The 72089-nt window shown below is 44.2% G+C and overlaps 2 protein-coding genes across 2 annotated transcripts; both read left to right on the top strand.

Moving 5' to 3' along the window:
- The first annotated feature begins 611 nt into the window (after positions 1 to 611).
- On the top strand, positions 612 to 14154 carry LOC140196963 (scavenger receptor cysteine-rich domain-containing group B protein-like). Its single transcript, XM_072256900.1, has 4 exons — positions 612 to 751; positions 4887 to 5195; positions 10795 to 11025; positions 14150 to 14154. The coding sequence occupies exons 1-4, from the start codon at positions 634 to 636 to the stop codon at positions 14152 to 14154; spliced, it is 663 nt and encodes a 220-aa protein (XP_072113001.1). The 5' UTR covers positions 612 to 633.
- Positions 14155 to 14522: 368 nt separating this feature from the next.
- LOC140196964 (antigen WC1.1-like) lies at positions 14523 to 37288 on the top strand (the record flags this gene model as incomplete). Its single annotated transcript, XM_072256901.1, has 8 exons — positions 14523 to 14850; positions 24997 to 25311; positions 26071 to 26145; positions 26850 to 27155; positions 27974 to 28105; positions 29791 to 29877; positions 29963 to 30049; positions 36784 to 37288. Coding segments are annotated over 8 exons (1386 nt in total), but the record flags the coding sequence as incomplete, so codon positions are not given.
- Between the last annotated feature and the right edge of the window lie 34801 nt (positions 37289 to 72089).

Consider the following 72089-nt stretch of genomic DNA (forward strand, 5'->3'; position numbering starts at 1 on the left):
ACTGGGAGATCCTACTTTCTCTGGCGGACAGAGCGTAGGTGTTCAGCGAAACAATCTCCCAATCTGCGTCGGGTCTCGTCAAAATATAGAAGGCCACATCGGGAGTTTTACTGTAGAGGAGGCCGTGGATAGACATATCAGAATAGGAATGAGACGCAGACTCTTTGAAGATGCTGTCTGTGGTGGAAAGTCCATGGTGGTGCTGGCTGTGTTTGCACTATTATGCAGTTTTTCCAGATACCGTGCAGCAGAGCCTCCACAACAGACTTTGATGCAACCAGTCAACATGCTGTCGACGGTACATCTAGAAATATGCTAGAGACTTTAGTCACATACTAAGTCTCCTCAAACTCCTGATGAAATTAGCTATTGCCATGTCTAAATCTGCATATAATCCTCTACATCTGGAATTTTACTTTCCTCTAATATACCGTAGGACATAGAAAGCCCAGACTGATTGATGGATACGACGAATGCTCTGGAAGATTGGAGATACAGCATGGAGAGACGTGGGGCACTGTGTGCGATTCGAATTGGGATTTACAGGATGCACGCGTGGTTTGTAGATCGTTGAAATGTGGGGAAGTGATATCAGTGTTAGGAGGGGCATACTTTGGAGAGGGCAGTGGTCCCATGTGGCAGGATTCCTATGAATGCCAAGGCAATGAGACCATTATCTGGGATTGCGCAACTACACCAGGAAATGGACACAACTGTTCGGGTAGAAGTGCTGTGAGCGTCATTTGTTCAGGTGAGTGTTTTCCGTCGTTTATACAGCTGGATTTACATAGCGGAGAGAACTGACTGCATGATTAAACAGTGTATTAGTCTTGATGATTTGGTTGGTAAATTCAACAGAGAAGTAAATATCAGTGGACACGGTATATCGGAATTCTGGATTTCAAACTTCAAAAGTAAATTTATTTTCAAGACACCATATAATTCACTAAGATTCATTTTCCTGGGTGTCTTCACAACAAATAGATAAAAATAAATGTTGTAATAGCATTCGGCAGTTGCACTCGTTGATATGCACTTGTCAGGGAGTCAATATTTCATTACTGCGGTACAGTACTTAATTCACATTTTGTTTTCGTTGTAGCGCTTGTCGAGTCTTGAGCAAAGCAAAACAACGTTACCAACATGCTTGCACTCGACCTTGCCTGACAAAGTGGTCTATCGAGTCGACTGACGCTGAAGACCTGTGGTATTCGTTTTAAATTTAAATATTTCCTTTCAGCCTCGGTGTTCGCATCTAGCTTGCGAGTTTTACACAACTGCCCTCTTTGGCCTAGCGTTTATTGTTCTCTTTTCTCTTGAGCACTATTCGTATTAAAATGTATGAACTGTCAACCTGTTTCAGTGTCCCTCTCTCCGCAATTGTACCATATCTGAATGCAATGACAGCAAGTCTCGAAGCACACACAAGACAGACACAGCATAGAGAGAGCAGCTGATCTTGGCCCTGTGATTCATTGGTCAGGTAGGAGAATAGCTGCAGGGAATTGAATCCGTTCTGAATGAAGCAATCTGTTACTGCAGCAATGAGACAGATAGACTCGTGCCGACAACTCAGTGTCACGTCGCGGAACAGCAATCATCCCTCGCAGCAATTGTTTGGCAAATTACCGCAAACAATCGGAGTGATGTGCCTGCGATTTTGTCTCTCACAACCGCCGTCCCCGAGGTCACTGCGGACAGCCAGCTTCAGCTGACAGCAATTAGCGTTCTTGCCAATGCAATTCAGCAGCCTCAGGCCGCCTCAATCCCTCTCCCAGCATCTAGCAGGTTCTCCTTTCCTGCTGCCCTGCAACCTCTGACACTGCGGCTCCCACTTTCAAGCCTGGTGTAAAAATGCCTCCTGCATTCGGACCATCACGGAATAAAGTGACTGTGAAACAAGCCAATATTCCTTCACCCGGGAATCTCGATGGCTGCCGAAACTTCATTATCCAATGCGAACTGACATTCCAAGACCAGCCTGTACATTTTGGTCATGATGCACAGAAATGGACGTACGTGGTCAATCTCCTAGATGCAACTCCACTCAACCTGTTCAACGCCTTACGGGAGCAAGGACACACTGCAGCCCAGTCGTTCCGGCATTTCGTTACAGAGTTTAGGAGGATGACTGCCCTATCATTACATGGTCAGTCTGTCCACTAACTTCAGGACCTGCGGCAAGGTGAGGGATGGTGAGGGTCTCTGCAGTCAAATTCCTCAAGCTTGCAGTAGATGCGGAATGGAATGAGTGATCTCTCCTCAATTCCTTCCAGGTGGACTGAACGAGGAATCCGACAGAAGATCGTTGTTTTAGACGAGCAAGATTGTCTGGATGATCTAATTAATCTGCTTTTCCCGTTGACGACCGGAAAACTTTGGCGCAGTGTAAGAATACTTCAAGCATCCCACACGCCATCTAATCGCCGTCTATCCTCGCTCTCTCCCTGATTACCCCGCACCCAGTCCACACAGAACTTCATGCAAGTGGGGCGCATATGACTTTGAGCACTGGCCAGATCCAACTTTTCGCTGAACCTGTCAAAATTGTGCTCGAAGACAACCATAGTGAAGAATTGTCCTTCTATCTGGTCGATTCGCTTGAACTGCTGATTGTGCTTGGACCTCCCTGGATATCCCGACATAAACCACGGAATAATTGGTCTGTCAAAGCACTCAGAGTGGGGACCGGCGTGGATGTCTACCAGTCTGGATCCAGCTCCAGCTAAATCGTGTCCTGTGCTCCAGAGGGATATGAATCTGCCTCTTATTGCGACTGAATACGCGAATCTCCTTGAGGTCTTCAGTGACGGCATCTCCCTGCTTCATACCAGACAGACGACTTCCTCTTAGACACCCTACCTGGCACTAACCCTCCGCAGGACCGGCGCTTTTTCCTCTCTCTTGTCCTGAAACGGTGGTATGGAGGAGTGCTTCAAGGATGCAACGGCCATGGGGTTTATTGGTCCATTATCATCTCCGGCAGGAGCACGCTCCCTCCCAATATCGATTATCGGCCCTTGAATAACATCACTGTGAAGAGTCATTACCCTCTTCTCCTGCTGGTGTCTACATTCGAAATTCTCAACAGAGTACTATAATTTCCGAAATTGATCCACTCCATGCTTGTAATCTGGTCCCTATGAGCGGAAGAGATGGGTGGAAGACAGCTTTCAACACCTCTCATGGCCACCATGAGTACCTTTTGCTGCCTTTTGTTCTGGCTAATGCCCCGCTGTATTCCAGGCCTCAATTCACGATGTGCTGAAAGACAGGTTGAAACAGTTTGCTTTTCTGTATTTAGTCTACGCTCCTATCTATTTCCGTTCTCATCAGGAACACGTCCAGCATTCCTGGAGGGTTCACAGACGGCTCCTCAAAAACAACCTGTACTCTAAACACGACAAATGCGTTTTGGGTCTACGTCTTACCACATTTAGTGTTCAAGTGGAGGGTAGTAAAATTCAGACAGGTACTCAAACCATCTACACTCAGACAGTTAGGGCACGTCATCGTGCTTGCGAACTTTTACTCCAATTCATCGGGAATTTCGGCTCCCGTAAAAGACCTCACCAGAAAGAACTCGGCAGATTCCATTCGACAGACGGTGTCGACCCAGCATTTTCGGAGCTGAAGCGAAGTTTCACAGCAGCTTCTGTGCAGCACCACCCTGACACATCACAGCCATGCATGGTCGAGCTGCGCCCCTGTGCTTTTCTTCCAGTCGCTTGACTCCGGCCGACAGTAACGACGATATTGCGAATCGCGACAATTTAACCATCGGGGAGGCCCTTGGGGAATGGTGGCAATTGTTGGCAGGGGAAGAGCGTAATTCTTGATCTGTGCAGATCAGAAGAAACTGTCCTACATTCAGGACGCAAAGAGACTCAACTCTCGTTAATTCCGGTGAGCTCTCTTCTTCAACTGGTTAATTTTATCCTCATCAATAATCCGGGCAGCAACAATACAAATACCGACGCTCTTTACCAGCAGGTCGACGGATCTGAGAAGCTGGGAAAAACAGAGCCGTTAACTAGGACTCTCAAACGGAAAATTGTATGCCAATACCGCGCTGAAAGCGAATATCTAAATATAAAACGAATGCCGCTCTTCTTCAACGTCAGTTGATACGATTGTCCACTCTCTCAGTCAAGGCTGAACGCAATCAGGCAGTGTAATGTTGCTGTACTTTGTTCAAGTCCCCACACGCGCTACAACAACGAAAAGAAGCGTTAAATACCGCAATAATAAATAATAACTAGCTGATATGTGCATATTCACGAACGCAATTGCCGAATCTGCTGCTTTGCCGAGTCTTCAGTTGTGATAGTGCAGCCCACCCTAGGGGCAGCTCCTGAGGCACCACAAACCCCTCTCACACCACACGGTCGTAGACTTTCTCAAGATGAACCCCACAGTATGGAACAGGGAACAATCTACCAAACGGAGGGGGGGGGGTGGCGGGAGGTGAGGGGAGGTGTGGAGGTGTGGTAACTGAACGGGCATGCCTTTCGAAAGGCGATGGTAAGGAATTTCTTCAGCCAGAGAAACTGTGGAATTCTAAACCAAAGGCGGCTGTGTGAAGCTCAAGCTAGTTTGCATGTTTAAGACAGGGATTCAGAGATCCAGAGATTAATGATTTTCCATGGCAGGAAGGGAAACGGAAAGAAGGCAAGACAGTGGTGCTGAGAGGAGAATTGTATCAACCATGATGAAATAATAGCGCATAATCGATGGGCCACATAGAGTAATTCTGTCCTATAACTTAGCGTCTTATAGTCTTACTCAAATCATAATATCGTGGTTGTGGGGTGTTTGCTGAGTTCGGTGGATAGATGGATGTGTTCAACAGTAAACAGCTGTCCCCCGATGTTTTTGCTCAAAAGGTCAACTGCGGTTAACTGGCGGCATGGATAACTGTTCGGGGAGAGTGGAAGTATTACGTGACGAAACATGGGGAACGGTCTGCGATGTTTTCTGGGATTTAAAGGATGCCTCTGTCGTCTGCAATCATCTCCATTGTGGACCGGTTTTATCAGCGAAAGCGGAAGCATTCTTTGGTGAAGGAAATGGCTCGATTTGGAAGGACGTCACTGAATGTCGCGGTAATGAAATGCGTTTGAATGAATGCCGCATTTCATCATGGGGAGACCAACCGTGTACACACAAAAATGACGCCGGCGTTATCTGTTCCGGTAGGTGATTTGCCATTAAGTATCGGCCACGCTTATCATAACAATAATAGTTTGAAAATAATAATAATAATAATAATATCAAGTCAGAAACAACGAAGTGAGCTATACCTTAGCACACATTTTATAGACGGAGGATTTAAAATTATATTCTCCTTCATCAGTTAAGCTAAAACAATTAATCCAAATAGTAGAACAATTTTCAAAAGATATAAAGGAAACATGGATTTTGGACTGGAAAAATGCAGAATATTAAACATGAAGATAAGTGCAATAGACCTAATGGAATCCGAAACAGAGGAGCACGGTACAATATACCCGATGGATGAACATTAAATATATATATATATATGTATGTGTATTTGCGATAACAGTGAGGAAGAAAATACATCCCCATACGAAAAAGGAAACTTTTTGACAGAATTTACCCGAACGGTCAATACAACCTAACAGACAGAGCCCAACAGTAAAAATATAACAATGGCAACAAACACTTTCGCTAAACCTATATTAATATATTATTTTGCTTAATAGCTTGGTCTGAAACTAATCTGGAACATTTAAAAATAAAATAAAATATCTAAAGTGACAACATTCAGAAAACATTATGCACATCGAATGTTCTTAGGTTAACACTAACCAGGTCAAAATCCTGAACTGGAATACGTGACATTAAAAAAATCTATGCATCAGCCTTGTAAATATATACTTTCATCAACGAAAACTGGAATCAGCTCTCCAGGCAAAAGAGGAGCAATTGCGATAAGAAGTATACACCACTAAACGTAAATGAGACCACAGCCCAGGAAAATGAAAACGTTAACCGACACTAGAGTATAATCCTGTAGGGAAGGCATCCACACAATCTAAGAGACCAGGCGTCGACAAAGAAGCGTTCCACGCCTGACTCAGAGCTGGAGACCTCCTCTAGAAACAGAGGGGTTGTTTGTAGCAATACGGGACCAGGTGGTTAGCACTAAAAAAAAAGATCACAGATACACACATGAAAAACAACAAATTAAAGGTGATAAATGTAGAAAATGTCCGACAAAACCTGAAACAATCCAACGCATTACAGGATCCTGTTGCAGTTTAACACAATTTCAGTACTTATACAGGGACAGACAAGTGGCAAACATCATTATCAGAATCTTGTTTTAAAATACAAATTCATAAATGTAATCTCACCTCAGTAAAATTTAACAGCGTCAGAATCAAATTTAGAGTCAGAATAACACACATTATATTATGATCGATCACTTATTACAGACAGAGCAATATAAAGTTACCGTCCACATATAATAGTACAGGATAGACAAGCAAGAACCGCAGATATAAACAAGGAAATCAGAAAGAAATCAGGAAGTGAAAAGCACCAGAAATTTTCTGAATTAGAAGAGGAAATTGGAAAACTTCGGAACATGACCAGGTACACATTGTACCGACAGTAATAACAACTGTTGTCACTACACAATAGCATGAAACCGTTATGGCTACACAGTAATATTTATGTAAATCTTCAGAAAGCCGCAACACTGAACACCACAAGAATAGTCCGGATGTGCCTCGTAATTGTCACTTGAGCTGGTTGGATATGACCGTGCCAGAGGGAAGAAAAGCTTCAGCCGATTTTTTTTAATAAATGCTAATCATAATAATAATCAATTATATGTGAAAAATGCTGACTAAAAGGAGGAAATTGAAACACAACAGAACATGAAAAAGTAATACAGGGATTTTTTTTCCAGAAACAAAGGTTTGCTTCTGACAAGACAGTTTAACGCAAACGTATTATCAATAATACATAATAAAAGAATAACAAATTAAAGATGATAAATGCAGAACATGTCAAGCGAAACCAAAAACAATCCAACACATTACAGCATCATGCAGCAGTTTAACTCAATCTGATTACTCGCACACACACAATCAAGTGGCAAATATCATTCACCAAATCCTTGTTTTAAAATACAAACTCATGAAATATGTCACACCTTATTATAAATACACTCCTGATCTGGTTTTACAGTCAGCGTCCCACAAATTATATCACGGCAGATCGGTTATCAAAGATGGGACAATTCATAATAACCATCAAGATATGATAATACAGATAAACAAACAAGATCAATAGGTATAGCCATTCCAAATACACATAAGGTATATAAATTAATAAGTTAAAATCAACAGAAATCTGCCGAATTAAACGAATTACGTTGCTCCAATAGTAATATCGTCAACTAGTATGATCCCAAGCGCAATCCACAATAACATTAAACAATGAGGACTACACAGCAAAATCTGCATACATCTCCGGAAAGACACACTATTAAACACCACTTGAATAGTCCGAACGTTGCCAGCCATTGAAAAATTAACGTGCTTGGCTATGTGACTATTAATACAACGAATTCAGCTGGCTAAACGAATACCTACTAATTGGTAGAGACTGGCAATGTAACGTGTGACTGGAAAATTACAAAGATTAATCCGCTATTCAAGAAGCGTGGGGAGCTGGAGAAATAAAATTCTAGACCTGTTAGCCTGACATCAGTGGTTGGGAAGTTGTTGGGATAGATTGTTGGGGATGAGATTACGGAGTACCAAGAGGCAGATGACAAGATTGGCCAAAGCCAGCATGGTTTTCTGAAAGGAAAATCCTGCTTAGCTAATCTACTGAATGTATTTGAGATTACATGCAGGATAGGCAAATGAGATGCAGTAGATGTGGTGTACTTGGACTTTCAGAAGGCCTTTGACTCGGTGCCGCACATGAGGCTGCTTAGCAAGATAAGAGTCCATGGAGTTACAGGGAAGTTACAAGCATCAGTGGAGCATTGGCTGATCCACAGAAAACAGAGAGTGGGAATAGAGGGATCCTACTCCGGCTGGCTGCCAGTTACCAGCGGAATTTCACAGGAATCGGTGTTGTAACCGTTGCTTTTTACGATATATGTGAAAGATTTGGACTATGGGATTAACGTATTTGCGGGTAATTTTGCCGATGATACAAAGATAGGTGGAGAAGCGGGTAGTGTTGAGGAAACAGAGAACCAGTAGAGAGACTTGGATAGTTTAGGGGACCGGGCAAAGAAGTGGCAAATGAAATGCAATATTGGAAAGTGTATGGTCATGCACCTTGGTGGAAAAAATAAACGGGCAGACTATTATTTAGATTGAGAGAGCATTCAAAATGCAGAGATGTAAAGGGACTTGGGAGTCCTTGTGCTGAATACCATAAAGGTTAACCTCCAGGCTGAGTTGGTGGTGAAGAAGGAGAATGCAATTTTGGCATTCATTTCTAGAGGTACAGAATATATGAGCAAAGATGTGATGTTGAGGCTCAATAAGGCACTCGTGAGCTCACACTTCGAGTATTGTGTGCAGTTTCATGCCTCTTATTTTAGAAAATAAGTACTGACATTGAAGAGCGTTCAGAAAATATTCACGAGCATGATTCTAGGAATGGAATGGTTGTCATCTGAGGAACTTGGGCTGTATTCCCTGGAGTTCAGGATAATGGGGGTGGGGGTGGTGTTCTCATAGAAAGAGATCCGAATGTTAAGAGGCCTGAAAAGATTTGATATGGCAAATTTATTTATGGCACCTTATCAAAGACCTTCTGGAAATCCAAGTAAAAGACACTACTTCCTCAGCTTTGTCCACCCTGATCGTTACTTCCTCGAAGAACTCTAACAGATTTGTCAGGCAAGATTTATCTTTACAGAATCTATGGTGATTTAGGCCTGCGTGGCCGAGTGTAGTCTGAACGTAATAAGGGGCGGTGCTTTACTATTGTTTTGTTGTTTTTGCTGTTGCTGCTTCAGTTGTTCTGCCCAGCATTGTGGGAATGCTGGGTTGGCACAGGCATGTTGGCGACTTTAGGTGGCTGCCTCTAGCTCTTTGTTAGTTCAGGTTGGCTGTTGTTAAACATCAGTGAATATTGAAACTGTCATCAGATGTACTGAGCATTTGAAGAGCCGGAGATTCTGAGTTCGTGGCAGGATGTTATCAGAAATAGCCGAGGAATGTAATTCAAAATGGCTTCTTGATTGTGGAAACAGGTTTTGGTTGTGCGCTGCAACAAGTGCAACTCGTCTGCAACTTGCAAGGCAATGCAAATTAAAAAAAAAATAAAAAAATAAAAAATAAAATAAAGATTTCCGTAATTATAGAATTATATAATAGTCGTTCGCTGGAATCGGCTTGTTATTTAAGCTGCAACCAAGGCCAATCGATTTGTACAACGTACAATTACCATGCAAAATTGTCTTTGCATGATATGTTTTACAAACAATTTAAAAGCGACTTAAAGTGACGGGCAATTGCAAAATTATATTCTACAATGTGAAATCATTCGGGCTAGTTTATTTCTATAATGTTCAGAAAATTATCTATCATCACTGGTACATTACATAAACTAGTCACGGAAACAGGTATAGCAATGCTCAGCTCTGTCATTTGGCATACCTCAAACGAGTCTCTAGATGTGAAACATGTAATTTCCCAGAAAAAAAAAAACGCCATTTGCTTGGTTTTATATATTTCCAAGGATGGATCTTACAATATATCTCTGATCACATCGCTGCAGTGTTCTCACATCACAAGGCGTTAAATTTATTATGACACTGTGACTGTGTATTTACTACAACAAAGACGCTGCACTATGGAAACAATACTGAAATTCATTAACCAATATAAAGCAATGATTAAGAATGCACCTGCTGATATGCTTTTATAATAAAACAGAATATTTTTTGTGGTGCATCCATGATTTACAAATATTGATAACCAGCTATTCTCTGTTAACCAATGGATTAATGCAATCTATGTTAACCTGACAAAATAAAATATATAGAAAATAAAGAAATCTATAAATAAGAATGTAGCTCAAGCAAACATCATATTAACGTTAAGCAACTACATATGATAATAAAAATGAAGAAAGTTCAGTTCTGAAATTTCGTGAGAAAATAATTATCGAATACGAATTTTCTATAATCCACATTGTTTCATATACAAACTTACATTTTCGGCCTATAGTTAACAATAATTTCAAGATAATGCATACAGTAATTTAAATAATTGAAGCCTGTGCATACCTATACCATTTCAATGAGTTTTCGGCTAAGCTGCAGAGTTTAAACTTCGTAAACATCTCTGTTGAGCACATGTGCCTAAAATGACAGATGAGCTATCCATCCAATCAAGTAACATCAGCAGCAGGTTATCCTTGACGGATGAAGTTATTGTAGAAAGACCACAGCAGATACTATTAAAACCCAGCTTTGCCCTCAGAAGTTATTTTCTGAGGGACAGAGCAAAGTAACCCAACCTGCTATCTTGGTGCATATTTCTAGTAACATTCCCATCTGAGGTTCTCGAACCTCCCGCCACCCTTCCCTCCAAGATAATCTGAATCATCACATTCCTTGAGTCTGCATATTCTGTTTCTTCCCAGTAACAGTCGCATGGCATATTTGCAAAAGTTTCTAACTTTATTAATTTTAACCAGCTTGGACACATGTGGATGTGTAACTGTTGTTTACAATATGCTGATGCTGAATGTCGAAGGACATCGATAACCAATTATTTTTTTCAGCGGATCACTGGCATTTGCGGCTGGCTGCTGGAGAGGGCCGATGCGATGGCCGAGTGGAAGTTTATCACAGCGGTGTCTGGGGAAGAGTGACTGACGATTTGTGGGATTTCAAAGACGCAGATGTGGTATGCAGACAGCTGAAGTGCGGCTCCGCAGTAAATGCTTACAACCACGGGAAGTATGGAATCGGGAAAGGACCTGTGATAATGAGCAATGTTAGTTGTATTGGAGGTGAATCCTACCTCTGGAACTGCACTTTCACGCAAGCGGACCATTTACCCCTCGGTCTTGATGTTGGTGTCTTTTGTTCTGGTAAGAACATTATGTTCCTTCATAAAGTGTGCACTCCCGTACAGTCATAGAGTGTGTATTCCCCGTGATAATATGCCATTCAAATAGATCTCATTTGCTGTGGTCTTCTGGATCAAACAACAATTGTGATTTTTTTGTTTTTAACCTAATGAACAATGATATAGACAATAGACAATAGGTGCAGAAGTAGGCCATTCGGCCTTTCGAGCCGGCACCGTCAGTCACTCAGATCATGGCTGATCATCCACAATCAGTATCCAGTTCCTGGATCCCCATAACCTTTACTTCCGCTATCTTTAAGAACTCTATCCATCTCTTTCTTGAAAACATCGAGAGACTTGTCCTCCAGAGCCTTCTGGGGCAGAGCATTCTACATATCCACCACTCTCTGGGTGAAAAATTTGTTTCCTCAACTCTGTTCTAAATAGCCTATCGCTTAGTCATAAACTGTGGCCTCTGATTCTGGACTCACCCATCAGCGGGAACATGCTCCCTGCCTCCAGCGTGTCCAATCCCTTAATAATATTATATGTTTCAATCAGATCTCCTCTCACCCTTCTAAATTCCAGAGTATACAAGCCCAGTCGCTCCAATCTTTCAACATATATTACAGTCCCACCATCCCGGGAACTAAACTTGTGAAACTACGCTGCACCCCCTTAATATAAAGAAAGTCCTTCCTCAAATTTGGAGACCAAAACTGAACACAATACTCCAGATGTGGTCTCACAAGGGCCCCGTACAGCTGGCGAAGGACCTCTTTGCTCCTATACTCAATTCCCCTTGTTATGAAGGTCAGCATGCCATTCGCTTTCTTCACTGCCAGCTGTACCTGCATGGTTGCTTTCAGTGACTGATGTACAAGAACACCTAGATCTCATTGTACTTCCCCTTTTCCTAACTTGACTCCATTTAGATAATAATCTGCCTTCCTGTTCTTACCACCAATGTGGATTATCTCACATTTATCCACATTAAACTGCATCTGCCATGCATCCGCCCACTCACTCAGCCTGTCGAAGTCACCCTGCATTCTCATAACATCCTCCTCACATTTCATACTGCCACCCAGCGTTGTGTCATCTGTAAATTTGCTAACGTTACTTCTAACTCCTTCATCTAACTCATTAATGTATTTTGTAAACAGCTACGGTCCCAGCACTGAACCCTGCAGTACACCACTGGTCACCGCCTGCCATTCCAGAAGGGACCGTTAATGGCTACTCTTTTTTTCTTGTCAGCCAACCAATTTTCAGTCAATGTCAGTACTCTGCCCCCAATACCGTGTCTCCTAATTTTGACCACTAATCTCCTATGTGGGACTTTATCAAAGGCTTTCTGAAAGTCCAGGTACACTACTTCCACTGGCTCTCCCTTGTCTATTTTCATGGTTAACATCCTCAGAAAATTCCAGAAGATCATTCAAGCACGATTTCCCCTTCGTAAATCCATGATTACTCGGACCTATATTGTTACTGCCATCCAAATACATTGTAGTTTCATCTTTAATAATTGGCTCCAGCATCTTTCCCACCACTGATGTCAGGCTAACCAGTCTGTAATTCCCTCCTTTCTCTCATCTTCCCTTCTTGAAGAGAAGACAACATTAGCCACCCTCCAATCGACAGGAACTGATCCTGAATCTACACAACATTGGAAAATGATTACCAATGCGTCTATGATTTCTAAAGCCACCTCCCTAAGTACGCTGGGATGCAGACCATCAGGTCCCAGGGACTTGTCAGCTTTCAGACCAAACAGTCTATCCAACACCATTTCCTGCTAAATATATATTTCCTTCAGTTCATCCACTACCAAGGGCTTGTGGCCAAGTGGTTAAGGCATTGGACTAGCGACTTGAAGGTCATGAGTACGAGCCCCAGCGGAGGGAACGTGGTGTGTCCTTGAGCAAGGCACTTAATCACACATTACTCTGCGAAGACACTGGTGCCAAGCTGTATGCGTCCTGATGCTTTATCCTTGTACAACATTGATGTCGTGGAGAGGGCATACTTGCAGCATGGGCAGCTGCTGGTCTTCCATACAACCTTGTCCAGGCCTGCGCCCTGGAGAGTGAAGACTTTCCAGGCGCAGATCCATGGTCCCGCAAGACTATCGGATGTCATCCACTACCCTAGGTCTTTTGACCACTATTATATCTGGGAGATTGTTTGTGTCTTCCCTAGTGAAGACAGATCCAAAGTACCTGTTCAACTCGTCTGCCATTTCCTTGTTTCCCATAATAAATTCAACCTTTTCTGCCTTCAAGTTTAAAATACATGACTTCCGCAGCAAGTTATGATAACGAAGGAAAATCTATGGCAACTTTAGCCCTCTAGATTCCCTTTTTCTATTTATATTAGGAAGGCAAATTTCTGCCTAATACTGTTACTGTTAGCTTTTCCACAATGTTGTCATGATGAAGTGTTTTGACCCAAAACGACCACTCTGTCTTCCTGGAAAGGTTATGCCTGACCTGCTGAGTTCCATCAAAAATGTGTGTGTGTTACTCTTCATTTGCAACATCTGAAGAAACCTGTTATGTATATTGCAATCTACAGTTATCTTTACTTACAGGCCCATGTTGAGATACTGATACGATTAACCATCGCCACAGTGAGAGCCCCAAACTGGTATAATTCAAGGTTACAATCGCATTCTAATGGCAGTGGTAATCGCAGCTAATTACGTACAAATGTCACACACTCCTGTCAGATCAAATCTGTGAAAATTTGAACCACAGACTGCAAAGAATTACGAAAAATTGCACTTTCAAAAAGTGCAGAAAAAATGTTGAATGGTTGCGAACAATCTATAATCCATCGCAAATATCCTCAGTTCTTCAAGGAACAAGTTAAGAAACATGGTTGTTCATAGACTGTTTGCTCCACTCCCATCAGGAGGAGGCTGCGTAGTATCTGCGCCAGGTAAATCAGCAACAAAATCAGTTAATTTTCCCAAGCAGTCAGACTAATCAACAACTCCTGTCACCAACTGACCCCTTTGCGCAACCAACCCCCACTGCTTTATAATTTCCTGTCAGGGTGACCTTATGTATAAACACTTCTGTGCCTTGTGTCACATTATAGACATTATTTTATATTTATTTTGTAGGTTTATTGTTGTGTTCTTTATCTGATTAGGCTTTTCTTTTTACCACTGCAGGGAACTGGAGAAAAAAAAATATTATGTTCTCATATTCAATTGTGTACTGGAAACAAAATTAAACAATCTTCAATTTGACCATGAGCTGAAAGATTGCAAGCGCCCACTCCTTTGTTGTAAATGGCCAGTGTTTTGCGAATTTATATTAAGCAGAGTAATGACGTTACACTTGACAACTATCTGTCCAGACTGCTTGATTGAAAGCCTTAGTCAAGTTGTTTCGAGAAAGCCAACTCATTTAATTAATATTATTTCGTGCTGCAGATAATGTTCCCGTAAGGCTGGTGAATGGTGCAAGTCGTTGTGCCGGAAGGGTAGAAGTTTATTATGACGGAATCTGGGGCACCGTGTGCGATGATGCTTGGGATTTCATGGATGCACATGTTGTCTGCAAAGAACTGAATTGTGGACATGCTGTTAATATCACGAAGTCCAGTTGGTTTGGCCAAGGCTCAGGTCCTGTCTGGTTGGACAACCTCAGGTGTTCAGCGAATAATTCGGCCTTGTGGCAATGTCCGGCGAGACCATGGGGCGAGAACGATTGTGTTCACAAAGAAGATGCGGGAGTTATCTGTTCAGGTGAGTAGTTTTTTAAGGCATGCAGGCATAAGAATGTTTTTCTCTCATTGTGATGAAGTCCATTTTGACATTCCCGTGTAAGATAATTTCGTAAAGGTAATCGATAAAATTGGCATTATTTCTCTTATTAAGAAACCACCAACACTACCACAAAACCAACAACGGTTCAATGAATTAACTACAATTAAATCAATAATAGTGGTATATATATTTTTTTTTAAATTCGTTTTTGATTCCTGTGGTAGTCTAAAGGGAAACGATACTAATATCCATAGGAAAGATTTGTTGATCCTGCGTGGTGTGATTGAACCTAGAGCTGTCGGTGGATGGGAGCCAGAGAGCCAGAATAGTTAGTGGAGAGGTTATGGAGGCATATGTTTGTAAGACTTCAGACAAAGTTAGGAATGAAAAGGCTGAGCATGGTGCGACTATGTCCTGAGCTGCATATATTTCAATTCAAGACGTATCGGAGGAAAGGCGGATAATAGTGCGGGGGAAATGGTCACTGGTTTGCAAATAGAGGCAATGTGTAGTCAGGAGCGGCTGAGGCTGTTGACAGGGCAAAATAACAGTCACTTGGATGAGTTGCAACGTGGATGGTGGGCAAAATCTAAAAAACGATGAATACAGCACTGAAGATACAGTATTTGAATGCACACAGTACACTGAGTAAGGTCGATAAACTTGCAGCACAATTGCAGATTGGCAGGAATGATGTTTTAGATATCACTAAATCGTGGCTAAAAGACGAATATAGCTTGGAACATAATGCCCAAGGATGCACATTGCATCGAAAAGACAAGCAGGAAGGCGGAGATGGCGGCATAATTCTGTTGGTTAACAATTAAATCAAATCACTCGAAAGAGGTGACATCCATAAAGCTCAGGAACAGCAAAGGTAAAAATGCACTGATGGGATTTGTATACACACTCGCGAACAGTAGTTAGGATGTGTCCTACCAATTGTAGCTGAAGTTAGAAAATGAATGCCAAAAGGACAGTAACCATAGAAACCATAGAAACAACAGCACAGAAACAGGCCTTTTGGCCCATCTTGGCAGTGCCGAACCATTTTCTGCCTTGTCCCACTGACCAGCACACGGACCATATCCCTCCATACACCTCCCATCCAAGTATCTGTCCAATTTATTCTTAAATGTTAAAAAAGAACCCGCATTTCCCACCTCTTCTGGCAGCTCATTTCATACTCCCACCACTCTCTGTGTGAAGAAGCCCCCCTTGACGTTGCCTTTAAACTTTTCCCCCGTCACCCTTAACCCATGTCCTCTGTTTTTTTTTCTCCCCTTGCCTCAGTGTTTAAGCCTGTTTGCATTCACTCTATCTATGTCCATCATAATTTTATATACCTCTATCAAATCTCCCCTCATTCTGCTACGCTCCAGGGAATAAAGTCCTAACCTATTCAAACTTTCTCTGTAACTGAGTTGCTCAAGTCCTGGCAACATTATTAAAACAGTATTAAAATAGCAATGGGAAAATTCAATTCTCTAGGCCCCCTAGTAGGTGCCGAGACACCGAGGAGCTGACAGAGAGGCCGATATTGGAAAGGTGCAAAAATAATAGAGTTCTTATCATGGGTGATTTTAACTTCCGTAATATTGATTGGCACCTGATTAGTTCCAATGGTTTAGACGGAGCAGAGTTTGTTAAGTGTGTCCAGGACGCATTCGTGCCAGATATTTTGACAGACCGACTGGTGGAATGCCATACTAGATCTAGTTTTAGGTAACAAACCGGGTAAACTCACAGAGCGATGAGTGGCTGAGCATTTGGGGTACAGTGGCGCCGCTCCATGGCCTTTAGCATCATCATGGAAAAGGATAGAATCAGAGAGGACAGGAAACAAATTAATTGGAGAAGGGCAAATTACGAGGCTATGAGGCTAGAACTTACGGGAGCAAATTGGAAGGATTCCTCTGCAGGGAAATATACGATGGGCACGTGCTCAATGTTTAGGGACTGCTTGCAAGATGTTGGGGATAAATTTGTCCCGGTGAGGAAGATAAAGAATGGTAGGGTGAAGGAACCATAGGTGACAAGTGAGGTGGAAGAAGGCAGCATACATGTGGTTTAGGAAGCAAAGATCAGATGCTTCTATTGAGGAATGTACGGTAGCAAGAACGGAGCTTAAGAAGGGTCTGAGGAGATCAGGAAGGGGGGATGAGAAGGCCTTGGCGAGTAGGGTAAAGGAAACCCCCAAGGCATTCTTCAATTATGTAAAGAACTAAAGAATGACGGGAGTGAAGTAGGACCGATTAGAGATACAGGTGCGAAGACGTGGCTGGAGGCTGTGGAAGTGAGCGAGGTCCTCAATGTATACTTCTCTTCGGTATTGACCAACGAGAGGGAACTTAATGACGGTGAGGACAATATGCGTGATGTTGATGTTCTGGAGCATGTTGATATTAAGGGAGAGGAGGTGTTGGTGTTGTTAAATACATTAAGGCGGATATGTCCCTGGGGCCTGTGGAATATTCCCCAGGCTGCTCCAAAGGCGAGGGAAGAGATTGCTGAGCCTTTGGCTAGGATCGTTATGTCCTCGTTGTCCACGGGAATGTTGCAGGATGATCGGAGGTAGGGGATTGTTGTCCCCTTGTTCAAAAAAGGTAGTAGAGATAGTCCGGATAATTATAGACCAGTGAGCCTTACGTCTGTTGTGAAATCTGTGGGGAAATATTCTTAGACATAGGATCTACGGGCACTTAGAGAATCATGGTCTGATCAGGGACAGTCAGCATGGCCTTGTGAAGGACAGATCGTGTCTAACAAGCCTGATAGATTTCTTTTGAAAATGACCAGGCGGATAGATGAGGATAGTGCAGTGGATGTGATTTACATGGATTTTAGTAACGCATTTGACAAGGTTCCACACGGATACGTGTCATGGTCCGGTCCATGAGTCCGCATTCCGGTTCACAGTCCTGCCCATCGATCCTTGCTCCAGGTTTTTCTGTCTACCCTGTTTCTGTTCCTGTTGAGCACTAATTGAAGCAGCTGATTTTCTTTGGGACTGGCTGCATAAATACCTCCAGAGACCAAGCCGTGGGTGTTGGATTGCCCTTGTCCTTAATCCTTGTATCCCTTCCTCTGCCTCTGTTTCCTCGCCTGAAGTCCTGCTTTGTCTTGCCGGTAACTCTCGCTTTGCTTCGCCTGTAGTCTTGTCTTGGAGCCACCCAATACTAGCTCCCTTTCTGACCGTTTCCTCCGTCGATAAGCCAGCCGCCTTGCCGTTACCTACGGTTGGTTCTGTCCCTTCCTGTCCCTTGCTTCCGTCGGATAACCCAGGCCGTATTGCCGTTACCCTGCCTTGGGTCCTTCCCCTCCTGTCCCTTGCCTCCCTTGGGAGGAGTACCACGCCCTTCCCAGGAGGAGCTTCAAGTCCCCAAGCGTCGAGCCTCGCCGCAAGCCTTCAGTATCAAGCCTCGCCTCAAATCTCTGATCTCAAAGCTCGCCTCAAGTTTCCGGTCTCAGGCCTCGCCACAAGTCTGTGGCTCGGAGTCCATACCCGGGCTCCTAGCTCTCTTGCTCAGTCCTGTTCCGGGTTCCCGGTTTCCCTGTTCATGTCCTAGCCCTCACCCTGTATCCTAGTCCTGTCCATAGTACTTCCGTGTCTGTGTCTTGCACTTGGGTCCGCTACCAGGGCCCCCCTTATGACAGTATGATTATCCAGAAAGTCAGAAGGCATGGGATCCAGGGAGGTTTGGTCAGGTGCATTCAGAATTGGCTTGCTTGCAGAAAGCAGAGGATCGTGGTGGAGGGAGTACATTCGAATTGGAGGGTTCTGACTAGTGGTGTCCCACAGTGATCGGTTCTGGGACATCTACTTTTCGTGATTTTTATTAAAGACCTCGAATTGGGTGTAGAAGAGTTGGCTGACAAGTATGCAGACGACACAAAGGTTGGTGGTTTTGTGGATAGTGTAGAGGATTGTCGATGATTGCACAGAGACATTGATAGGATGCAGAAGTGGGCTAAGATGTAGCAGAAAGAGTGCAACGCGGAGAAGTGTGAGGTGGTAGACTTTCGAAGGACAAACTACAAGGCTGAGTGCAACGTAAATGGCAGGATACTTGGTAGTGTGGAGTAGCAGAGGGATCTTGGGGTACATGTCCACATCCCTGAAAGTTTCCTCACAAGTAGATATGGTATTTAAGACCACAGCAACATAAGGTAAAGGAGCAGAAGTCGGCCGTTCGGCCCATCGACTCTGCTCCGCCATTTTATCATGAGCTGATCCATTCTCCCATTGTCCCACTCCCCCACCTTCTTACCATGTCCTCTGATGCTGTGGCTACTCAGATACCTATCAATCGCCGCCGTAAATACACCCAATGACTTGGCCTCCACTGCAGCCCGTGGCAACAAATTCCACAGCTTCACCACCCTCTAGCTAAAAAAAAAAATCTTCGCATCTCTGTTCTGAATGGGCGCCCTTCAATCCTTAAGTCATGCCCTCTCGTACTAGATTGCCTTACCAGGGGAATCAATTTCGCTGCATCCACTCCGTCCATGCCTTTCAACATTCCAGATGTTTCTATGATGTCCCCTCTCATTCTTCTAATCTCCAAGGAATATAGTCCAAGAGCGGAAAAATGTTCCTCATATATTAAACCTGTCATTCCCTGAATCATTCCAGTGATTATTTTCCGAACCCTCTCCAACGTCAGCACTTCACTTCTTAAATAAAGAGCCCAAAACTGCCTCAGTACCCCAAGTGAGCTCTTATCCGTGCCTTATATAGCCTCAACATCAAATCCCTGCTCCTATATTCTATTCCTCTAGAAATGAATGCCAACATTGTATTCGCCTTCTTCACCACCGAATGAACCTGGACGTTAACCTTAAGGGTATCCTGCACGAGGACCCGCCAAGTCCCGTTGCATCTCAGAACTTTGAATTCTCTCCCCATTTAAATAATAGTCTGCCCGTTTATTTATTCTGCCAAAGCGCATAACCATACACTTTGCAACATTGTATTTCATTTGCTATTTCTTTGCCCATTCTTCCAATCTATCCAAGTCTCTCTGCAGACTCTCTGTTTCCTCAGCACTACCGGCCCCTCCACCTATCTTTGTATCATCAGCAAACTCAGCCACAAAGCCATCGAATTGATAATCCAAATCCTTGATGTACAACGTTAAAAGAAGCGTCCCCAACACAGACCCCTGTGGAACACCACTGGTAACCGGCAGCCAACCAGAATAGGATCCCTTTATTCCCACTCTCTGTTTCCTGCCAATCAGCGAATGCTCTATCCACGTATGTAACTTTTCAGTAATTTCATGGTCTCCGATTTTGTTTAGCAGCCTCATGTGCGGCACCTTGTCAAAGGCCTTCTGAAAATCCAAATATAAAGCTTCCACTGCATCTCCCTTGTCCAGCCTACTTGTAATTTCCTCAAATAATTCTAATTAATTTGTCGGGCAGGATTTTCCTTTAAGGTAACCATGCTAAGTCCTACCCCTCTTGTCAGATGCTTCCAGGTACTCCGTAACCTCATGCTTGACAATCGACTCCAACAACTTCCCAACCTCTGATGTCAAGCTAACTGGTCCATAATTGCCTTTTTGTTTCCTTGCCCCTTTTTGAATAGCGGAGTGACATTTGCAATCTTCCAGTCCTCCGGAACCATGCCAGAATCTATTGACTTTTGAAAGATCATTGATAATGCCTCCGCAATCTCCACTTCTACTTCCTTCAGAACGCAAGGGTCCATTCCATCTGGTCCGGCCGATTTATTTACCCTTAGACTATTCAGCATCCTGAGTACTTTCTCTGTCATAATTGTGACTGCGCACATTTCTCTTCCCTGTCACCCTTGAGTGTCCTATATACTGCTGTTGTCTTCCTCAGTAAAGACTGATGCAAAATACTCGTTCAGTTCCTCCGCCAGCGGATTAACTCCCATTACAATTTCTCCAGCATCATTTTCTATCGGTCGTACATCTGCTCTCACTTGTCTTTTAGTCTTTATATACTTGTAAAAGCCTTTAGTATCCTCTTTGATATTATTTGCTACTTTCCTTTCATAGTTTATCTTTTCCCTCTTCATGGCCTTCTGAGTTTCCTTTTGTAAGCTTTTAAAAACTTCCCCATCCTCTGTCTTCCCACTAATTTTTGCCTCCTTGTATGCCCTCTCCTTTGCTTTACCTTTGGCTTTGACTTCACATGTCAGCCATTCTTTTTCCATTCTAAAGTTTCTTCTTTTTTTTGGAATGCATTTGTCTTGCACCTTCCACACATCTCGCATGAACTCCAGCCACTGCTGCTCTGCCGTCCTTCCCGCTAGTGTCGCTTTCCAGTCAACTTTGGCTAGTTCCTCTCTCATGCCACTGTGATTTCCTTTCTCCACTGAAATACCGACACATCAGATTTCGTTTTCTCTCTCTCAAATTTTACAGTGAACTCAATCATGTTATGATCACTGCCTCCTATGTGTTCCTTCACCTTAATCTATCTAATCACCTCCGGTTCATTACACAATACCCAATCCAGTACAGTCGATACCCTAGTGGGCTCAACAACAAGCTGTTCCAAAAAGCCATCTCGTAGACATTCTACAAATTCTCTCCCTTGAGATCCAGCCCCGACCTGATTTTCCCAATCCACTCGCATGTTAACATCCCCCACAATTATCATTAAACTTCCCTTCTGACAAGCTTTTTCTATTTCCTATAGCAATTTGTAGTCCACATCACTGCAGCTGTTAGGGGGCCTGCATATAACTGCCATCAGGGTCCGTTTACCCCTGCGATTTCTCAGCACAACACATAAAGATCCTGCACCTTCCAATCCTATGTCAACTCTTTCTAACGATTTAATATCATTTCTTACCAATAAAGCCACGCCATCCCTTCAGCCTACCTCTCTATCCTTCTGCTACAACGTGTATCCTTGGACGTTCAGCTGCCAAAGACATGCATCCTATAGCTAGGTCTCATTGATGGCCATAATGTCATACCTGTCAATCCGTAGCTGTACGACAAGATCATCCACTTTATTCCTTACGCTGTGAGAATTTATGTGTCACACCTTAAGGCCGGTATTTGGTATTTTTGCTTAGATTGCACTGCAACTTTATTGCACAGCAACTCACACCAATGCGTACAAATTTGCTCCACATCCTGCCTGTCCTTCCTGACGTCTTTACTGTTCACTGCCTGGGATTTATTTCTGTTTCCCCCCTCCTCTGCTCTGTCATTCCGGTTACCATCCCCCTTCCAAATTAGTTTAAACCATCCCTAACAGCTCTATTAAGCCTTCCCGACAGCATACGGGTCCCCTTCGGTTTCAGGTGTAACCTGTCCTTTTTGAACAGGTCATACTTCCCCAAGAAGTGATCCCAAAGGTCTAAGATGCTGAAGACCAGTCCCCTGCACCAGTCTCTCTGTCACGCATGCATCTGTGTGATCCTACTATTCTTCCCCTCGCTAGCACGTGGCACAGGTAGCAATCCCGAGATCACGACCCTGGAGGTCCTGCTGCTCAGCTTTCTTCCTAACTCGCGGAAATCTCTCTTCAGGACCTCCTCCTTTCCCTATCTATGTCATTGGTACCAACATGTACCAAGACAACTGGCTGCTCGCCCTCTCCCTTCAGAATATTCTGGACCCGATCCGAGACATCCCATATCCTGGCACCTGGGAGGCAGCACACCATGCAGGTATCTCTATAAGGCCCACAGAATCTCTTGCCTGTTCGCCTGACTATGATTACCGCATTCCTCTTCTTCCTCCTTCTCTCCTGCACAACAGCGCCAGGCTCAGTACCCGACACGCCTTCACGTGGCTTATGGTGATTTAGCTTTCATAAGTCCAGGGATAGAGTTTCAGAGTCGTGAGGTAAACATGCAGCTCTATAAAACTCTGGTTAGGCGACACTGTGAACTCGGGTCTTTTATCCCTAGTGCGATGGAGGATGAGAAGTGACCATTTAGAGTTGAAAAGATGGTGAGAAGCATTGATCGGCTGGACCGACATTGGCTTTTTCCCACCAAATGGTTGCCACAAGAGGGCACAGGTTTAAGGTGCTGGGGAGGAGGTACAGAAGAGATGTCAGGGGTATGTTTTTTTTACGCAGAGAGTCGTGTGTGCGTGGAATGGGCTGCCGGCAGCAGTGGTAGAGGCGGTTCCGATAGGGTCTTTTAAGAGACTTTTGGATAGGTACATGGAGCTTAGAGGGCTATGGGTGACGCTAGTAATTTCTAAGGTAGGAACATGTTCGGCGCAACGTTGTGGGCCGAAGGGCCTGTATTGTGCTGTACGTTTTCTACGTTTCTATGTTTCTAAGCCATGGATTCATTTCCACCTATCTGCAATTTTCCCAGCAACCTGAATTCCCCTGCTATGCAAAGATCTGTACAAGCTGTCTTAAATGCACTTTATGAGGTAGTCTCCACTGCTGCAGTGGGCGAATCATTCCCCAGATTCATCACTCTCTGAGAAAATCAGACTCTCCTCATCTCCGTCCTAAATCTACTCACCAGAATTTTGAGACTATATTCCCTAGTTTTAGTATCATCTGCCAGAGGAAACAACTTTCCTGCGTCTATGTTATCTATCTCTTTCATAACTTTATATATTTCTATCAGATCTGTTCTTCTGAATTTCAGAGAGTCCAGTCCAAGGCGCCTCAATGTCTCTTCATTGCCTAACTCCCTCATCTCTGGAATCAACCTGCTGAACCTCCTGTTTATCACCTCTGCATCCAGTATCGCTGTCCTCAAGTAAAGAGACCAGAACTGCACGCAGTACTCCAGGTGTGACCTCACCAATACACTGTGCATTTGCACCATAACCTCCGTGCTCTTAAATTCAATCCCTCTGGCAATGAAGGCGAACATTACATTATTTTCTACATAACCAGCTGTACCTGCAAACCAACCTTTTGAGATTCATGCACAAGTCCTCATAACCCCCTCTGCACAACAGCGTGCTGCAATATGTTACCACTTCAATAATAATCTGTTCTTCCGTTTTTCAAGTGGATGTCCTCGCATTTTGCAACAATATACGCCATCTGCCACGGCCTTGCCCACTCACTTTAGCTATCTATGGGTCTTTGCGGACTCTCTGCATCTTCTGCACAATTTGCTTTTCCACTCAATATGGTATCATCAATGTGACGGGGTCCTGAATTACCCCAGTGAACTGTCCTTTTGAAATGTGAGAGAGAGAGACAGTTGTTCAACACCAAACACCTTGTTATTAAGAGAGAGAGAGAGAGGCGAAATCTGCTTTCAAATGGTGTTATGGGTTCTTTGCAGAATGTTTACGCTTTGCAAGGACACTGGCAGATCCTGTGTTCTTATAGAGAGAGAGAAAGGATAAGCTGCTTGATGGACAGCTGGGTTTCAGCACGGTGAGATAAATAGACGGTCAGCTGATAGACCAACAATCACATGGCCTCAGACACTGAATGAGCTTTGTTGTGCCCACAGAAAAGGTGGGTGTTTGGAGGATCGATCAGTGGCTCTCGCAGTGTGAAAAGGGTATGACCGGTGGGGAGTTATTTGCGTGTCCAACCCTCGTCCGCTAACCGGACAAACTCCGAATGCAATGTTGCCTTCCGTTTCTATCCAAGGCTTACTCTCCCCACCGTTACTGTCCTTGTTTTGAGTAGAATATACTTTTGTTGAGCACCGTTAAAAATCTCTTTGAAAGTTTTCCATTGTTCCTTAACCATCTCAAAATATAGCTTGCTTTCCCAGTCTACAAGAGCCAAATCCTTCCTCGTCCCATTGCTCAGGCATAATACACTGGTTTGAATCAAACTATTCAACCTTCCTGTCCGTTGGATCGCTGTAGAACTTTTACGTCCACTCTGCCGGAGCTGTCTTCTCATGCTAGCGCAGGCATGTGAACATCTCAGTGCGATACGGTTTCCGCCGTACCCCTCGCCTGGTTTAGCTTTCCTGTCGAAGCGGTGCACCAATGTATGGCCGGTGTCGCATGCAAACAGTTAATTCGAGTCATTGGTGAAAGCTAAGTGTCCAAAGGGGAGTTTGGACACCATAATCCCCATTATCACAGGTGCTGCACATCCCTGATCACCATATGCCCACATCACAATTAATTATTAACATGAAGCTATAATCAAGAATCTGGTTTGTTCTTTGATCTTCAGATCAGAGGGAGATAAGGTTGGCAAATGGAAAGAATCCCTGTCAGGGCAGACTTGAGGTTTTCTTTAACGGAACATGGGGAACAGTTTGCTCTGATTCGTTTGGCATGGAGAATGCACAAGTCGTTTGCTCCCAGCTCAACTGCGGCTCGGCGAAATTAATAGAAAACAGCGCTGCATTTGGAGAAGGGACTGGACCGATCTGGCTGGATGACGTGAGGTGTCGGTTGGGCGACTCACTTTTATGGCAATGCCCATCTTCATCATGGGGCCAGCACAACTGCAAACATGAGGAGGATGTTGGGATCATTTGTTCAGGTAATTATATCGTCATAGCGTTGTAGACTGCGAAACAGACCTTTCGGCTCACCTACCCGTGCCCAACTATTAATCGTCCTAGCCCCATCGGCTCGTACCCGGATCAAAGCTCTTCATTTCCCTCCCATCCACGGAACTGTCTAAATTTCTCTTGAACGTTGAAATAAACCCTTTCCCACAGTTCCACAGATTAGTCGTTCCACACTCTGAGTGAAGAAATATCCCATCATGTGTCCCTTAAAGACTTCACCATTTACACTTAAACTATGAGCTGTAGTTCTAGACTACCTGACCCTGAGTGGAAAAAAGCCTTTTTGAATGGATCCTGTCTGAGCGACTCATAATGGCGGTTATCTCTAACAAATCTCACCTCATTCTTGTACGTTCTAGGGTATAACGTCCTACCTTATTTATCCAAAATAACCTGCAGATGCTGGGGTCAAAGCAACACTCTGAAGGAACTCAGCAGGTCGGACAGCAACGCGGAAATGTACGATAGACGTTTCGGGCCGGAACCTCCACCGATCTTTTCCACGGATGCCACCCGACCTGCTGAGTTCCTCCAACGTGTTCTGAGTGTTACCTTATTCACCCTTTCCCTTTTACTCATAGTGTCGATACTGCAGCATAATTGACAAAGTTTTCTGCACTCTGACAATGTTATAGATATATATTTTTAATATATTTATTATTTATCTATAAACGTAAGGACCTGCATTGGGAATATTTCACTGAAATTTTGAGTTAAATGTTTTACAGAAATATGGCCATCGAAACCGCTAATTAGGAAGGTCAAGAAGGAGAAGATAATCAACCCATTTCCAAAAGCCTCCAGTAATTACTGATATTTTCATTATTCAAATTTTTCAACGACTATGTATTTGTTCTTTTTTTTAATGCTTCTTGTTTTAAGGCGTTTTCTCTGCTCCTTGTCAGGGAAGGATGAAGACTTTACCTCCCTCAATTTCCCTTTTCCGCTCTCACTTCATTTCTTGTCGCGTTAGTGCAAGAGAATATTTAAGTACAATGTAGGCCAATTCGCTGCTTTAGCAAAAACGATAGAACATTCTTGCTGAACGCTTTGTAATCAAAGGTTCGAGATATTCTAAATTTGGAGAGTATCGGAAAGTTTAACTGCTGAAGGACAGAAAATGGTGTGCAAGACGTTACAGCCGTATGGCTCAGATGTCCAAAAAAAGCCTTCAGCATTCAATGCAAAGAGTATAATGACGCCATTACAAATCCTGGTACATCTTTTGCCAAATTCGTAATTCCAGCGTGTCAGGGCCATATAGGATATTAAATGCCTGTATGCATATATGTTTCAATGAAAATATTGACAACATCAGAGTAGATCAACATATTCTATCGAACGTGTTGTTCTTCAGCTTTACTGTCCAATTGCATCCACGAACAATTAACATCCCAAAACATTAAACAGATGACTCATCTCTAGAAGTTGAGAGAGAGAAGTGGGTACATAGGAATTCTAATACAAGTTAATTCTCAAATAAGAACTCGTGCATATTTTGTTTCAGACCTGCGGCTCGTGGCGGGGTTCGATAATTGCTCTGGAAGACTTGAAGTTTTCTTCAGTGGGACGTGGGGAACGGTCTGTGACGATTCATGGGACAGACACGATGCTGCTGTCGTCTGTCGTCAATTAAACTGTGGGGATCCAGTCCTGGTTTTCGGGGGGATGCTATTCCTCCTTGGAAACGGCACTATTTGGATGGACGAGGTCAAATGCAAGGGTAGTGAGAATTTTCTGTGGGATTGCCAATTCTCTACATTGCATGGTCATGACTGTGGGCACAAAGAAACCGTCGGTGTGATATGTTCTGGTCAGTAATCAAATTATGTTTCTACTTTTCGTCAATTCCACTTATTTGCTCGTCATATCTCAATCTCTTAACACAACTCTAGAAGAAACATTGATATCTTCGAATAGGTACAACAAAATTAACCTTTCCATCATTGCTTGTCCGAGTCCTCAGCTGCTGGTGCCGTTCTACATCTATGTTCAACATAATTGACTTGGTCTGTATGTCTGTAATTTTCTTGGAGCATTTATTTCCCCTGAAGCCCATGCTTGTAATCCAGCTTTCCATCTCCTTACCTCTTAAAAAACATTCACACTCTATTTGCACCCCTGTAACGCCACTGGTGTTCGACTTGAAATCTTCACACGACTTGGAACTTCCCGGAAAATGCTTGGGTGAGATTAGTATTTATATATCTTTATGTGCACTGAGCAGTAATTTTCAGTTTACGTTTAACATTATAATGTTCAGAATTAAAATCAAACCCTGACAAACGCATGGAAATTTCACTTAATGAAGGCTGACAATTTTTCTCTGCTCTGATAGCTGAATCCGTGATTTGATGAAAGGCATGTTTTAAAATTCATTTACTCGGAGATACAGCACGGTCACAGGCATTTCTGGCCCAGTAAGACCGCGCTGCCCAATTACAGTCAGGTGACCAATTCACCTAATAACCCCTACATCTTTGGAAAGTCGGAGAAAAACCACGCTGTCGGGGGTGTATATACAATCTCCTTTCAGGCAGCCGTGGAATTGAACCAAGGTTTGTGACGCTATGCGCTTCCGTGTTGCTCCTGACAAAATATATTTAAATTTGTTTAACGTCTTTCTTTCAGGTCACCAGCCACATACTCCTACTTTTAGTAATCTGAGAGCCTTCATCTACGCCATTCCTTTCATTCTTGGTTCTCTTCTGGTTATCGTTTCTCTCTACCTGATCAAAAGCAAACGAAGACAGTTCCAGAATGGTTGGTAAATCTATTCTCATAAGCCTTCATGATTGACTATGAACTAATATAACATTCGTCGTGTTGATTCTTAGCTATATGGTAGGTTCCATGAATTCAGAGTGCATAAACGCATAAACACACTCTAAATGGCTGTCTAGGATATTCAGGTCCCGATTATTTAGGCGTGGATTGTAAACGTATTTGCCCTTGGTAAGATGAGCTAGAAAATATAAGTTGGCGCCACAACGCAGCTTGAAGGGTACTGCTGAATGCAGCGTATGCAAGGCGAAATGATGCTGTCAGACTTATCTGCTCGCTGGACGGACGGAAGAAACAGCATATGGAAGTAACGCGGAGGCTGTTGCTGAACGAAACTCAATCTGGAAATTGGAATGACATTATTACGGAACTCATAGCATTACGGCGCAGTACAGGTCTTTCTGCGTCCGCTGTTGTGCCGACAATTTAACTTACTCTAATTTCGATATACCCATCCCGCCACAGAGCCCTCCATTTTTCTTATCTTAATATTCTACCTCCAAAACCACCCTTGTCAAGACGCATCACTCGCCGCTCTGTGTGAGAAGAAAAAAAAAACTTATGTCCTATACTTCCCTCCAGTCACCTTAAAATTATGCTCCCTCGTATTTTCCATTTCCGCCCTGGAATACATATTCATTATATCCACTTGTTCTATGCCTCTTATCATTTTCCATGCCTCCAACAAGCCACTTCTTATCGTCCTTCACTACAGACAGAAAACACTAGTCCGCTTGAACAATGCTTATCAGACAATTCTGAGTACTGCTGTATGTTGAAGACTGTTTGATTAACAGAGAGCAGTTAGTACAGAGAAATATTTCAGTGTGGTTCAGATGATGTAAGCATTGTTGGTTCACTGGACTTTGGAACTTATGCAGATGAATTTGATGAAGGTACAGACGATATTGCCGGTTCTATTTTTAATTCCATCACACGAAGGAGGGTTGCGAAGAATGTTTCTGGGATATTTTAATGAATGGATAAAATAGGAGATGTTAATTAAGTAATATATGTAATAATGTAATGGCTCCGTCTCTCTAAGTGGACAATGGATGCGCCCGTCTGGGCGATGAATATGGTGATCCCGGGCTGCCTAGACATCAAGATCCCCCTCTCGGCCTCTCGGATGTGGTCCAAAGGAATACGAAGCAGTACATTTGGCGTCAGCTAGGCTGCAGGAGCTGCCGGAAGGTGACGTGATACGTCATCCAACCGCCTTAGCCGCTCCACTCCGGATTAGTGCAGGGTTTACTCCTTAGCCTTCTTTTCTTCCGAAGATCCGTAACCCTGGATAGGGGCCCATACCGAGTACTGTCAGCCGGAGCCAGCTGAGCCCGGGACTCGTATAAGGCTGGGTCGTCACGCTCTGTAGTAGTAACATATGGAGCCACTACTCACTACCTTATAAGTATGTTATAAGTCATGTATACTTGATAGATAAGTAACTATGCGTGCATGCACGAGTACGCGTTTGGCCTCTCTCTCTCTCTGTCGCGCGCGCGCTCTCCCTCCCTCTCTTTCTCTCGCACACCCTCTCTCTCTCTGTTTCCCACCTCTCTCTCTCTCTCTCTCTCTCTCTCTCTCTCTCTCTCTCTCTCGCCCACCCCGCCCACCCCCTCCCGTTTTCTTCACCGGATAAATTTCCCTTTTTGGTATTTCAGGCGATAGGAAGTCACGGCGTTCTACACAAAAGTTTGGTGAGCCGTTTTATGAGGAGATCGCCATTCAAGAGACTGGGCCTGGAGTCGGTAATTGTATTTGAACAGAATGCATCAGTTATCTCTCAATGTGAGTGAATTGTTTTATATTAAGTCCAGGTTTTTCTTTCATCAGTGAATGCGCAATCCATCAGCTCAGCAGATAAATTAGAATTTCATCCGGACGGTGATCTGCATGACTACCAAAATGAAGACGTGGAAGGTAAGTTTGATAAAATTTTACCCCTCAATAGTCTCATCAGAACAGAGCGAAATAAGTCATGGTCTTAGAATCAGACGCAGGGATATTACAATACACAGCAACGCAAATAATTAAAGTAGAATCAATCAAATGCAGATTGAGGAAATTTCAATGAGAATACCATAACGCACTGGAGCAGATTTTAGCCTTTCTGCCCATCGAGACTACTACTAATTGAAGTATGGAAATATCTGGAAATCTAATCATTTGGCAATTCCTAGAAAAACAAAGAACAACAGAGACAACAAAAAAAGCTGAGACAATATTTCAAATCGAAACAGTTTCATCAGGAATATCTCAATCGACATACTGACGTTTCTGCACGCAACTCTCGTTAGCATGCACACAATTCGATCACGTTTTCTTTCGAAGATGTATGTATTAACTATTATTGTTATTGAGGCTTTTATCTCAGATGATTTACCGTAAACTTTGAAATGCAATTACTTTCCTCAAACACAAAAGTAACTCATCACAGTGGGTTATAGATGTAAAGATATGACATAAGAAACTATCTCTGTTTTCTTTGGAGGTTGCATAACAAAGAGGCTTCTAGAAATGCCTCGTGATATTAACCTAGTCTTGGAAGAAAGACTGTAAAAACAAAATGTGTACGTTCAACGGCGGCATAATCTCTACATATCCCATTAACATTAGCCGTAGTCAACCGAACGGGCCATGGAACATGGAACAGTCGAACTTCTGGTTCACGATTTTATGCCAAAGTAATTAAAGTATTGATTAGACCTCTAGCATAAATGTCTCAAAGACCACTATACTCTTTTCCTCTACATCTGTGGGCAAACCTCTCCGATTCCAAACAGACAAATCACTATTGGTCCTGTACATTTTATTCTTCCGGTTAAGCCCAAGTTGTAAGACATAGTCAAACACCTCACAATAAATCCTTTACAGACATCTTCCTCATATCTGTCTTCACCTATTACCTTTGCCTACTTGGAAATCTGAGTCAAATAAGACACAGCCTCTCCAGCAGTAAGTAATGATGCTCTTCTTAATTAGTCTGTGTTGATAAATCCTATCACTATGAATGTTCTCGTATATCCTCCCTGCAACTAACGTGAAAGTAACAGGTCTATGGTTTCCAAGGTTATTCATATGTTGTGTAACAGAACATTAAGTAATTTCAGTTTGCTGCGACATCATTTGCTCCAGGTAGGACATGAAAACCTTGGACATCGTAACTCTCTTAATATGTGGTATATCTCCTACCGTGCTTGGTCGAACTTATCTACCTTCATCTTCTTCAATAGATCCAATAATACGTCACCCTTTTTATCCAAATGCTATAGCATCTTAGAAACCATCTTATCCTTCACGTCCTTCTCCTTTGTTGATACCAACGCGCAGTCAGTTACACATCCTCCACATCCAAGTACATATTTCCTCCTGTATCCTTGAAGAGGTTCAAACCTCTCCCTGGTAATCCTTTTGCTATACACAACTATAAAACAAGTACAGCAAGCAAACAGGCCTTCTCGGCACTTCTAGTCCGTGCCGAACGCTGAATCTCACTTAGTCCCATCTAGCTGCACCTAGCCCGTAACCCTCCATCCCTTTCCTGGCCATATCCCTATCGATTTTTTTTCTTTTAAGTTACAAAATCGAACCTGCCACTACCACTTCTACTGGAAGCTCGTTTCACAGAGCTACAACTCTCAGAGTAAAGAAGCTCCCTCTCGTGTTACCCCTAAACATTTGCCCCTTAACTCACAACTCATGCTCTCTTGTTTGAATCTTCCAGAATCTCAATGGGAAAAGCCTATCCAAGTCAACTCTGTCTATTCCCCTCATAATTTTAAGTACCTCTAACAAGGCCCCCTCAACCTTCTACGCTCCAAAGAATAAAGATCTAACTTGTTCAATCTGCGGGTTCTTTTTTAACATTTAAGAATACATTGGACAGATACATGGATGGGAGGTGTATGGAGGGATATGGTCCGTGTGCAGGTCAGTGGGACTAGGCAGAGAATGGTTCGGCACAGCCAAGAAGGACCAAAAGGCCTGTTTCTGTGCTGTAGTTTCTATGGTTTTTCTATGGTTTTCTATGTCTCTATATTGTTGACATCTTTCCGATAATTTGGTGAGCAGAATTGGACACAATACTCCAAATTTGGCCTCACCAATGCCTTGTACGATTTTACATTACATCCCAACTCCTGTACACAATGCTCCGATTTATAAAGGCCAGCACACCAAAAGCTTTCTTCACCACCCTATCCACATGAGATTCCACCTTCAGGGAAATATGCACCATTATTCCTAGATACCTCTGTTCTACTGCATCACTCAATGCCCTACTATTTACCCTGTATGTCCTATTTTGATTTGTCCTGCAAAAATGTAGCACCTCACACTTATCAGCGTTAAACTCCATCTGCCATCTTTCAGCCTACTCTTTGAAGTGGCCGAAATCTCTCTGCAAGCTTTGAAAATCTACTTCATTATCCACTAAGCCACCTACCTTAGAATCATCACCATAGTTACTAATCCAATTTACAACCCCATCATCCAGATCATTAATGTATATGACAAACAACATTGGACCCAGCACAGATCCCTGAGACACACCATAGTCACCAGCCTCCAATCTGACAAACAGTTATCTGACAAACGCCACTACTCTCTGGCGTCTCCCATCCAGCCACTGCTGAATCCATTTTACTACGTAAACATTAATACCTAACGATTGAACCTTCCTAACGAACCTTCCGTGTGGAACCTTGTCAAAGGCCTTACTGAAGTCCATATAGACAACATCCACTGCTTTACCCTTGTCAACTTTCCTAGTAACCTCTTCAAAAAATTCAATAAGATTTGTCAAACATGACCTTCCACTTACAAACCCATGTTGACTGTTCCTATTCAGACCCTGTCTATCCGGATAATTACATATACCATCTCTAAGAATACTGTCCATTAATTTACCCACCACTGACGTCAAACTGATGTCAAGCCGATAACTGCTAGGTTTACTCTTAAAACCCTTTTTAAACAATGGAACCAAATGAGCAATACGCCAATCCTCCGGCACCATCACCGTTCATAATGACATTTGAAATATTTCTGTCAGAGCCCCTTCTAGTTCTATACTAAATACCCTGGATGTTCGAGGGAATATCCTGTCAGGACCCGGAGACTTAGCTAATTATATATTACTTAAAAGCGCCAGTATTTCCTCTTCTTTAATCTTCATAGTTTCCATAACTTCCCTGCCTGTTTCCCTTAACTTACACAATTCAATATCCTTCTTCTTAGTGAATACCGAAGAAAAGAAACTGTTCAAAATCGCCCCCATCTTTTTTGGCTCCGCACATAGCTGTCCACTCTGATTCTTTAAAGGACCAATGCTATCCCTCAATGTCCTTTTGATATTAAAATAACTAGAAACCCTTGAGATTTATTTCCACCTTACTTGCCAAAGCAACCTCATATCTTCTGTTAGCTTATCCTATATCTTTTTAAGATTATTTTTCTATTCTTTATACTCCTCGATCACCTCATTTACTCCATGCTGCCTATATTTATTGTAGATCTCTCTCTTTTTCCGAACCAAGTTTCCAATATCCCGTGAAAACCATGGTTCTCTCAAACTTTTAATCTTTCCTTTCAACCCAACAAAGCAATAAAGAATCTATACCCTCAAAATCTCACCTTTAAATGACCTTCATTTCTCTATTACATACATTCCATAAAGCAAATTGTCCCAATCCGCTCCTTCTATACCCTTTCACATCTGCTCAAAGTTAGCCTTTCTCCAATGAAAATTTTCACCCTGGGTCAAGTCCTATCCTCCTCCATATTTACATTGAAACTAATGGCATTGTGATCACTGAACCCGAAGTGCTGCCCAATACATACTTCCGTCACCTGACTTATCTCATTCCCTAACAGGAGATCCAACATCCAACACTGCCCCTTCTCTCGTTGGTACCTCTATGCATTGCTACAAAAAAAAAAAAAAAACTCCCACAATCACAACCTTGTGTTTACTACAAATATCTGTTATTTCCTTACAAATTTGCTACTCTAATTCTCGCTCCCCATTTTGTTCTTGCTTTATATATAAAATGTCTTAAGTTTCTCTTCAAATCTGCTTCTCAATGTCATTTCATGACTCTTGATGGATTTCCGAATCCTTTTCATTAGTTATTTCCAATATTCAAAGAATCCAAGGTTCATTTTATTATCAAAAAATGTAAGTAGACACAACTCTAAGAATTGTCTTCACTAGATATCCATAAAATACAGAAAGACGGAGAAATAATGTATAAAACCATAGAACCCATTTTCTTTATTATCTTGAGTGATTGATTTTATTTTAGTTTTTTTTTTATGTGATTGACTTAACATACCAGCTCTCTCGCTATCCGAGGTTCCTTTACCTTGCCATCCTGTTGTTCCCTCTCACTGCTGTCAGTGCAGTTTGTCTTTAAGCACCCTCCACATCTGCGATATAGACTTGTCCTAAAATAGCTGCTCTCAATTAACTCTCTCTAGTTTTGCTTAGTCATTTTGTAGTTTGCTAGATCTCGTTTAATGATCTCAGGCAAGGTCGTTGGCGACCTTTTCCATGGCTACGTTAAACTTTCTGTTGGGCATTTCCCCATGTATTGTCTCCTACTGAATGGTTACTCGCCCGATTGGTCTCATTTCCAAAATCAGGTTAGCATTGTCCCTCCTTTAGTTAGACTCTACATACTGATTTACAGATATGCAGTGTGACTACAAGTGTGACTATAAGGAGACTGACAAATCTGCGACGAAGAGATCCCGAAAGTTTGTCGACAATATATGAATCATGAGTAAAATGGATACATTCTATTTGCCTGTATATGAGCTACTCTAACAATGATGTAGACTGCCGACACCATCGATGTAATAGGAGTTCCTTTGTTTGAATAACTCCACCCTTAACAGTGATATCTTTCAGGAACATTATGCAGCGATTGCTCATAAATCAATTGATTGATGTTGCCAAAGTTATTCCAAAAGAAAATCTCTGAGACAACAATCATATCACCAAATATTAAAGCTACTGATGAACCGTACTGTCAGCACTGTAGTTTTCCTTCAGTTAATGTGCAATCCTGTTCTGAAATTACTTGGGAACATTCTTGGAAACAGCTTGATTAACTAAGCCCATCAACTCTGCTGGGACAGAGGCTGCTGACAAAGTTTGCGAGATCTCAGTCCTGGGACAGTCTTTCAGGTAATCCCCAGATGTATCCCTCTCGATATAGATGCTTTCTTGTCCAGGTATAAGGACTTTGTAGTTTCTGTTGACGTTTCTCCAGCTCCAGGCATTTTCAGGATGTGTTTGCTAAACCAATGCCCAACCCTCCTTCTTTCGCAGCCGGGCTTGGGAACCTCCATTGCAGAGGTTTGAGAGCAGAAGTTTGTTCATGATTTCACAGCAGGACGAGGGCGATACAACGCCAAGGCTCAACATTACGTTGTAAAACGTAATTCGAAATGGGCTTGAGAGTCACGTCCTGATGCTGAAAATAGGATGAAGCATTGTATTTTTAGAATTTAAAGTTTTAAGTCTTTTACACAGAGAGTTGTGGGTGCCTGGAATGACTTGTCAGAGGTGGTGGTGGAGGCTAAAACATTAGGGGTATTTAAGAGCCTCTTGGACAGGCACATGGATGAAAGAAAAATAGAGGGTTACGGAGTAGTGTGGATTTAGTACTTTTTATTAAGGAATATATGGGTCGGCAAAACATCGAGGGCCGAATGGCCTGTACTGTGCTCTAGTATTCTAGTATCTAGTGTCTACTGACCGATTAAATAACTTACCCGAAGGAGTACATACTTAACTATTTTCTAACAGAAATAAAATTCGACAATTCAGATTTGCAAAGAGATTTTGCAGGCATGTGCGGGATTCCGTAAGGTTAATCTAAAGGGTTGAGTCTGTGGTGAGGAAGACAAATGTAATGTGAACATTCGTGAGAGGATATGTATATAAGAACAAAGATATAATGGTGTATAATGGTGCTGTTTTATCGGCATTAGACAGGCAGAGAAGACTTGATTGGCCGAATTGAAGTCCAGGACAAGGGGTCACAGTTTGAGGATAAAGGGGAAGCCTTTTAGGACCGAGATTAGGAAAAAAAAACTTCTTCACACAGAGAGTGGTGAATCTGTGGAATTCTATGCCACACGAAACATTTGAGGCCAGTTCATTGGGTATATTTAAGAGGGAGTTAGATATGGCCCTTGTGGCTAAAGGGAACAGTGGGTATGAAATTTAGGCTGGTACAGGGTTCTGAGTTGGATGATCAGCCACGATCATTCTGAATGGCGGTGCAGGCTCGAAGGGCCGAATGTCCTACTCCTTCACCTATTTTCTATGGTTCTATGTTTCTATATTTCTATGAATGTCTTAATTCTGTTCTCATGTCTTACGGTCTTATGGTAACGTTAACTTTGTTCCTGTGTCGGACATTGCTACTTAACCTGCTCACGATTAGAAGTTTTCTCTGTCGTTGTTTCCTATTTTCAACATGTGTACTGTTCAGATCACTGTGGATAGTGAGAAAATCTTCGTTGCGAATGAGCCGAATGGATACTGAATGGTTTGATTATTGGCAGTTAACTTCACTTTATTTAATGTGTTGTGGCGGCATTTTCTGCAATATACTCAGGAATTGTCTTTCACTTTTCAGAATCCCCTTCGCCGCTTGACGAAAATTTCGGAGAAGAACGTGACGGTATTGAATAATGCGCTTGAATTACAATCATTCAGATTAAACATTTTATGGTCATTTGCAACCACCGTGCAATTTCCATGTATGTTTTGTAATTCATTTAATGTCATGTTGTACATGGAATTCAAGACCCTCTGTGATTTGAAGTGTGATCCTTCGGGAAGTGGAAAACAAAGCAAAACTTCTCAACAGGTTGGCAGATACCACTGATGCAAAATGTAAAACGGCTTTAAATTGAATTTAACGCTTACGTTGTTTGATGTGCTATATGTGCTTTGAGCTGGATGTGTCCATTGACACTGTGTTTTGCACCCTGGCCCTGGCGGAACGCTGTTTCTTTTGGCCGTATTCGAGTGTATGGCTGAATGACTGTTAACCATGAACGTAAACCTGAATTTAAATCGTTAACTGTAGTAAATTTCATAATCATGTTTTTGAAGAGCAAGTGGTTGGATAGTGCAGAATTTGTGAAATGTGCGCAGGAAAGCTCTGTTTATTAATGTATAGCATTTAACATTTTCCAAAACAATAAAATTGAACAAGTGGTGGAGGTATCTGTGATCAAGCACTTTGGGTCGAGGGAAAATAATTCTGTTACCTTTAAAATAGTTATGCAGAAGGGTTGAAACGATTCTCGTACTAATGCCCTGAAGTGAGGTAAATGGCACTCTGGACCCATCAGGAGGGACATTGCAGTAGTTCACCCGTCGAGTTTCTTTGCAAAGAATATAGAGCATTTTCCCAGTGGGAGGACATTAAAACCTTCCTTTATCGATAAATACAAGGAACTAAATGTTGTAATCTGTATATTGTCACCGGTGCCTCCCGCCATGAGGGTAAGAATGATAGCATAGATTTGATCAATATGCGGCATGTGCCCCATCGAGTCTGCAACACATTTTCATCGTGGTTGATCTCTTTTCCTTCTCAGCTCCCATCTCTTTCCTTCTCCCCTTATCCCTTCGTGCAATACTTTTCAATGGTTTCGATAGGTGCATTTAATTTCAGAGAAATCTATACAATCTACATTCTGAAAGTCTTTTTCTTCTCAAACATCTACGAAGCAGAGAACTGCTCCACGAAATCAATGACAGTTAACTGTTAGAATCCCCTCGACAACCCCCCCACCAACTCCGCCACCCACACACAAGAAGTAGCAAGGCAACGACACCCCTCCCACAAGAGGAAAAAAATGAATACATCGGCGCCCACACCGAGCACTGAAAGTGCAGCAAGCATTAATAAAGACACAGACTTACAGTACCCCAAATACGACACTTTCAGTCAGTATTCGACACACCACAGGTTCTCTCCCCCCCTAATATGGGTAAAGGAGGTGTCCCCGTTTCACAGCGAGAGGCGGGACATAACAAAACAACTCGCTGATTAATGGTGTTAAAATGCTGTTTCCGATCGTCCTGCTTCTCCCATGACGCATCAGTCGGCAGAACCAGCCTTGAATCCGCCCGCCTCCAGAGCCACGACAATCCGGTACCCTGAACGTGCAGAAGACTTCTAGGCCGCGTCCTTGGCATCACGAAAAAAAAAAAAATCAGCTGGTCATGAGGCCCTGGGAGCTGGTGCCATACCCGCATGGAGCAAAAGTCAAAATATAACTCCACGTCAGGGTCTACAGAAGAACCTTGAAAGGGAAAAAGAGATATCAAAGATAGAAATGAAGCTGTTTCCGAAGTTGGAAGCAAAGAAGTTCCGTTTAGCGCCATCATAACGCAGCTCCGCCTCTTCTTGATGAATCGAGAATTTATCACCCTCAGCCTTAAATATACTCAGTGACATGACCTCCACATGACTTCTCACCAGAGCAGACATCCCTCCACATCCACGTTATCGAGGCCTTTCAACATTCGACAGGTGTCAATCAAGTCATCCCTCATATCTCTGATTTCCAATTAGTAGAGGCCGCTTTATAAGACAATCTTTTCATTCCCCGGAATCATTTTCAGGAAACGCCTTTGAACCCTCAAATGGTGTTATTACATAGAGGACCAGAACTGTTCACAATTTTCCAAACGAGGCCTCACCTCTGCATTATAAAGTTTGACTTGACATAATTGAGTGTATATTCTATTTACCTTGAAATTAATATCTCAATTGTCTTCCTCGCCACGATCTAAACATGCAAATTAAACTTTAGAGAATACTGCACGAAGACTCACAAGTCCATTTACACAACAGGTATTTGAATTTTCTCTCCATTTAGAAAATAATACGTGCATTTATTCGTTCTGCCCAAGTGTATGACCATGCACTTTCCTTCGCTGTGTCCCTTTTTCAAATTCATAGCTCATTATTCTGACGTGTCTAAGACCTTCTGTAGCCTTTCTGCTGCCGCAAAAACAGCTGCCCCTCGAGCTATCTTCGTATGATCCGTAAGCTTGGTCAAAACGCCATCGAATCCTTCATCCAAGTAATTGAATGTAATGTAAAATAAAGAAAACCCAACGCAGACCTCTGTGAAACATAATTACTCACCGACAACCAACTTTTTTATTCCCAATATTTGACTCTTGCAATTCAGTCAATGTTTTATCCATGCTAATATATTTCCTGTATGCCATGGTCTCTTAATTTATTAGCAACCTCATAAGTGGCATCGTGTCAAAGGCCTTCTGAAACGCGAGTACGATTTTCGGATGTTTACCCTGCTTGCCATTTCTGCAGCGAATTCCAATAGATTTGCCAGGCAAGATTTTCCCTGAAGGAAAAGGCATCAAAGTACCCCGAAAACACATCCTTGAGAATCAAATCCAATAATATTTCACCTATTTAAGTCAAATTAACTGGTCTGTGCTTTCCTGCGTTCTTGGAAAGGCTTCTGCAATCCGTCATCGTCGTGGCTATCCCTCGAGGTCGAGGTGATGGTCTTCGTTCTGAACAGAGCGAAGACGCCTTTGCGTGTATTTGTTTAACGTGTACAGTACTTGATGTTGCACTCCAAGAAGCACAGGGTACCCCAAAAAACAACCAACTGATCCAATGGCATGGAAACCACGACGATTGGAGCTGATAGATCCGTTGCAGCCTTTATCCGCCTTCAGAGCCGTTTATTTAGAAGTAACTTCGTCCGCCACTTCCAACGTTGAGGTCTTGGTTTGATTGTTCTTTGTGAGGGACCTCACCCTCGACCTTCCCGCCATGGGTAACCCTACAAGGAGCATAGCTCCGGACGGCATCACACTCGGGATCTCAGGACCACACAAGCTTCTACACCACGACAAGGTGACAATCTTGAAAGAAAGGAACAATGCATCATATATAGAAACATAGAAACATAGAAAATAGGTGCAGGAGTAGGCCATTCGGCCCTTCGAGCTTGCACCGCCATTCATTATGATCATAGCTGATCATCCAACTCGGAACCCCGCCCCAGCCTTCCCTCCATACCCCCTGACCCCCGTAACCACAAGGGCCATATCTAACTCCCTCTTAAATATAGCCAATGAACTGGCCTCAATTGTTTCCTGTGGCAAAGAATTCCACAGATTCACCACTCTCTGTGTGAAGAGGTTTTTCCTAATCTCGGTCCTAAAAGGCTTCCCCTCTATCCTCAAACTGTGGCCCCTCGTTCTGGACTTCCCCAACATCGGGAACAATCTTCCTGCATCTAGCCTGTCCAATCCCTTTAGGATCTTATGCGTTTCAATCAGATCCCCCCTCAATCTTCTAAATTCCAACGAGTACAAGCGCAGTTCATCCAATCTCTCTTCATATGAAAGTCCTGCCATCCCAGGAATCAAACTGGTGAACCTTGTTTGTACTCTCTCTATGACAAGGATGTCTTTCCTCAGATTAGGGGACCAAAACTGCACACAATACTCCAGGTGTGGTCTCACCAAGGCCTTGTTCAACTGCAGTAGTACCTCCCTGCTCCTGTACTCGAATCCTCTCGCTATAAATGCCAGCATACCATTCGCCTTTTTTCACCGCCTGCTGTACCTGCATGCCCACTTTCAATGACTGGTGTATAATGACACCCAGGTCTCGTTGCACCTCCCCTTTTCCTAATCGGCCACCATTTAGATAATAATCCGTTTTCCTATTTTTGCCACCAAAGAGGATAACGTCACATTTATCCACATTAAATTGCATCTGCCATGAACTTGCCCACTCACCCAACCTATCCAAGTCACCCTGCATCCTCTTAGCATCCTCCTCACAGCTAACACTGCCACCCAGCTTCGTGTCATCCGCAAACTTGGAGATGCTGCATTTAATTCCCTCATCCGAGTCATTAATATATATTGTAAACAACTGGGGTCCCAGCACTGAGCCTTGCGGTACCCCACTAGTCACCGCCTGCCATTCTGAAAAGGTCCCGTTTATTCCCACTCTTTGCTTCCTGTCTGCTAACCAATTCTCCACCCACACCAATACCTTACCCCCAATACCGTGTGCTTTAAGTTTGCACACTAATCTCCTGTGTGGGACCTTGTCAAAAGCCTTTTGAGAATCCAAATATGCCACATCCACTGGTTCTCCCCTATCCACTCTACTAGTTACATCCTCAAAAAATTCTATGAGATTCGTCAGACATGATTTTCCTTTCACAAATCCATGCTGACTTTGTCCGATCATTTCACCGCTTTCCAAATGTGCTGTTATCACATCCTTGATAACTGACTCCAGCAGTTTCCCCACCACCGACGTTAGGCTAACCGGTCTATAATTCCCCAGTTTCTCTCTCCCTCCTTTTTTAAAAAAAATTGAGTTACATTAGCCACCCTCCAATCCTCAGGAACTAGTCCAGAATCTAACGAGTTTTGAAAAATTATCACTAATGCATCCACTATTTTTGGGGCTACTTCCTTAAGCACTCTAGGATGCAGACCATCTGGCCCTGGGGATTTATCTGCCTTCAATCCCTTCAATTTACCTAACACCACTTCCCTACTAACATGTATTTCGCTCAGTTCTTCCATCTCACTGGACCCTATGTCCCCTACTATTTCTGGAAGATTATTTATGTCCTCCTTAGTGAAGACAGAACCAAAGTAATTATTCAATTGGTCTGCCATGTCCTTGCTCCCCATAATCAATTCACCTGTTTCTGTCTGCAGGGGACCTACATTTGTCTTTACCAGTCTTTTCCTTTTTATATATCTATAAAAGCTTTTACAGTCCGTTTTTATGTTCCCTGCCAGTTTTCTCTCATAATCTTTTTTCCTCTTCCTAATTAAGCCCTTTGTCCTCCTCTGCTGAACTCTGATTTTCTCCCAGTCCTCAGGTGAGCCACCTTCTCTGGCTAATTTGTATGCTTCTTCCTTGGAATTGATACTATCCCTAATCTCTCTTGTCAGCCACGGGTGCACTACCTTCCTTGATTTATTCGTTTGCCAAACTGGGATGAACAATTGTTGTAGTTCATCCATGCAATCTTTATATGTGGCTCATTGTAGATATATTATGGGGAATGTGTGATCTGTACCAAAAGGACGGGTTACATCTGAACTCGATGGTGTAACATCCTTGTGAGCCGGCTTGGGACATTTAAAATCCTTTTGGCAGGGGGTTAGAGACCAGCATGTCAAGTCGATGATGTAATTTGGGTGTAAACGTCGACGCAAAGTGGACAACGACTGTGAGGAAGCATAGGCAACACTCACAACACGCTGGAGGAACTCAGCAGGTCGGGCTTACGACCGATCTTTTGCACGGATGCTGCCCGACCTGCTGAGTTCCTCCAGCGTGTTGTGTCTGTTGCTTTGACTCCAGCATCTGCAGATTGTTTTGTGTTTAGGAAGTATAGGCAGTTATTAGAGGGTTAGGGTTAGGGTTAGTATACTCCGATTGATAGGTTGAAATAGATTTACTTTCTTTAGTGGAATTTCCAAAACAAGTATGCTGAAATAAGAGCTTGGTCAGCAGTTCTAACTAAAATAATGCGGCCATTGCACAGGCTCCACTGTTTACAAGGGCAAATATGAAGGAGGTGGAAAGTGGCAATTCTACTCAGGCGTGGTGTCATAGCTGCAGATAAGGAGTAGGTCGTGAAGGGATCAACTATAGTTAATGTGGTTGGAAGTCAGAAAAGCGAAGGGAGTGGTGACTCTTCTGGCAGTAATCTAATTTCCACTCCCCTCACCGCCATCCATAGCAGCAGCACAGGAGACATCCTCCCCATATACAACTTATCTACCCCATTCATCATTCAGTGCTTTTCAATGAAATCTCCCTGCATTCTTTTCTAAAATCTAGTGAATACAGGTCCAAAGCCGTCAAACGATCCACCTATGTTAACACCTTCATTCCCGGAATCTCCTCTGAACTCTCTCCAATGCAACACACCATTTCTGAGACATCGGGCTCAAACGTGTTGAAAATAATTCAAGTGCGTTTTGACCAGTATCTTGTAAAGCCTCAACATTGTCTCCTGGCTTTAAAATTTTATTCTCTTGAAATAAATGGTAACACTGCATTTCCCTTCTTTACCACAGACTAAAACTGTAAATTAAACTTCTGGGAGTCTTGCATGAGGATCCCTAAACCCCTTTGCACCTCTGTTAATTGTACTTTCTTCCCATTTAGATAATAGTCTACGCTATAGTTTCTTTCAATGAAATGCATTATCAATAGCTTCCCAGCTCCGCATTCCATCTGCCATTTATTTGCCATACTTCCATTTGTCTAAGTTCTGCTGCAAACACATTACCTCCTCAGCTCTAACCACCCCTCCACCTATCTTCGTATCATCCGCAAACTTTTCCACAAAGCTATCAATTCCACGATAGAAATCTTTGACAAACAATATAAACGCTAATATTAACGCTCCCTATACTGACACCAAAGAAACAACACTAGTCACTGGCAACGAAACAGAAAATGTGCCATTTATTACACTCACTGCCTCCTGCTATCAGCCATTTCTCTATCCATGCCAGTATCTTTCCTGGAACGACATAAGATTTTATCTTGTTAAGCAGCCTCATGTGAGACACCTTAGCAAATGCCTTCTGAAAATCAAAGCAAAAGACGTCCACTGCCTTTCATTTTTCCACATTGTTTGTTAGTTCCTCAAATAACTCCAGCAGACTGTCCAGGCAATATTTCCCTTTACAGAAACCATGCTGACTTTGATGTATTTTATCATAAGTTTCCAAGTACTCCGACACATCATCCTTGATAAAAGACTCAAAAAGATTCCCAACAACTGAGTTTAGACTAATTGGTCTATAATTTCCTTTATTTTGTCTTCCTCCCTTCTTAAAGAATGGATTCATATTCCCATTTGTCCAGTCCTCTGCGACCGTACCAGAATCAGGTGATTTTTTTTTTTTTTTTTTTTTTTTTTTTGTTCATGGCTATTGCAACCTTTATTTCATCCGCATCATCTCTCAGATCTCTGGGATGCATTCCATCTGGCACAGGTGACTGATTCACCTTCAGACCTTTCATTTTGCCAAGGACTTTCTCCTTTGTATTTGCAATGGCACTCACCTCTGCCCCTGACACTCCGGGATCTCTGCCACATGCTAGTGTCTTCCACTGTGAAAACTGATGCAAAGTATTCATTACTTTCATCTTCATTTTTTTTGTCCCCCATTACTACCTCATCAGCATCATTTAGATGTTTCACAAAGGACAGGGAGGGAGGCAAAAGACTTGGGGCGTGGCACTGTTGATCAGAGATAGTGTCAAGACTGCAGAAAAGAAGGAAGTCATGGAGTCTACGGAGTATCTGAGGATGGAAGTAAGGAACAGGAAGGTGCCAATAACTCTGCTATGTGCTTTTTATAGACCACTCAATAGTAACAGGGTCATCGTGGAGCAGATTGGGAGACAGACTCTGGGAAGGTATAATAATAACAGGGCTGTTGTGCTGGGAAATTTTACTTTCCCAATTATCGATTGGCATCTTGCCAGTGCAAGGGGTTTGGATGAGTTGTTAGGTGTTTTCAGGAAGGTTTCTTGACATAGTATATAGATAAGCCTACAAGAGGAGAGGATGTAGTTTATCTAGTATTGGGCATTGAACCTGGTCAGGTGTCAGATCTTTCAGTGGGAGAGCATATTGGAGATATTGATCTCAATCTCAAGAAGGAGGAGAGAAGAAGATGGCGGCGCGACGCAGCGCGCGAGGCCGCTCCGAATTGATGCCGTATTTGTAAGTAGGGGCCATGCACAATCCTGATGTGATGTAGACGGACGTGACAAGTACGGAGGAACATCTGGAGACACTTCAGAAATGCCTGCTTCCCTGTTGTTGCTACTGCGCGATCGAGAACCTCTCGAGGGGAAGGCCCCAGGTACTCGGCTTTGCTTGTTGCCTGTTGCCGGGGCCAGGGTCGAAGGTCTCGGTAGAGATGGTGCTCGGTGCTGTGTATCGGAGGACCGATCGGAGGCTCGAAGTTTTCGGACGGACTCAAGATTCGGCTGTGGTCGGGTGCTTCCAGGATGCTGCACCGGCAGGTTTACCGTGCTGGAAATTTATGGCAGGAAGATGGTTCCTCTTCCTTCTACTGTCTGCGTGAGATGATAGGCAGTTCGAGAGACTTTGAGACTTTTTTTTTTTTTACCGTGCCCATGGTCTGCCGCTATCAAATTACTGGACTGTTTTACACTGTTGTTACTATATGTTATAACAAAAGTGTCTTTTCTCAGTTTTTTTTCGACTTGGTTTCTCTTGTTTTCTGTGAAATCATTCTGGAGGAACATTGTATCATTTCTTCATGCATGCATTACTAAATGACAATAAAAGAGGACTGCGTGGCTTCATAATCTAATAATCGAATCTAATATCCTTTACCATAGCTTTGGAGAGAACTAGGAACAGACAAGTTAGGAAAGCGTTTAATTTGTGTAGGAAGAATTATGAGGCTAACAGGCAAGAACTTGGAATCATAAATTGGAAACAGATTTTCTCAGGGAAAGGCACAGAAGTAATGTGGCAAATATTCAGGGAATATTTGCGTGGAGTTCTGCATAGGTGAGTTTCAATGAGACAGGGAAAGGATGGTAAGGTACAGGAACAATGGTGTGCAAAGTCTTGTAAATCTAGTCAAGAAGAAAAGCTTAGGAAAGTTTCAGAAAGCTAGGTAATGATAGAGATTTTTTAAGATTATAAGGCTATCAGGAAGGAGCTTATGAATGACATTAGGAGAGCCTGCTGCGAAGAGCGGGTGAACCCAAACGCAGAACGCTGACATGGAAATAGAGTAATCTGGAGAGTGTTCATTAATGGTTGCAGGGAAGGCAGGAGAGTGAGCGAGGTTTGACGAGAACGGCAGACAGGAGAAAGAACGGGAAGGCAGATGCTCCTGTTAACAGGGAGAGACAGAGTTAACACAGGCAAACAACAGCGCGGAAACAAAATTTAGAATAAAAAATTCCAAACGGCCTCGAACGTGAACAATCACACTGGCTAAAGCAACGATCTGACGATGAGTGGATGAAAAGCTGGGATACTTATGCTGCAGGTTTAATAAGATTCAGGTGCGTCGCTATCAATGAGCCCGGGCGACACGGGGAAAAGGGAGGATCGGCCGGGACCGTGACAGAGGCAGAAGGCGCCATAAGAAGGCCTTGACGGACATGGTTAGTTAAAACCCCAGGGCATTCTACAAGTACGTGAAGAGCAAGAGGATACGACGTGAGATAATAGGACCAATCAAGTTAGAAAGTTGAAACTGGAACCAGAGGAGATAGCAGAATTACTTAATGAACACTTTGCTTCAGTATTCATTACGGAGAAGTACCTTGGCGATTTTAGAGATGACGTATGGCGGACTGAAATGCTTGAGCATGCAGATATTATGGAAGAAGAGATGCAGCAGTTTTGGAAAGCATCAAGTTGGATATGTCACGGGAACTGGACAAGATGTACACAAGGCTACTCTGAGAGCGAAAGGAAGATATTGCCAAGATTCTGGCGATGATCTTTACATCAGCAATGGAGTCTGAGAGGTTCTGGAGGAATGAAGGTTTGCAGATGTCGTTCCCTTATTCAAGAAAGTGTGTAGAGATAGGCCAGGAAATTATATGCCAGTGAGTCTTACTTCAGTGGTTGGTAAGTCGATGGAGACGATCCTGACAGTCAGGTTTTTTATGAACAATTGGAGAGGTATAATATGATTAGGACTAGTCAGCATGGCTTTGTCAAAGGCAGGTCGTGCCTTACGACCCAGATTGGATTTTTAGAGGATGTGACTAAATACATTCATGAAGGTAGAACAGCAGATGTAGTGTAGAAGCATTTCAGCAAGGCATTTGATAAGGCTTATTCAGCAGATGTAGTTTATAAGGATTTCAGCAGGGCATTTGATAAGGAGGCATGGAATCCAAGGGCAACTCGATTTGTGGATCCAAAACTGACATCCACACAGAAGGCAAAGAGTGGCTCTAGACGGGTCATATTTTGCATGGATGTCGGTGACCAGTGGTGTGCCTCAGGGATCAGTTCTGCGAAACTTACTCTTCATGATTTTTATAAGTGACCTTGATGAGGAAGTGGAGGGATGGGTTAGTATATTTGCTGATGATGCAGTGGTTGAGGGTGCTGTGGATAGTGTGGAGGGCTGTCAGATGTTACAGCGGGACATTGACGGGATGCAAAATTGGGCTGAGAAGTGTCAGGTGGAGTTCAACCCAGATAAGTGTGAGGTGGATTATCTTGGCAGTGTGCAGGATAAGAGGGATCATGGGGTCTCAGTCCATAGCATACTCAACGCCTCTGAGTCTGTGGTTAAGAAGCATACGGTCCATTGGCGTGCATCAATTGTGGGATTGAGTTTAAGAGCCGAGAGGTAATGTTGCAGCTATATAGGAAACTGGTCAGACCTCACTTTGAGTACTTTGCTCAGTTCTCGTCGCCTCACTACAAGAAGGATGTGGAAACCATAGAATGCGTGCAGGAGAGATTTACAGGGATGTTACCTGGATTGGACAGCACGCCTGATGAGCACAGATTGAGTGATCTCCGCCTTTTCTCCTTTCAGAGGCTGAGGTTCAGAGGTGATCTGTTAGGGGTGTACAAGATGATGAGAGGTATTGATCATGTGGATAGTCAGAGTCTTTTTACCTGGCTGAAATGGCTAGCACGAGAGGGCACAGTTTCAAGGTGCTTGGATGTACGTACAGAGGAAATGTCAGTAGTATGTTTCTTTTATTTTACGCGGAAAGTGTGGAATGCGTGGAATGGGTTGACGGCGGTGGTGGTGGAGGCGGATACGAAAGGTTCTTTTAGGAGACTCCTGGATAGGTGCATGGAGTTTAGAAGTGCTGTTGGTAACCCTAGGTAATTTCTAAGGTAGGGACATGTTCGGCACAGCTTTGTGGACCTAAGCGCCTGTAATGTGCTGTAGATTTCTATGTTTCTATCTTTTTATTTTCCAGTGATCCAATATCAACTCTCCCCTCACTTTTTTTATCTTTATATAACTAGGGGGAAAAAAAACTTTTAGTATCATCTTTTTATTATTGGATAGTTTGCCCTCATGTTTTATCTTTTCCCGTCGTAGCTTCATCGGCGTTTTTTTCGCTTTTAAAAACTTCCTAATCATCCAATTTCCCGTCGGGTTTTGCTGATTTATATACCCGTCCTGGGCAAACTCCTCGCTCATGCCGTTGTAATTCCCTTTATTCAATTGTGATATCGATACATGTGACTTATGCGTCTCCCTCTCAGATTGCAGTTTGAATTCAATAATATTGTGATCACTGCATCCGCAGGGTTCCTTTACGTTAATATTTCAGTTGGCCTTTCATCTGGTCGGCTGAAGCACAAGCTGCTCTAAAAAGCCATCTTGTCGGCATTCAACAAATTCCCTCTCTTGCATTCCGATGCCAACCTGATTTCCCCTATCCCCTTGTATAGTGAGGTCCCAAGTCACAATTGTGACATTACCTTATTACATGCCCTTTGCAGTTCCCTTTACAATCTCAATCTTTCCTACCATTTGCCGGCCTGTGTATGAGTCCCATATTTTTTTTTTACCCTTGCAGTTTTTAAACTCCATCCACAAAGATTCAACATTCTCTTACTCTGGAACCTCTTTCTGAAGATGTAATTCCACGTCTTACCAACAGAGCCACACTACCGACTATGCCTTCTATCAGTCCTTTCAATACAATGTATACCCTTTGATGCTAAGCTCCCAAAGATGGCCTTCTTTTAGTCACGACTCAGTGATGCCCACAACGTCATGCAGACCGATCTCCAATGTACCATCTGTTACCAGGTTCTGATGTGGTCCAAGTGCGGAGTGAGAGACACTGAAGCAAGTCGATAGTTCACAAACTTTATAGCGAACAGTGTTAAAGGGAAAATAAACAATAAACGCCAGGCCAAATAGGGCCATTAACTAAACTCTCAAATGGGAAACGAAGCCCGTACTGCAGTTAAAAAGACAATCTAAACATTAAATGAATACCGGTCCTCTTCAAAGTCAGTTGACTCGTAAGTCCAATTTCTCAGGGAAGACTGAACGCAAACAGGCAGAGAAGCGTTGCTGTGCTCTGTCCAAATCTCGAGAAGCACTATGACAACAAGTACGGTGTTAAATACTATCTCTATTCATAATACTGACACGTGAAAATACACAAGCGCAATTGCCATATCTACTGCGCTGCTGAATCCGTGGTGTCACACCAATGAGTTCGACCATCTTCTACGGAATCCTGCACGTATTTAAGTACAGCAACTTCAGTGCTACATTTTTCGCCCTTTTTAATTCTGCCGAAAAGAAAACATCAGATGGGAGGAGAGTGAAAAGTCCATGGTTAGGATGAGATGCATCCTTGATAATGCTTTTCACCCTGTCCAGATAGCGTTTATGATAGATGTTCTCAATGGGGGGCAATTGGGTGCCGGCAATCCGCTGGGAAGTTTTCACCACACACTTGAGTGCTTTGAGGTCCGATACGGTACAATTGCCATACCACATTGAGATGCAGTTGGTAAGTATGCTCTGAATGGTACAGCGGTAAATGTCCGCCAGTATTCTGTGACAGAGGTGAACTTTCTTGAGGCTCCGCAGGAAATAAAGGCACTGTTGTTCCTTTTTGATCAGGATGGCGCAGTTCAGGGACCAGGTGAGATCCTCGGAAATGTGGACACCAAGGAATCTGAAGCTTAATAAACGCCCTACTGCAGCTCCGTTGATGAAGATGGGGACATGAGTGTGGCTCCTAACATGCCTGAAATTCACAAGGATCCCCTTGGTCTTCTGCGCGTCAATAACCAGATTTTTATCGGCACACCGGGCGGCCAGGTGCTGGACGTCGTCCTTGTAGTCCGTCTCGTCATACCCTCTAATCAGGCCAACCACCGTGGTCACGTCTGCGAACTTGATTATGGAGTTAGATCCATGTAAAGGAACACAGTCATAGTTGAAAAGGGAGTGCAGAAGAGGGCTCAGCACACAGGCCTGAGGCACGCCGATGTTCAGGGTGACAGTGGAGGAGGAGAGGTTGTCTAACTTAACTGATTAGGGTCTGTTAGTCAGCAAGTCCAAGATCCAATTGCAGACGGATGAGCTGATACCAAGCTGGCGAAGTTTTGCAATCAACTTGGAGGGAATCACATTATTGAATGCCGAACTAATGTCAATGAACAGCATTCTGACGTAAGAGTTGGGTCCAGGTGGGTCCGGGAAGAGTGAAGTGCCGTGAAGATGACATCACTTGTTGACCCGTTGGTGCGGTAGGCACACTGATGGGGTCCAGGGTAGAGGGAAGACAGGATTTCAGATGTAATAGAACCTGTCTCTCAACGCACTTTGCAATGCTGGGGGTGAGTACAACTGGACGGAAGTCATTCAGGCTCGTGGCAGTGGAATGCTTCCGCACTGGCACGATGGTGGAGATCTTGAAACTTGTGGGGACAACTGCGCTGCAGGTACCTCCGCTGCTGCACCAACAAGCACAGGAAGAGCTTCTTCTCTGAGGCTGTAACCCTGCCGAACCTCACATCACAGCGCTAAGCAGTATTGTTTCCATATTGTACTCTCTTAGTACTCTTATATTTGTGTGCTGTAGCACTTACTTTTTATTCGCAATTATCTTGTAATTAACGCTCTTCTTTGCATTTCTGGTCAGATGCCAACTGCATTTCATTGGCTTTGTGTCTGTACTCGGCATAATGACAACGAAGTTGAATCTGATCTAATCTAATCTCATCTAAAAGTTAAAGGAAGCTATCAAATACCCAGAGAGTCAGAGATTGGGGTTCAATCCCGATATCGTCTGTAACGAGTCTATACGTCCTCTCGTGGTTTGTATGGTTTCTTTCCAAGACAATGGGCGCGAGAAAGAGTTAGATAACTTTACAGAAACTGCTTGGTAACAGACGGTACCGCCGAATGGTCGCCCGTTGAAGAGATTCACTACTTCTTGACGTACGTTTACTTTTGATCTCTCATTTAAAAGCACATTCCTCAAGTCCGCGGCTGCGGCTGTGCCTTCTGGTTCTATATTCACCCACTACAGGTGGCATTCTCAGTACAGACCCAGAACCATTGAACTTTCATCGTAATTTAACCCTTTCATTCTCAGATTTGAATGTGTGAGCGTCCTCTACATATTCCCTAATGACAACACAACTTTTCCAGATAAAGTAGCCAAAGCAACTCACAATACGGCGTGTGTTCTGATCAATACTGTCTACCACTTCAGTTTACATCCTACAGTCTAATCCTCTCCAAATGACTGCGAACATTATCTTTGCCTTCTTTACCACCGACGCAAACTACAACTTAACGTTCAGGAAAATCCCTTTATCCCTTTGCATCATCTATTTTTTTTTAAAATTTTATTTTCACCCCAGTTTGAGGACAGTCTACGATTTTATTATGTCCACCAAAATGGATGGCCATCCCTTCCTACACTATATTCCATGTGCCTGTTCTTTTCACCTCTCCCAATCTAAGTCCATTTTGGACTCTCTGCTTCCTCCGCACAACTTACCCTTCCACCTGTCTTAGTGTCATCTTTAACCTTGGTCAGAAAGTCATCAATTCCGTCATCCAGATCATTCATATGTAACGTATAAAGTAGCTGTCCACAACCTGAGCCCTGCTGAACACCAATGCAGACCGACAGCCAACCAGCAATGGAGACCTTTGTTTATACTCGTTATTTCCTGCCAATCAGTCAATCGTCTATCCATGCTAGCATCCTTCTTTCAATACAACAGCCATATGTGCAGCAAGTTGTCAAAGGCGTTCTGAAAATCCAAAGAAGCAACATCCACTGATTTCTCTCTCTCAATTCTTATTTTCCCAAAGAATTCCAATACACTTCGCAGACAAAATTTGCCGCTCAGTAAACCATGCTGCTATTGACTTATTTTATCCTGTGCATTCAAGCTCTCCGTAACCGCGTCCCTGGACAAATTGGAAGAATGGGCAAAGTGGGAGCAGATGGAATCCATTGTTGGGAAATATATGATAAAGCAATTTGGAAAAAAAAAAGCAAGGTGCAATAGTGCGGACTATCATCTAAATAGGTAGAACGTTGAAACATTAGAGAGGCAGAAGCTCAGGGGTCCTCATGCAAAACCCCCTGAATGTTCATTTAGAGGTTGAGTCTGTGATAAAAAAAAAAACAAAAACAAATGTAATGTTGGTATTTATTTCAACGGGAATAGAATATAAAAACAGGAAGATATGACTGAGTCTTCATAAGACACTAAAGGAATATTATCAGCAACTCGAGCTCCGTATCTCAGAAAGGATGTGTTGTCATTGAAGAGTGCCCAGAGGAGTTCCATGATGCTGTTTTCGGGAATGAAACGGTTAACATATGTGGACCGTTTGGCAGTTTTGGGCCTGTACTCACTGGAATTTAGAAGTTTGAGGGGTGGGAATCTCATTGAAACTGACTGAATGTTGAAAGCACACACATAAAAATTGCTGGTGAACGCAGCAGACCAGGGACCATCTCTAGGAAGAGGTACAGTCGAAGTTTCGGGCCCAGACCCTTCGTCAGGACTAACTGAAAGAAGAGATAGTAAGAGATTTGACAGTGGGAGGGGGAGGGGAGATCCGAAATGATAGGAGAAGACAGGAGGGGGAGTGATGGAGCTCAGAAAGTTGATTGGCAAAAGGGATATGAGAGGATCATGGAACGGGAAGCCGAGGGAGAAAGAAAAGGGAGGGGAAACCCCAGAGGGAGAGAGGGAGTAAAAGGAGACAGAATATACATATATATATATATATGTGTGTGTGTGCGTGTGTGTGTGTGTGTGTATATATGTATATATATGTATATATATGTATGTGTATGTATATTTATTTATAATAATGATACATAAATAAGGAACGGATGGGGTACGAAGGGGAGGTGGGGTATTAACGGAAGTTAGAGAAGTCAATGTTCATGCTATCAGTTGGAGTCTACCCAGACGGTATATAAGGTGTCCTTCCTCCAATCTGACTGTAGCTTCATCTTGACAGTAGAGGAGGCCGTGGATAGACATATCATAATAGGAATGGGACGTGGAATTAAAATGTGTGGCCACGGGGAGATCCTGCTCTCTCTGGCGGACGGAGCATAGGTGTTTAGCGAAACGGTCTCCCAGCCTGCGTCGGGTCTCGCTGCATCAGGAGCACCGAACGCATTGTATCACCCCGGCCGACTCACAAGCGAAGTGTCGCCTCACCTGGAAGGATTGGCTGGGGCCCTGAATGGTGCTGAGGGAAGAAGTGTAAGAGCATGTGTAGCACTTGTTCCGCTTACAGGGATAAGTGCCGGGAGGGAGATCGGTGGGAAGGGAGGGGGGTGGGAAGAATGGACAAGGGAGTCGCGTAGGGAGCGATCCCTGCAGAAAACAGAGGTTGGGGGTGGGGGAGATGTGCTTACTGGAGGGATCCCGTTGGAAGTGGCGAAAGTTATGGAGAATTATATGTTGGACCCTGATGCTGGTGGGGTGGCAGGTGAGGACAAGGGAAACCCTATCCCTAGTGTTGTATAACCTTACTATACAACGCGCCAATAAGCGGGGTGTTGTTGTACTCTGGCATACTGACCTCTAACTTGCCGAGGCACAGCGACAACTCGTGGATTCCTCCTCTTATTTATCCCTCGATCATGACCCCACTAAGGAGCACCAGACCATTGTCTCTCACATCATCACCAACTTTATCCGTTCGGGGGATCCCCCATCCACAGCTACCAATCTTATACTTCCACACCCCACACGTCCCGTTTCTACTTCCTATCCAAGATTCACAAACCTGCCTGTCCAGGTAGACCCATTGTCTCAACATGCTCCTGCCCCACCGAACTCATTTCTACATACCTCGACATGGTTTTAAACCATATAACCATATAACAATTACAGAACGGAAACAGACCATCTCGGCCCTTTTGGTCTGTGCCGAAATCTACTCTCACCTCGTCCCACCTGCTGCGCTCAGCCTATAATCTTCCATTCCTTTCGTGCCCATTTGCTGTCCAGTTTAACTTTAAATGACAGCATTGCGCCTGTCTCAACCACATCTGCTGGAAGCTGATCCACACAGCTACCCCTCTCTGCGTAAAGAAGTTCCCCCTCATGTTACACCGAAACTTTTGGCCTTTAACTCTCAACTCATGTCCTCTTGTTTGAATCTCCCCAACTCAATGGAAAAGGCTTCTCAACGTTAACTCTATCTATCCCCCTCACAATTTTAAATAGCTCTATCAAGACCCCCTCAACCTTTCACGTTCCAAAGATAAAGACCCAACTTGTTCAAACGTTCTCTGTAACTAAGGTGATGAAACCCAGGTAACATTCCATTAAATCTTCTCTGTACTCTCTCTAATTTGATGACATCTTCCCTATAAATTGTTGACCAAAACTACACACAATACTCCCAATTTGGCGTCACCAATACCTTGTACAATTTCAACATTACATCGCAATTCCTACACTCAATGTTCTGATTTATAAAGGCCAGCATACCAAAAGCTTTCTTCACCACCCTATACACATAAGAGTCCACATTCAGGGAACTATGCGGCATTATTACTAATTACCTCTGTTCTACTGCATTCTTCTATGCCCTATCATATACCGTGTTTATCTTATTTTGATTAGTCCTACCAAAATGTAGGACCTCACATTTATCAGCATTAAACTCCATCTGCCATCTTTTAGCCCACTCTTCGAACTGGCCTAAATCTCTCTGTAAGCTTTAAAAACCTCCTTCATTATCCACAGCTCCACCCAGTACAGATCCCTGAGGCACGCCACCAGTCACCGGCCTCCAATCTGAGAAACAGCTATCCACCACTAGTCTCTGGCGTCTCCCAGCCAGACACAGCTGAATCCATTTTACTACTTCAATATTAATACCACACGATTGAACATTCCTAACCAACCTTCCATGTGGGACCTTGTCAACGGCCTTACTGAGGTCCATACAGACAACATCCAGCGCTTTACCCTCGACAACTTTCCTAGTAACCTCTTCAAAAAATTCAATGAGATCTGTCAGACATGACCTTCTACGTACAAATCCATGTTGACTGTTCCTAATATGACCCTGTTCGTCCAGAAAATTATACATACCATTTCTAAGAATACTTTCGATCAATTTACTCACCACTGACGTCAAACTCACAGGCCGATAATTGTTAGGTTGAGTCTTAGAACCCTTTTCAAAACAATGGATAAGCGTGAGCAATACACCAATCCTCCGGCACCATCCCCGTTTCTAACAACATTTGAAATATTTCTGCCAGTACCCCTAATATTTCCAAAATAACTCCCCTCAAGGTCCTACGGAACATTCTGCCAGGACCCGGAGTCTTATCCACATTTATATTCCTTAAAAGCTGCAGTATTTCCTTTTCTTTAATCATCATGGTTTCCATAATTTCCCTAGCTGTTTCCCTTATCTTACATCATTCAATATCCTTTTCCTTAGTGAATACCAAAGAAAAGAAATGGTGCAGAATCTCCGCCATCTCTTCTGGCTCCACACATAGCTGTCCACTCTGATTCTCTAAGGGGACAATTTTATCCCTCACTATCCATTTGCTGTTAGTATAACGCAGAAACCCTTGGGATTTATTTTCACCTTACTTGCCAAAGCAACCTCATATCTTCTTTTAGCTATACTAATTTCTTTCTTATGATTCTTTTTACATTCTTTACCTTCATCAAGCGCCTCATTTACTCCATGATGCCTATATTTATTGTAGATGTCCCTTTTTACGATGCAAGTTTCCAATATCCCTTGAAAAGCATGGCTCTCTCAAACTTTTAGCCTTTCCTTTCAACCTAACAGGAACATAAAGATTCTGCATTCTCAAAATTTCACCTCTAATTGACCTCCATTTCTCTATTACATTCTTCCCATAAAACAAATTGTCCCTATCTACTCCTTCTAAATCCTTTTGCATCTCCTCAAAGTTAGCCTTTCTCCAATAAAATATACAACCCTATCCTGCTCCATAATTACATTGAAACTAATAGCATTGTGATCACTGGACGCCAAGTGCTCCCCAACAAAAACCTCCGTCACTCCCCATTTGGTGGTCTATAAAACACCCCCATAAGAATTCCTACAACTATTCCATTCCACAGTTCCGCCCAAATACCCTCCCTGGACGAACCCGCTTATCTATCCTGCCACAGCACCGCTGTAATATTTCCTCTAACGAGAACTATTTCCTCTCCCTCTTGTCCCTCCGATTCTATCACACCTAAAGCAATTAAATCCAGAAATATTTAGTTGCCAATCACACCCCTCCTGTAACGATGTTTCACTGATATCTACAACATCATACTTCCAGATATCAATTCATGCTTTAGCTCATCCACCTTTCTTATAACGCTCCTGGCATTAAAATAAATACATTTAAGATATTTTCCAACTCTTACTCTCTGTTTATACCTGTCGGTGCAAGCAACTTTACAATTTTCTTTCCCTTCCTCCTTCACTGCATCTGTTCCCACACTCTGGCTCCGTTCCACCATCGGATGTAGTTTAAATCCTTTGAAGCCTCTTTAACAAACCTACTTGCAACAACATTTGTCCCCCTCCAGTTCAGATGTAGACCGTCCCGCCGGAACTGGACCCACCTTCCTTGGAAAACTGTTCAATTATTTATAAATCTGAAGCCCTCCCTCCAGCACCATGCTTTCAGCCACGTGTTGATTTGCGGTATCTTACTAATTTTAAACCTACCTGCACATGGCACTGGTAGCAATCCTGAGATTGCTATCCTGGACGTCCTGTCCTTTAACTTGGCACCGAACCCCCTCATAGGGAAATCTTCGGGAGTAACCGCGAGGAAAATTTAGGAGCAGCAGTCCCTCGGGCTGTCCAAGGTTTATATCCTCATTGACACAAGCTGAGGTATTGTAAGGCTAGAGAGTGGCTAATATATGATAGCGTCAAAACGATTCGGAGAAGTGTGCAGACTCACTGGTTCTTCATCGCACGAGGGAGCTGAGAAGAATTTTAAAAGAAGGAGCTTCTTTCAGTCTTAGATTTGATTGGGAGAAACGTGCAGACGCGGGAGCTCATAATCGCGTAAGGCCACTGAGAAAATTCTGGATTAAAATTAAGACACTGCCGAGAGGAGCGGTTGTCGGATTAACGTGAGATGGAGTAGTTGAGTTTTAGCGCATCGAGGTTTCGGCGAGAGAAGGAGCTAAGTCACTTCCATGCCGCTTTTTTTATTAAACTAACTTAAGAATAGTGGGTATGTGTAGCCTCCCTGGCCACCCTCAGGGAGGCTCGGCTCGCTGTCGTCTAGGGAAACAGCCTCGGCCCCGCCAAACTGGGTAATTCGTTTGTGTGGATGCTGTGTGAGGTACCCCACCCCGCCCAAATAACAGACAATACACCAGATGCAATTAAATGATTTACAGTTTATAGATATTACTGGAACTATATAATTAAAAGAGAATAAAATATAAAAGGAAAATAAAAGGCGCCACACTTATCAAAGTTCACTCTCTTCGTGCACAAAAAACCGTTGGAGCTCAAGGACCTTCTTCTTCACCCTGTGACCCCTCGGACCACCTCGACCGGCCGCCTGGGACCAACAACGGTGGTCGACCAGACGCTCCACACGAGTCCGTCTCCGTCTCCTCGCCGAACGTCCCGCTCGGGGTCCGACCCCGTTAGCGGACTCACAGCACCTGGTCCATCCTCTGTCTCGCTCTCCCGCCTTCTGCCCCAAAACCCCGCGCATACAGTATCTTCAAATACACCAAAACCATAACAACTATCCCAATTGGTTAATAGCACTCTCTTATCACACACTAAACCACAATAAGCTGCTAGCGCAAACTTTCTCAGCGTTAAAGCACAACAAAGCCGCATTCCCCAGATTAACATAACAAAAACGCCATTTTAATTAGCCTCCGCAGTAACATAAAAATCGAAACCCCCTTACACTCTCCCCCCACCAAATAAAGTCATGTCCTCATGACTTCTAAATAACTCGCCACCCAGTCCTACAGACACACAACACACACATACACAGATACACACAGTGACAGTGCTCCCCAAACAGTGGACCTTACTCCCGTCCCACGGGCGCTAAATAGGCCAACCTATCTGGGAGCTTTTTTAACCCTCTGAGACCTCCGTACCCCGTCACCTAAACCCACAAGGCTCAGACACTACCAGGGATACCTCGGGCCTGCTTGCCAACTCCTCTCTCACTCAGGCCACCACTACAGCTCGGAGCCCCCTGTCCCGTGGCCGGGGCCCCGCCTCTCCTCCTTCCTGATCCTGCCGTAACTCAGACTGCCCACAGCTAGCCCTCCCCACTACGCCTGACTCAGTGGGAGAAGGGCCAAATGTCTCTTCCTCAATCACGGGGAAGTTAGCGAAAGGCAGCATGTACCACATGTGCAGCACATCATCCTTCGAATCCGTATTCTTCCTGAGGGCGTCTTCCAGGTCAACTTTCAGTTTTTCCACTTCATTTAAACTCGCGATAGTCATCTTCAGGTTCCTTTCAAGCGTCCGCCTCCCTTTTCCGAGATCGGTCCTCCATTTCTTTACCTCCTCGGGAGTGTAGTCAAAATCCCCTCCCTGGGCTCTCGGTTTTCTGTTGACCTTAGTCAGAACACTTCCTTGATCTTCCCCAACTTGTAAATCTTCCAATCTGTTCTGAATGGACGTCTTGAGTTTCTGCTGATACCTTCGAAGGTGGGTCATTGTTTCTTCTCGCTGGATTAATTTGTCAGTATATGACCGCAGTGCGGTGCAAATCCCCTCTCTTCCCTGTGTCTCATTCAGATTGACGACCTGGGTTTCCATCCCCAGGTCCACCACCGTCTGTCCCAACACCAGGAAGTTCAACTGGTATGTCGGGTCATTTTCCTCACATTGCACCAAACTCCTCCGGCCAAAAACTCCTCCACATTTGACACTTCGCTTCGGTCGCCCGGGCTCAGCCACTCGCCTCGCCTCATAGTCCCCCAAGGCGAATCCAAGCTCTAGGCGGTCATCCACATACGTCAAAACTCCACACACCTTTACTTCCCCCACGGTTTTCCTCATGCCCCGCGGGAAGGATGCAGGGGCTCCGGATATGCCCTTGGGCATCTTTTCGGATCGGAAGAATCCTAGGGAACTAATAAAGGCCATCTTCGGATCAACAGCCGCACTCCTCAGGATCTGGCAACATCCACCCCTCAGATGCAGCACATTAAACCACGTCGCATCATCCACACACACGCTGCCTTCATCTTCCACGCCGCCAGGGTCCAGTTGCCGCGACCTCTCTCTCACTGAGGTGTCTTCAGCGGTCAACTCCCCTCCCTCGTGGTGGTTCGGAGCATCTACTAAGAGGGTCTCACCCTCAGCTACTTTCCCCAAGCCGTACCACCGCTGGGTCTCGTTTAAATTCGGTACCGGCTCAAGGCTGCTACACACGTCCTCAGAAGCAACTCGACACGCTGGGTGCCCAGACAATGCCCCCATGAACTCCAGGGTCATTAACCAATCATCGTCTTCTGGATAACTACTACCACTAGTACCCAAAGTCTCCGGTGCCCTTGCGGTTGTCAAGGGTAAATGCTTCAGACACCGGTTGTAAAACGAACTGTCCAACAACTTGACCTGTGCCCCGGGGTCGAAGATAGCTTTAGCATCGCTTCCCTCTATCCATAACGACACCCTGGGGCGTGGCCCCTCGAAGCCTTCAGGAATAGGGTCTTCTCCTTTCGGAAGTTCAGTGGTACATTGCTGGGAACGTGCTTCCACAGAGACCCCAAGCCGTTCCCCCCAACTGGGCCTCCACTAAGTTTCCCGACACCTCTCTGATCAGCTGAACAACTGATCCCCTGAAATGATCCCCCTGGCACTACAAGCAATTTAGCCGCCCTCCTCGCCAGAGAAGACACACTGAAAACTTTCCCCCCTCTTTCAAATAACTGACAGCTGTCACTACGGTGTAAGTGAACCTGACAGCTCTAACACCGTCACCAGCCCGCCTACTCAAACTTTCAACCAATCCCTGTCGCTCTCCCTCAACCAAGCACTGCCACTCATCTAACAACTGAGAGATCCGCTCCGCCCACGTCTCGCACGTCTCCGCCCCTCCTGGGGTGGACACTATCCCCAGTGCCAGGCGGAGCCTGCCAGAGCTAGAACATTTATTCGCAGACTCTACCTCCAAATCAGACCACTCTTTCCTCTCTCTCCCAACTGCATGGACAGCCCCGAGTGCCACCTCTAACTCGTCAATGCTAGTCTGAACTCGAACGAAGACCGCACCCACAACGCATACAGCAATCAACAGCAAATAACCCACAGAGACACACATTACAGATTTAATCAGGGCACCCACACAGCATACCAACAGACTCAAGCATCCCGGACAAAGCCCCCACAATGTAGCCTCCCTGGCCACCCTCAGGGAGGCTCGGCTCGCTGTCGTCTAGGGAAACAGCCTCGGCCCCGCCAAACTGGGTAATTCGTTTGTGTGGATGCTGTGTGAGGTACCCCACCCCGCCCAAATAACAGACAATACACCAGATGCAATTAAATGATTTACAGTTTATAGATATTACTGGAACTATATAATTAAAAGAGAATAAAATATAAAAGGAAAATAAAAGGCACCACACTTATCAAAGTTCACTTTCTTCGTGCACAAAAAACCGTTGGAGCTCAAGGACCTTCTTCTTCACCCTGTGACCCCTCGGACCACCTCGACCGGCCGCCTGGGACCAACAACGGTGGTCGACCAGACGCTCCACACGAGTCCGTCTCCGTCTCCTCGCCGAACGTCCCGCTCGGGGTCCGACCCCGTTAGCGGACTCACAGCACCTGGTCCATCCTCTGTCTCGCTCTCCCGCCTTCTGCCCCAAAACCCCGCGCATACAGTATCTTCAAATACACCAAAACCATAACAACCACCCCAATTGGTTAATAGCACTCTCTTATCACACACTAAACCACAATAAGCTGCTAGCGCAAACTTTCTCAGCGTTAAAGCACAACAAAGCCGCATTCCCCAGATTAACATAACAAAAACGCCATTTTAATTAGCCTCCGCAGTAACATAAAAATCGAAACCCCCTTACATATGATTCCAAGGTCAGTTTTCTGCTCAGAGTATCAGACGTGGGATATCTAGGAGCCTTCCAGCCTCTTTGATGACCACATCTGCGCCATGGGATCGGAATGAGCTCCATGGAGTCCGAGTTAGGGAACTAGAGCTGCATCTCAATGACCTTCTGATTGTTATGGAAAATGATGAGAAGATCCACAGGATCTACAGGCAGGTAATCGCACCGGGGCCACAGGATACAGGTAAGTGTTTCCGGTGAGGAGAGGGAAGGAAGAGCGTCCGGTACTGGGGAGCACCACTCTAGTCATGCCCCGTAACTATAAGTACGCCATTTTCTGTACGGATGGGGTAGACCACCTACCTGGCACTGAGACTGGCCCTGCGGCTCAGTAAGGTCGGAAACGGAAGAGAATCGGAGCAGTAATACGGGACTCTAGAGTTCCACACGAACGAGAGTAAAGAAATAGAATGAAGTGGCGGAGAAATGTGTGGTTAAAAAATTTCAGCAGGGGGTTGATATTCAGATTTCTGGATTATTGGGACCTCTTCTGAAGCAGGGCGGACCTAAACAAAGAGGGCAGGTTGTAGATGAACCCCAGGGGGGATAATTTCCTGTCCGGAAAGCTTGCTAATTTTGCTAGGGAGGATTTAAACCAGATTTACAGGAGTGTGAAGGTACTGATCACAACTCTATCTCAATTACCATAGCGCTGGAGAGGAGAAGAATAGTTAATTTGGAAAATAAGACATGTAATTGGGGTTGGGTGAAATAGGATGTTATTAGGCAGGAACGGGAGCATAAATTGGGATCAGGTTTCGGCGCTGCAGAAATGTGGCAAATGTTCAGGGGACACTACGGAGTACCGTAAAGCCCCGTTGTTGGACCTCCCTGCTGCGGGAAGTGAGGCCTCTGCCTCCGACCTCGGAAATCGAGCCCGAGGCTCGGCTGGAGCGGAGGTCTCCGCAACCGTGGATCAGTTCACGGACTTTTTCAGCTAGGAGACCGACCCTCCGGGATTAAGTGTCGGCTGCGGGGCCTGATCGAGTCGACAGCCCCGGCCCCCGGCAGCTGAAAGTGGCAGCGGAGCCTCCCCCGTTACTCGGCCCGACCCGGAGCACCCGACGACGTGTCTCGCCGATCGATCCCCGCGGGACGCGTCCATCAACCTCAAAGAGCTGCCAACAGCATACTGCATCGATAGAAACCTGGAAAGATGCACTATTTACCGAGGAAGCTTTCACCGAGACCTGGCTTTCCCCTGCCACCCCCGACATTGCCAACCGACTGGAGAGATTTTTGATCCATCGGATGGACCGCACAGTGTCTTCGGGGAACACGAGGGGAGGTGGTGTCTGCCTATTGAGCAACACTGCGTGGTGCTCGGACACAGTGGCACTGACAAGCTCCTGCAGCCCGGACTTGTAACACCTAATGGTGAAGCGTCGTCCATACCATCTGCCACGGGAATTTACCTCGGTCATACTGACAGCGGTCTACATTCACCCCCCCCAACCCCCCACGCGGCGGTGGAGTGTGCTCTGAACATACTGTAGGCCACCATCAGTGAACTTGAGACCAGGTATCTGGAGGCTTTGCTTATTACAGCCGGGGACTTTAATCAGGCCAACTGTAGAAAGGCGCTGCCAGAATTATACCAACATGTCTCCTTCCGCACTAGAGGGCCAAATATACTTGGCCACTGCTGCACGGCAGACAAGGATGCCTACTGTTCCGTCCGACGACCTCACTTCAGAAAACCGGGCCATCAGGCCGTACTCCTCCTCCCGACTTACAAAAGAAACTGAAGCGGGAGGTCACAGTGTCAAAAGTGGTGTCGCGTTGGACGGAAGAAGCAGATGAGGTCCTCCATGACTACATTGAATCGGTGGAATGTTTAGTATTCGAGGACTCGGCAGCTAACCTCGATGAGTATGCCTCAGCTGCACGGACTTTTTCTGGAAATACACCGAGGACTGTGTGTCTCGCAAGACGATCCGGGGATTCCCTACCGGAAACCTTGGATGAATTATGAGGTTCAGTTCCTTTTGAAGGCTAGAGCTGCGGTTTTTTGGACCAGGGATACCAGTCGCTACACGGAATGCAGGGGCGAACTCCGGAAAGCTATTAAAGGCGCCAAGAGGCAATATCGAGCCAAGTTAGAAGCCCAAGCTAACCAGAGGGATGCCGGTAGACCATGGCAGACTCTAAATGAGATCACTGGGCGCAAGGAAAAGGTTGGGAATATCAATAACTGTGGCTCTTCTCTGCCTGACGAACTTAACGTATTCTACGCAAGATTCGAACAGAAGAGGAGCGTTCCGCTCCTTCCAGATGAACCGGACCTGATGGCATCGAGATTCATCGTCACCGAGGAGGACGTTTGAAGGGCCTTCCTGATGATAAGTCCAAGGAAGGCGTCCGGCCCAGATGACGTCGCGGGACGGGTTCTCCGGGCCTCAGCAAGCGAGCTAGCTGGAGTGTTTTCTGATATCTTCAACTTCTCCTTGCTTCAGTCTAAGGAGCTAACGACAATCCCGGTGCAGAAGAAGAGCAAGGTGGCATGCCTCAATGTCTATCGACCTGTGGCTCTGACATCAATTGCTATGAAATCTTTCGACCGATTGTTTATTGTACACATCAGTCACAGACTACCGGTCAGCCTCGACGCTTTGCAATTCACCTACCGGAGCAACAGGTCAACGGCAGATGCCATCTCTCTGGCCCTACATTATTCCTTAAAACACCTGGAGAATAAAAACACATCCGTAAGGCTCATTTTCATTGACAACAGCTATGCCTTTAATACCATCATTCCAAATAAACTGATTCCTAAGCTCCGGAACCTGGACCTTAGCACTCAGTTCTGCAGCTGGATCTTCAACTTCCTCACAGATAGGACCCAGACTGTAAAAATAGGGGACAAGCTCTCCTCTACAATCACTCTGAGCACCGGTGCCCCACAAGGCTGTGTACTCAGCGCCCTGCTGTACTCACTGTACACCATGATTTTGTAGCCAAGTTTCCATGGAACTCAATATATAAGTTTGCTGATGCCACCACAGTTGTAGGTCATATCTCGGGTAATAATGAGGTTGAGTATAGAGAGGATATTATGAACCTGGTGGCATGGTGCGAAGACAATAACATACCCCACAAATCCGTCAATGTCAGCAAGACGAAGAAATCGGTTGTTGACTTCAGAAGGAGTAGCGGATCCCATGACCCCTTTTACATCGGTGGTGCACAAGTGGAACAGGTCAAAAGCTTTCAGGTCCTCGGGGTCAATATCACAGACGACCTGACTTGGTCCAACCAAGCAGAGTCCACTACCAAGAAGGCCCACCAGCTCCTTTACTTCCTTAAGAAGCTAAGGAAATTTGTCCTGTTCCCTAAAATCCTCACTAATTTTTATAGATGCACCGTAGAAAGCATTCTTCTGGGGTGCATGACAACCCGGTATGGAAGTTGTCCTGTCCAAGACCGGAAGAAGCAGCAGAAGATCCTGAACACAGCCCAGTACATCACACAAACCAATCTTCCATCCATGGACTCACTTTACACCACACGCTGTCGGAGCAGTGCTACCAGGAGAATGAAGGACACGACCCACGCAGCCAACACACGTTTCCTCCTTCTTTCCTCCAGGAGAAGGCTCAGGAGTTTGAACACTCGTGCGGGCAGATTTGGGAACAGCTTCTTTCCAACTGTGATAAGACTGCTGAACGGATCCTGACCCGGATCTGGGCCGTACCCTCCAAAAATCCGGACTTGCCTCACGTTTTTTTTTTTTTGCACTACCTTACTTTCCCTCTTCTATTCTCTATTTATGATTTATTTATTTATTTATTTATATTTACAAATCAATTTGCTCTCCAGGGACGACGAAGGGTAGAATCAAATATCGCTGTGATGATTGTACGCTCTAATATCTTTTTTTTTTTTTTTTTTTTCGGCGACGGTAAAGTATAAAGTAAAGGAAAGTAAGGTTGCCAGGAAGGAACCTAAGAATGAAATCTTATGAATGACAGTTATAACGGGGGTCGAATAAGGCCTTGGCGAGCAGGATTAAGGAAAACCTCAAAGCATTCTATAAGTATGTGAAAAACAAGAGGACGAACCATGTGAGAAAAGGACTATTCAGTTGCGACAGTGGAAACGTGTGCATGGACTCAGAGTAGGAAGCGGAGGTACTTCATAAATATTTTGCTAATATTTTGCATTTACCAGGAAAAAAAAGTCCTTGGCAATTGGTGGGATGACGTACAGCGAACTGAACCGCTTGACTGTATAGATATTAAGAACGAGGATGTGTTGCAACTTTTCAAAAGTATGAAGTAGATATGTCAGCGGGACCTGACGATATATATCCCAAGCTATTGTGTGAAGCGAGGGAGGAGATTGCTCAGTTTTTTGGCGATGATCTTTGAATCATCGATAAGGGACGAGAGATGTAACGGTGGATTGCATGGTTGCACATGGTATTTCGTGTTCATGAGAGGGAGTAGATATAACCCAGGAAATTATAGACCAGTGAGTCTTACTTCAGTAATGGGCAAGTTGTTGGAGACCATCCTGAGAGGCAGGATTTGGAAAGATATAATCCAGGTAGGGATAGTCTGAATGGCTTTGTCAATGGCAGGTCATGCTTTCTGAGCCTAGTTGAATTCTTTGAGGATGTTAAAAAAAAAACGTTGACGCACGTAGAGCGGCGGATGTAATGAACATGGTTTTCAGTGAGGCATTTAATAAGTTTCCCCGTGCAAGGCTCATTCAGAAAATAAGAAGATATGGGCTCCCAGGAGAGTTTGCTTTGTACATCCAGCATTAGTTTGCCCACAGAAAGAAAAAAGGTGTTTGCTGATGTTACGTATACTGAATGGAGGACGGTGACCAGTGGTACTCCGCGAGGATCTGTTCTGGGTTACTTCCTCTTTATGATTTTCATGTATGACCTGGATGAGGAATTAGAAGGGTTGCTGGTGACACAAACGTTGGGAGTGTCGTGGATAGTCTGGGAGTTGTCATCGGTTACAGCGGGACATCAACAGAACACAGAACTGGGCTGAGTAGTGGCAGACGGCGTTTAACACAGATGATTGTGAAATGATTCATTTTGCTAGGTCAAATTTGAAGACAGAACACTGTATTATAACAATCTGCAGAGCGAACTTACGGTCCGTGTCCATAGGAAACTCAAACCTGCTGACCGGGCTGACAGTGATGTTAGGAAAGCGTATTGTGTGTTGACATTCATCAACCTTGGGAGTGAGTTCAGGAGTCGTGAGATAATGTTACAGCTATATAAGACCATGGTCAGACCCTCATTGGAGTATTGTGTTCAGTTCTGGTCATATCATAACTTGGAAGCATAAATTGGAAACAGATGTTCCCAGGGAAATGTACGGAAGGAATGTGGCAAATGTTCAGTAGATATTTGCGTGGAGTTCTGCATAGGTACTGTACGTTCAAATGAGACAGGGAAAGGCTGTTGTAAATAAAGTGAAGAAGAAAAGATAGGTTTACGAAAGGTTCAAAAGCTAGTTAATGATAGCGAGCGAGAAGATTATAAGGCTAGCAAAAACAGCTCAAGAAAAAAAAATAAATAAATAGGAGAACCAGAAGGGGCCATGAGAAGGCTCTGGCAAACATAATTACGGAAAACCCCAAGGATTTCTATAAACATGTGAAGAGCAAGAGGATAAGACGTGATAGAATCGGACCAATCAAGTGTGACAGTGGGAAAGTGTGTATGGAATCGGACGGGATACTAGAGGTACTTTTCTTCCGTATTCACTATGTAAAAGCATCTTGGTAATTGTAGCGATGACTTACAGCTGATTGAAAATCTTTAACATGTAGACTTTAAGAAAGAGGATGTACAGGAGCTTTTGGAAAGCATCAGGTTGAATAAGTAACCAGGAATGGACGAGACGTACACCAGGCTACGTTGGGAGACGAGTGAGGAGATTAGTGAGCCTCTGGCGGTGACCTTTGCATTATCAATGAGGACCAGTGAGGACCCGAAGGATTGGAAGGTTATGGCTGTTGTTCCATAAATAAAAATAAGATAGTAGAGACTGCCAAGGAAATTATAGACCAGTGAGTCTTAATTCATTGGTTGCTCAGTTGATGTGGGGGGGGGAGGATCCTGAGAGTCAGGATTTATGAACGTTTGGAGAGGCGTAATATGATTAGGGATAGTCAGCATGGCTTTGTAAAAGGCAGGTCATGCCTTACGAGCCTGAATCAATTTTTTGAGGATGTGACTAAACACATTGATGATGGTAGAGCACAAAGATATCGTGTATATAAAGTTTAGCAAGGCATTTGACAATTTACGCCATATAAGGCCTATTTAGAAAGTAAGGAGGCATATGTTCAAAGGAGATATTGCTTTGTTGATCCAGAACAACATTGCCCACAGAAGGGAAAGAGTGGTTGTAAACGAGTCTGTTATGGTCCCGTCCGTGAAGTCAGCGTTCCGGTCCATGGTTCGGTTCATCGATCCATATTCCAGGTTTACTGGTTTCCTCTTGTTCTGTTAGGTGCTCAGATTGAAGCACATGATTTTTGTTTGGGCAGGCACATAAATACCTCTGGAGACCAAGGCTTGGCTGCTGGATATTTCCTGTCAAAAACGCCTTCCTGAATCCCTTCTCTGCCCCTTGTGTCTGGAGCATTGCCTGCAGCCTGTGTCTGGAGCCTTGCCTGCAAACTTGTCAAGTTTTACCATCAGATCGAGGCCGGAGCCTTGCTGTGTCTATTTGGGAACCATCTGTCATTGTGTGCAACTGTCTTTTGTGTCCACGCCTTCGCAAGGTAGGTCTGCCATTTGCCGCTACCTAGTGTTGAGAACCGTCTTGTCATGTTGGGCATTCTGTGACTGCGTCCTGGCCCTAGGTCCTGATCCCAAGGAGGGGCCCCGGCTCTGTGTTCCAGTCTTCCCCAACCCAAACGTTTTGTGTTTTGCGTTCCTGTCTCTCTCAGCCAAGGCTTTCCGTTCTTGCCTCCCTCGACCAAGGCTCTGTGTTCCTGTTTTGCCCAAAACCAAGGTTCTGTGTTCTGCGTTCCTGTCGTTCCAAGTCCATGGTTCCGAGGTTCCTGTCGTCCCACGCCCAAAGCTCGGCTGTTCCTGAGTACCAAGTCAAGGCTTTGTGTTCTAGTCCTGTCCATGTCCCTCGCCCTGTGCTGGAGTTACCTCGCCTTGCCCAGGTGTCTCCCGTTCTGTCGTGTAGCCTCGTAAGTCCTGTCTCCCAAGACCACGTCACATCTTCACCTAGTTCCAGAGCCCGAGCCCGAGTCAAGACCTAGGTTCTTGGTCCTTGTCCAGTCTTTGGCTCGGAGTACGAACCCAACCCTCGTCATGCCCCCGCCTTGAAAACTCAAGCCTCGTCATGTCTTCGCCTCGAAGAACCCAAGCCTCGAGGAACCCAAGCATCGAGAAACCAAAACCTCGAGGAACCCAAGCCATGTTCAGTCCTGTAACCACGTCATGTCCTGGCCTAGTTCTGGGTTCCGAGCCCGAGTCAAGACAAGGTTCTGGGTCCTTGTCTCCAGTCTCCAGGTCGGAGTCCAAGCCCAGGCTCCTAATTCCCAGTTCCTTGTTCTGGTCCCGCTTGCTTCGCCAATGTCCTAGCCCAAATCTGTGTTCTTGTCCCAGCTTCTAGTCTGTGTCCTGTCCCGTCCCTCAGCCTAGCCATGTCCAGTTCCTAGTACTTCAGTGTGGGTGTCTTGCATTTGAGTCTGCTCCCAGCGCCCCCCCCCACCCCCCACACGTTATGACAGAGCCATGTTCTGCATGGAGATCGCTCATCAGTGGTGTGCCTAAGGGATGTGTTCTCGGAACCCCACTCTTTGTGATTTTGATAAATGAGCTGGATGAAGAGGTGGAAAGATGCGTTAGTAAATTTTCTGATGCAACAAAGGGTGGAGGTGTTGTGGATAATGTTGAGGGCTGTAAGAGGTCACAACGGGACGTTGATAAGACCATAAGACCATACGAACGAGGAACAGAAGTTGGTCATTCAGCGCATCGAGTCTGCTCCGTAATTTATCATGAGCTGATCCATTCTCAAAGCCCCACTCTCCTGCCTTCTCGCCAGAACCCTTGATGCCCTGGCTGTTAGATACCGATCAATCTCTGACTTAAATACACTCAATGACTTGGCCTCCACTGCCTCGTGGCAAAAGATTCCAGAGACTCACCACCCTCTGCCTAAAAAAAAAATCTTCGCATCTCTGTTCTGAATGGGCGCCTTTTAATATTTAAGTCATGCCCTCTTGTACTAGACTCTCCTACCATAGGAAATAATTTTGCCACATCCACTCTGTCCATGCCTTTCACCATTCGAAATGTTTCTCTAAGGCGCCCCCTCCCCCGCCCCGCCCCATTGTTCTAAACTCCAAGGAATACAGTCCAAGAGCGGACAAACTTTCTTCATATGTTAACCCACTCATTCCTGGAATCATTCTAGTGAATGTTCTCTGAACCCTCTCCAACGTCAGCACATCCTTTCTTCAATAAGGAGCCCAAAACTGACCACAGTACCCCAACTGACGTCTTATCAGTGCCTTATAGAGCCTCACCATCACATCCCTGCTCCTATACTCTATTCCTCTAGAAATGAATGCCAACATTGCATTCGTCTTCTTCACTACCGACCCAACCTGGAGGATAACCTTCAGGGTATCGTGCACGAGGAATCCCAAGTCCCGCTGCATCTCAGAACTTTGAATTCTCTCCCCATTAAAATAGCAGTCTGCCCGTTTATTTCTTCTGCCAAAGTGCATAACCATACACTTTCCAACATTGTATTTTATTTGCCACTTCTTTGCCCATTCTTCCAATCTATCCAAGTCCCTCTGCAGACTCTCTGTTTCCTCAGCAATCAGAATAGGATCCCATTATTCCTACTCTCTGTTTCCTGCCAATCGGCCGAAGCTCTATCCAGGTGTATAACTTCCCCGTAAGTCCATGTGCTCTTATCTTGTTAAGCAGCCTCATGTGTGGCAGCTTGTCAAAGGCCTTCTGTAAATCCAAATATACAATTTCCACTGCATCTCCCTTGTCTAGCCTACTTGTAATTTCCTCAAAAAATTGCAATAGGTTTGTCAGACAGGATTTCCCTTTAGGAAAACCACGCTTAGTTCTGCCTGTCTTGTCATATGCCTCCAGGTACTCCGTAACCTCATCCTTGATAATCGACTCCAACAACTTCCCAACCACCGATGTCAAGCTAACAGGTCTATAATTTCCTTTTTGCTTCCTCGTCCCCTTCTTAAATAGCTGAGTCACATTTGCAGACTTCCAGTCCTCAGGAACCGTGCAAGAAGTTATTAACTTTTGAAAGGTCATTCCCAATGCCTCCGCAATCTCCACAGCTATTTTCTTCAGAACACGAGGGTGCATTCCATCTGGTCCGGGAGACTTACCTACCTTCGACTATTAAGCTTCCTGAGCACTTTCTCTGTCATAATTGTGTCTGCGCAAACTTCTCTTGCTTGACAACCTTGAGTGTCCAGTATACTGCTGATCTCTTCCTCAGTGAAGACTGTTGCAAAGTACTCATTCAGTTCCTCCGCTATCTCCTTATCTACCATTACAATTTCACCAGCATCATTTTCTATCGGTCCTATATCTATTCTCACCTGTCTTTTACTCTTTATATACTTGATAAAGCTTTTAATATCCCCTTTGACACTATTTGCTAGCGTTGTTTTTATTTCATAGTTTATCTTTTCCCTCTTAATGAACTTCTTAGTTTCCTTTTGTAAGCTTTTAAATACCTCCCAATCCTCTGTCTTCCCACTATTTTTTGATTTTTTGTATGTCCTCTCCTTTGCTTCAATTCTGGCTGTGACTTAGAACCATTAAACCATAGAAACTACAGCACAGAAACAGGCCTTTTGGCCCTCCTTGGCTGTGCCGAACCATTTTCTGCCTAGTTTCACTGATCTGCACACGGACCATATCCCTCCATAAACCGCCCATCCATGTATCTGTCCAATTTATTCTTAAATGTTAAAAAAAAATAACCCGCACTTACCACCTCGTCTGGCAGCTCGTTCCATACTCCCACCGCTCTCTGTGTGAAGAACTCCCGCTAATGTTCCCTTTAAACTTTTCCCCCCTCACTCTTAACCCATGTCCTCTGTTTTTTTTCTCCCCTTGCCTCAGTGGAAAAAGCCTGCTTGCATTCACTCTATCTATACCCATCATAATTTTATATACCTCTATCAAATCTCCCCTCATTCTTCTACGCTCCAGGGAATAACGTCCTAACCTATTTTAAACTTTCTCTGTAACTGAGTTTCTCACGTCCCGGCAACATCTTTGTAAAACTTCTCTGCACTGTTTCAACCCTATTTATATCCCTCCAGTAATTTGGTGACTAAAACTGAACATAATAATCCAGAGTCGGCCTCACCAATGCCTTAGACAACCTCATCATAACATTCCAGCTCTTATACTCAATACTTTGTTAATAAAGGCCAATGTACCAAAAGCTCTCTTTACGACCCTATTTACCTGTGACGCCACTTTCAGGGAATTTTGTATCTGTATTCCCAGTTCCCTCTGTTCCACTGCACTCCTCGGTGGCTTACCATTAGCCCTGTATGTTCTACCTTGGTTTGTCCTTCCAACGTGCAATACCTCACACTTGTCTGTATTAAACTCCATCTGCCATTTTTCAGCCCATTTTCTCAGCTGGTCCAAGGTTCTGAAAACCTTCCTCATTGTCTACTACACCTCCAATCTTTGTATGATCAGCAAATT

Source organism: Mobula birostris, chromosome 4 (genome assembly GCF_030028105.1).
Source record: "Mobula birostris isolate sMobBir1 chromosome 4, sMobBir1.hap1, whole genome shotgun sequence".
NCBI classification, from domain to species: Eukaryota; Metazoa; Chordata; class Chondrichthyes; order Myliobatiformes; family Myliobatidae; genus Mobula; species Mobula birostris.

Bases quoted from the DNA above. Each gene is read 5' to 3' on its own strand.
- LOC140196963 (XM_072256900.1), top strand. From the start codon at position 634: ATGTGGCAGGATTCCTATGAATGCCAAGGCAATGAGACCATTATCTGG. The intron at 752-4,886 runs GTGAGTGTTTTC...TTTGCTCAAAAG, and splicing joins TGTGAGCGTCATTTGTTCAG to GTCAACTGCGGTTAACTGGC. The intron at 5,196-10,794 runs GTAGGTGATTTG...TATTTTTTTCAG, and splicing joins CGCCGGCGTTATCTGTTCCG to CGGATCACTGGCATTTGCGG.